The sequence below is a fragment of the Canis lupus genome, chromosome 17, assembly GCF_011100685.1.
Source record: "Canis lupus familiaris isolate Mischka breed German Shepherd chromosome 17, alternate assembly UU_Cfam_GSD_1.0, whole genome shotgun sequence".
NCBI lineage: Eukaryota > Metazoa > Chordata > Mammalia > Carnivora > Canidae > Canis > Canis lupus.
In genome coordinates, this window is record NC_049238.1 from 53,386,282 (window position 1) to 53,458,370 (window position 72,089).

Here is a 72,089-nt window from a genome sequence, read left to right on the forward strand (position 1 = left end):
CATTCCTCAGGTATTATGGTTTTGAATATTTTTGCCGGCCTAACTGCCCTTCCTAATCCTGTCCAACTGATCTCTATTTCTCTTTCTTTGAGATACCCAGAGCTGCATGCTGCCCTTTTGATAGGCTCTGAGCAGCCCAGGAAGCTGAAATTCTCTGCTTCTCAAAGTGAGTTTCACTCATCCCAGCTCCTGTGACATGATTAGGGGGTCAGGGCTGAGTGGTCAGTTAGTTTCAGTCAAATATGTTCAGGAAATCCTGTGGACTACCATAATCTCCCAGGAATTTAGAATGTACTCAGAACACTGAAGGATCTGAGCAGACCTGTTGATCTTTCTAACCTAGCGTTTCCCAAACTTATTTGACCACAGAGCTATTTGTTAAAATTTCACATGTTAACCTCCCTAGTGGCCCAAAGCCTTGGAAAGCACTGCTTGATTTCTACCTATGCCACCTGAAATTACTTACTTTTTCTCTCTTTCATTCTTTTCCCCTCTTTCTTCTCTTCTCCTCTCCTTCCTTTCTTCTTTCTTTCATTCTGACATATTGAGTTTTATATCAGTCAAAACTCTTAGATATTTTTCAAATCCATTGTTGATAAATCATGACCAACTCCTCCCATACTCTTTCCTGTGTCAGGACAATTGGTATTAAGCATAACTTGTATACCTTAATTTAAGTCATTAATAAAAATACGGAACAATAAATATTTGTGGCATAATTGAAGTATAAGGCTGAGGGCTGTATCCATCTAATACATAATTCAATTAGTTATTAATTGCCCTAGTTATATTATCCAGGTAGTATATCCTAATATCTAGCTCTGTTTCCATGCTTGGAGGCTATCTTGAAATGCTTTTCAAACACTTGATTGTAATCATATTCACTACCAAGTCAGATTCCCTAACCTACCCATATTCTAGATTATCCAGTCTAGAATCATCTTGTCCTAGAAGGAGATGAAATTGAGGTGGCAGGTCTTTGCCCTTTGGGATTCTATGCACAAGTTTAGAAACAGGTGAGCCATGAATGATGGGTAGGGTTTAAGTAAACAGAGGAGATCAGAAAGGGGGTGGTGAGAGGGTTGGGATTAATATGATTAATGGACTATAGGTTTGTGTAGACAGGCTTGCAACAGTGAGAATAAATTCAGCACATGTTTATCTAGAGTTTTCTGTTGTGAGGTTTTATGCAGGGAACTGGCAGGAAGGGAATTTAAATGAAATGAATAAGTAGCTAATGATTTAATTTTGTAATTATCACTTAAAGGATAAAATGTGTTGAGTGTTATGTAAAAGAAATGAGCAAAGTAACACGGAACTTTTGTCCTTGGGGGAGTCAGGGAAAGTTTCACAGTAGAAGTATCTCCCAAGGTAGACATGAAGACTGAGCAGCCTCTCCCATGTAGGGATAGAGGGCTTCAGAACTCAAACAGATCCCACTGCTGATGAGTTGAGTATGATTAAAGGGAGACAAAATTTGGTGGGGATGGGGGTTACTGACAAAACATGGATCATGGCATGAGATAAGAGCCCTTTGCAGACATTATAGAGGGGAAGACAGGGGTAGCAAGAAGGACTTAAAACAGGTGTGAAGGATGGGCTAGGGTTGTAGCCTTATGGGTGGAAAAACAAGAGCAAATGTGAATGCTTTTCAGAAGAAGAATTAGCAGGACATATTGATGTTGGAATAAGGAAAAACAAAAAGAAAGAGTCAAGAATGCTTGCCTAGCTGTCAATCTGTGAGGCTGGAGGGAGGATCTTGGAGGAAATGAAGATAAGAAAGGATGATGAATTCAAGCATGGGGAGTGAACTTTTGCTGGTAAATGCCCTTGTTACTCGAGTGGGTTAAAATCCTGGGATTAAACATTTTGAGTGTTCAGAGATGGTCTAGGGCCAATATGGGTTTTATTTTGTTTTAAACATTTCTGAATGTGGTGAGATTAGCTCGCGTCATTGATACCAGCCATTCTCACAGAACAAACACATTTCTGTGTTTGTTGGACACGGGGCAGTGCAGGAAGTAATTCTGGTGTATGTTGCCCTGGAGCCAAATGGCTCCACAGGGTCTTTTCCTTGGGGGTTTTCCACTGTGGGATTTTTCAAATGTTCAAACACTATGGCTCCCATTCTGGGATTGATGTTCATCTAAGACAAATCCATATAGATTCCTAGAAACTCCAAACTGGTTAACTGCTTCTTTTCCTCATTGATGTCTCTACCAGCTAGAATAATCCTAAACCATTCATTGAATGCCTCTTTCTTTCAAAGATGTTGTACCTGCTACTTTCTTATTGGCCCTTTTGGGAAGGAATAAACTTTTACTTCCTCCAGATCATTCCTTGTTCCTGTCTTCCCCAGAGTCTCACACCACATTTTTGAGCCTGTTTTCCCACCAGTTTATATTTTCTGGATGAGGCTGGGACCATATAAGAGGAAATCTGCATGGTGAGCTGTAGGACTGTGATGTCCATCCACTGTCACTCATCTTTCCACACTGCCATTGCTCCTCACCTCTCCATGGCTAAATATGCTTCAAAGTCTTAGAGGACCACAAAGGTGGGCTAGGGAAGCTCAGGGATGATTAGGAGCTTGTGCAGACCCCTCTGTTCCTCATCTCTCATGACAAGTGACTGGCTGGCTCTGTTCAGGCCAGTGCTCTTCCATACTGAATAGAGGAGCACCATGGGACCAGGGGACCAAGGGACACTGTATGTGAGAATGGTAGACAGTGGTCACAGTGATTGTTTTTTAGCCAGAAAGGTGCCCTAGAGAAGATTCTTTCTGTTTAGGAGCACTGAGCTCTATATGCTCACTCCTAACTTCATTCCTTCATTCTCTGCCCCCAGGTCCTGCTCCCCAGACAGCATGTTTGAACTCTTTGGGGGAATCTGTGGGACTCTCTGTTACTCATTTTTTTTATATAGCAATACAATTCCTCTCTAATATGTCTCTAAAGAAAGCAAGTTTTCTTCTGGTGGGAGACATGAGGCCTCAAGATTTATTTAAGAAAGCTTTATATAAAATAAGCTGAATTTGTCAAACAAAAGAGTGCAGACTTTGAAGCAGGCCTCACCACAAGTTCTCCAACTGATAATATTTATAATCTAATAGTACTCACTAAAAGATCTTTGCACTGTTGCACATACAAAGACCTTATGTGCTAAGTGATTAGCCCCATTTTACACATCAGTAAAGATCAAAGAGATAGGGAGGGACTGAATCCCTTTCCTGAGGTCTCACAGCTGGCAAGTGATGGAGCCAAGATGCAAATAGAAACCATGCCCCTTCAGGACTATGCCATTAACCTCCACACTACGGCTGGCATCCTGTACCCTTAAACATTTACATGTATCCTTCTAGGAATATGTTCTTAAGGTGAATCCCTTCATTTTTCTCCCCCTTTTCCCTAGGGTTTCTCTTAGCTTTGGAATAGCTAATACCTCCTAGGACAACCAGGCCTGGGACGATGATGGAAAGTTTTCAGATGATAAACTGTTGACAGCTATCTTGAGTCTCCCCAGACTTCTGACCCTTTGATCCTCCTAGTAAAGCTGGGACCCCAAGGTTCAAATTAGTTCAGAGCTTTGCAGATTAAAATGAGAGGCTGTAGTTGCCCATCTATGAGGTCATTGGAGTGAGTGCAGTTTTGAAGTACTTGATCTCTAGTAAGTAGCCTAGAGTTCCTTAGTTCCTTATGTGGCTGAGCAGATGGGGTTGTTGGGCATGGTGAAGGGGCAAGGGAAAGGGCCACAGTTCTAGGCCAAATGCCAGATTAGGCCTTTCTTAGCCCCAGAACATTTAAGGATTTGAGGCTTCCTCATGAATTCAGGACATGAATTGTTAATAACTGAATCTCAAAGGAAATAAATAAGAATTAACTTGATTTAATGTTATCTGGGGACATTATTCAATTCAGCATTGTCTATTTGAATATTGTTGAAGGTGTGGCTTAGAGCAGAGGGACCCATGGACATTTGTCCCAGCTTGGGGGACTGTATATGTAGGGATGGGAGAGGAAGGGGAAGATGAAGCGTAGGGTCTGGGAAACAGGATGTGCAGATGGAGCTGGGAAGTGCTGATGGGCTGGAGCCAGCAGTACCTTGTGGATTCCATTGCTGCCAACTCATGCTCCATGGGCAAGGACACTTCTTTTCCAAGTGTACTAGGTCTTGAATGACCACCTGGCTCACACTCCTATAATGTAGACATGCATGTTAAGTCTTTATGAATCATCGAGCCCACTGACTCTTTTTACACATGAAAAATCCCTGGCCCCCGAAGCAAGATGTCTTCCCCAAGGTCATCTGGGTAGTTTGTGGCAGAACAGCAGCTAGAATCCAACTCTCTAGATTTCCAGATTCATGAGATTTTTCTTGGATTTGATGAGGCCCTATGGAATCAGACAGAGCTGGATTTTAGAGTCATGCACACCAGTGATCGATCAGTCAATTACTGGCACAGATCTTTGTCTGAACCACAGTATTATCACTTATAAAATGAAGATAATAGTCCTATAATGGTGGTGAGGGTTGCATAGGCAGGGTAAGCAAATCTGTCTTACAGAAATGCAAAGTTACAAAATGGATGAAGTTTGTTTTTGGTGTCCTCTCATGCACATGTACAGCTGTCCAAAGCTGCCTTCCCTGAAATATCCCCGCCATCCCCTCCGGGTCTTATTCTCTTGTTCCCAGATTATCTCTTTTTCATTTGCCCTACCACTTAAAAAAAAAATCACCTACCAGAGGTATTTAATGAACTGTCTTCCTCCTCACACAGGTTGGCCTCCCTGTCCCATGTGGGCTCAGTGTGGCAGAGCTGGCTGCTGAAGGATGGTTTCCTTTGGCACTTACCCAGGGCTGAGCAATCCAGGCTCATAACTCCTTGTCTAGCTTCATTCACCCTGATGAGGCTGTGGCACTTATGTGGATCTGCCTAGGGCCCAGGCACATGGGGCACCTCCTCCCCATGGTCAATACCATTGCCTTCTACTGTGACACCTTCTCCAAGGTGGCTATCTCTGGTTTGACTCCCTTCAAGTCCATTGGACATTGAGTGCTGGAAGGAAAGAGACTTTTCCTTTCTTTGTTTAAAATGCATATATGGGCAGCCTGGGTGGCTCAGCAGTTTAGGGCCACCTTCAGCCCAGGGAGTGATCCTGGAGACCCAGGATCAAGTCCCACGTCGGGTTCCCTGCATGGAGCCTGCTTCTCCCTCTGCCTGTGTCTCTGCCTCTCTCTCTCTCTTTCATGAATAAATAAATAAAATCTTTTAAAAAAATAAAATGCATATACAAGAAAGTAAACTCACTTTACCTTCACCAGTTCCCTCAACTCACCTTTCCCAATCATTCCAAAGAAGGAAGGACAACCGGTGCTCTGATCTGTTGACTCAAAGATCCTAAACCCAAACTCTTAGTCTTTCACTCCATGCAACTCTGACTAGTTGGTTGGCATATTAAGCCCTTAATAACAATTGGTAATAGTTATTACAACAGTAATTGCAATAGTTAGGAATTACTGTTTTATGGGAGACTCTATGCCAAATACCCACTTTATCCTCATGTTACAGAAGAAGAAACTGAGGCTTAGAAAAATTATATAGTTTTCTCACAATTGCACAGCTAGCCAGTGGCAGAGCATGGGTTTGAATTTATTTGAACTTAGATTTGGCTGATCCCGAAGTTCTCTCAGCCACCGTGGTTTACATGACATATTTCATGCGGAAACATTTTCTGTGGAAACTCGACTGTGAGCCTGCCACCCTAGATTGGGTCCACCCTGCCCCGGAGTCACATCCTCAACCTCAGATATGGAGCAGGTTGGCAGTCTCAGCAGGGTTCGCTGCCAGGAAGAACTTGTCTTCATCACTTCCACAGAGACAGCAACAGAAGCAAATAAAATATGAGGAGAAGGCTTCCCAAAGCGCCTAGCCTCCCTGGTGGGGGCTGGCTGTTTTAAATCCTTCAGCACAGCAAGAAGGTCATAAAATGGGAGGCTGCAATTTCCTTTCTTCTGCACTGGCTCTGGCAGTATAGGGAATTGATGGAGGAAGGGGACACTCCAGTAGGGTCGCCACTCCTTGTTCAGCAGGGCCTGGGATGTTTCATTGGCTGTGCTATAGTTAGGACTGAAATGGCATTTCCATCTTTGGGTTCAGGAACTTGGGAAGTGATGCCTAACAGAAAATATCAACCACCACTAACACTTTCTTGAGGTCTATAATTTATAGGGCATTTGTGCTTTATACTTTGTACCTGTGTCTCCTGATTATTTTCCAAATTTCCTGAACGAAAGTTTGCGAGTCTTTTTGACCTTAAGGATTGAAGTTTCATAATGGCTGGAGAGTTAATCAAAACAGTTGTCAAATTATTTTGGCCCTTTAGCCCTTGAAAGAATGCTGCATGAGGAGTCAGAAGAAATAGATTCTGAGCCTTAGTTTTCTCATGTGTAAAAAAAGGAGGATAACACTGACCTTGCCTGCTGTACATTGATGTTGTGAATATCTAATGAAATGCAGGTTAAAAGGTGTTGGGAGCTCTAAAGTCCTAAAACCAGGTAAATTAGAGGGAATGTATTGTTACTCTTACAATGTATTATAATTTAAATGCATACATTAATGTATGTATATATGTATGTATAAAGCATACATAATGCATGTATGTATAAATGCATACATTTAGCTTCTTATTTATGCCCTGCATGTATTTCATTGTTAATCCCTAAAATTTATCTATCCTTTTTTAAAGAAAAACCCTGCAATCTATTAACTTTCATTAGTTTTTCAGTGCGCAAGCTTTTTTTTTAAAAAAAACTTTTTTTTAGGGCAGTTTCATGTTTACAACAAAATTGAAAGGAAGTTACAGAGATTTCCCACATGTTGTCCTCAGGCATAACCTCTCCTTTTAGTAACACCACCTCTCAGGATGTACCTTTGTTACCAAAGATGAACATATATTAACACATCATAATCATCCAAAGTCCACAGTTTACCTTAGGCTTCAGTATTGGTGTTCTATGTTTTATGGGTTTGGACAAATGTATGGTCACATATATCCATCATTATAATACCAGATAGAGTGTTTTTTCCTGGCCTAAACAACCTCTCTGCTTTGCCTATTCATCTCTCCCCCACCTCCTGCATCCCTGGCAACCACTGATCTTTTTAGTGTGTCCATAGTTTCACATTTTTCAGAATGTTATAGAGTTGGAATCATGCAATAGATTGGCTTCTTTCACTTAGTAATGTGCATTTAAGATTTCTCCATGTCTTTCCATGGCTTGATAGCTCATTCTTTTTAGTGCTGAATAACATTCCATTGTCTGAATGTGCCACAAGTTATTTATCCATTCACCTACTAAAAGACATCTTGGTTGTTTCCAAGTTCTGACAACTATGAATAAAGCTGCTATAAACATCCATGTGCACATTTTTGTGTGGACACAAGTTTTCAATTCCTTTGGGTAGATACCAAGGAGTACAACTACTGAATTGTATGGTAAGAGTATGTTTACTTTTGTAAGAAACCACCCAAATATCTTCCAAAGTGGCTGTACCATTTTGCATTCTCACCAGCAATTTCTGGGGCTCTACATCTTCACCAGCTTTGATGTCATCAGTGTTCTGGATTTTGGCCCTTCTATTGGGCATGTAGTGGCATCTTGTTGTTTTAATTTGCATTTTCCTGTTGAGATATGATGTAGAGCAACTTTCATATGCTTATTTGCCACTTGTACATCTTCTTTAGTGATGTGTCAAAGTCGTTGACCTATTTTTTAATTGAGTCATTCATTTTTTACTGTTGAATTTTAAGAGTTCTTTGTATTTTTGGATAAGAATTCTTTATCAGATGTGTGTTTTACAAATATGTTCTCCCAGTCAGTGGCTTGTCTTCTCATTCTCATTATATTGTTTTTTGCAGAGCAGTTTTTAATTTTATGAAGTTTTGCTTATCGATTATTTATTTCATGGATTGTGTCTTTGATATTGTATTTAAAAAGTCATCACGAAAAATAAAAAGATAAAAATAAAAAGTCATCAACATACTCAAGTCATCTAGGTTTTTTCCTATGTTATCTTCTAAAAGTTTTAGTTTTACATTATACACATAGGTCTCTGATCCACTTTGAATTAATTTTTGTGAAGGGTAAAAAGTCCGTGTTTAGATTAATCTTTTTGGGGATACCTGGGTGGTTCAGTGATTGAGAGTTTTCCTTTGGCTCAGGGTGTGATCCCAGTCCAGGGATCAAGTCCCACTCAGGTTCCCTGTGAGGGCCCTGCTTCTTCCTCTGCCTGTGTCTCTGCCTCTCTCTCTATGTCTCTATGTCTTTAAAAATAAAATTTTTAAAAAATCATCTTTTTGCATGTTGATGTCCAGTTTATCCAGTACCATTTGTTGAAGAGACTGTCTTTGTTCCATTTTATTGTCTTTGCTCCTTTGTCAAACATCTCTTGACTGTATTTATGGGAGTTTATTTCTGGGCTCTCTGTTTAGTTCCATTGATCTATTTATTTATTCTTTTGTCAATGCCACACCGTCTTGATTAGTGTAGCTTTATCATAAGTCCTGAAATTGGGTAGTATTAGTCCTCAATTTTGTTTTTCTCTTTCAATATTGTGTTGGCTATTCTGGGTCTTTTGCCTCTCATATAAACTTAAGAATAAATTTGTTGATATCCATAAAATAACTTGTTGAGATTTTAACTAAGATTGCATTGAATCTGTAGATCAAGTTGGGAAGAACTGACAACTTGACAATACTGTCTTTTATTTACAAACATGGTTTATCTCTCCATTTATTTAATTCTTCTTTGATTTCTTTAGCCCTTTTCTGATATCGTATAGCAACTATGATCAGAATATTCATTTAGCAATAAATCATGAATTGTTTCATAATAACCTAACTATTGTTTTGAGCTCTTATTATCATTTAGCATTTTATGTAATAATAATTCCATGTTTTCTAATTATATCTTAAATGCTGTCCTCAGGGGAAACGAACTTTGGAAAGTTTTAGTATTCTGTCCAGCGTCGCATGTGGCTCACTGAGGTTAGAATTCCCTAAAAGTGGCAGCTTTCCTTTCATGACACTATAGTTTTCACTGCAAATGTCAGTGGAGTCCATCTCAAATAGTTCTTAACACCCCACCCCCGCAATTCTTTTATGTTGACTTTCAAGAAGAGTAACAGGAGGATGATTGATAGAAGCTGAACCTATGCGATAGAATGAACCATGTAGAATTTGTTAAACAGTTAATTTAAGAGCATGGTGAGTGTACATGTGAATACCCCCAAATACATACATGCTAAATAAACTAAAACAAAACAAAACAAAACAAAACAAAAAACATAAAACAGAGTAGTGGGATGCCTGGATAGTTCAGTGGTTGAGTGTCTGCCTTTGGCTCAGGGCATGATCCTAGAATCCTGAGATCGAGTCCCACCTGGGGCTCCCTGCAGGGAGCCTGTTTCTCCCTCTGCCTGTGCCTCTGCCTCTCTCTCTCTTTGTGTCTCTCATGGATAAATAAATAAAATCTAAAACAAAACAAAACTACAAGAACAACAAAACAGAATATACAGTTTTGGTTCTGGTGCTTACTACAAAAAAAACTTGTTCTGTGGAGCACTAGTGAAATACTGAGCCCGGAATGATTAAGGAGCATGGATTCTGGTTTTGGACCTCTATTTTTATTGTTCTTTTCTGAGTGTCAAATTGATTCAGGACAGCACATATACATCAGTCACTTCCTTTGACTACTGCGGGAGGTTTATACTTACTATGGGAAATGGGCTCCTATGATTCTCTGCCTGTGATTAGGTTAAGGTACAGAATTACCATCCCCTTTATTACTGCAGTCTTCACTCTGCTCCTGCTGTTTATCGTATGTATTTGTGTAATGCTGAACCTAAAGAAAGAGGGACTTTGCTTCACTGTCTTTTCTGTTGCTTTGATGATGTTATACAATACCTGCTCTTTATGGCCCTGTGGGAGTTAAGGAATTTATAAGGTTCCATAAGACAGAACAACTCAGGACTGAATGATGCCACCTTTGTCTTCCCCCATCACTTATGGTTACTTTCTGCCTACTATGAAACCCTCCCTCTTCAGTTGCTGAAGTAGGCTGAGTGTTTGTTGTTCAATGACATCATATTTGCTGTACATCTTGCACTTAAAACTTCCTTTATAAATTTTGTTAATGTAGTTGTGGTTTATGTATACAATGGAATATTACTCAGCTATTAGAAATGACAAATACCCACCATTTGCTTCAACGTGGATGGAACTGGAGGGTATTATGCTGAGTGAAGTAAGTCAGTCGGAGAAGGACAAACATTATATGTTCTCATTCATTTGGGGAATATAAATAATAGTGAAAGGGAAAATAAGGGAAGGGAGAAGAAATGTGTGGGAAATATCAGAAAGGGAGACAGAACGTAAAGACTGCTAACTCTGGGAAACGAACTAGGGGTGGTAGAAGGGGAGGAGGGTGGGGGGTGGGAGTGAATGGGTGACGGGCACTGGGTGTTATTCTGTATGATAGTAAATTGAACACCAATAAAAAAATAAATTAAAAAAAAAAAATAAATAAATTTTGTTAATGTAGTTCTTATCTTGATTTTTAATGACTTCTATTTTATTTTGTGCCCTACACAGTATTGACATTGGGAAAACTCTAAGGGTGGTTGGATTGGTCTTTGTGTCTTTTCCTTGGAGTTGGGGAGGGCATTTCTGGGTGTCCAGGGATCCCATGTCACCTTTTCCAGACAGCAGTCTGTGGTTTAGGACAGATTTTCTTATAAATCTGTTCTCAGCTCACCGAGAGAAGGTGGTCACCACTGATGTGGGCTTTAAGTACAATGCATCTTTTAGGAGGAAAAGGCAAAGAATCAAAGTCATGCATCATGATGCTCCAACATATTAGCAAGAATAAATGACTTCTGGACTCCTAGGCAAGGTACAAGGAATAAACATAGAGGTCAGAAAGGAATGTACTCTGAGAAGACAAAGATGAAAATGAGTGCCAAGGACAGCATGAATGAGGGAGAGATCCTCAGCAGGGAGAGAAAGAGCAGAGATAGAAGCAGTGCCTTTGGAGCTATCTGTATAGACAGCAGGTGTGAAAGCCTGCGCCAAAAGGTGAAGCTGAAATGTCAGCAGAAGGAGCAGAACATCTTATAAATTCTGGTAGTACTTCATACCTTTCTCTCTTAGAAAGTGGAAGAAGCAGTGAAGGGACTTGTCATTCTGCACTTCATTTTTTTAAACAGTCTATTTTATTTTGAAGAAAAATATGGAAAAGTACTCAACACAATCTAATAGAAGTGAATGTACTAACTAACCTCTAGAATTAACAAATATTACAGCTTCGAGATATGTGCTTAGTTTTCTTGGAGAAGGTAAACCATTTTAAAAGAGTTTCCCCTTCAGGACGGCGGCACGGCCGGCCACAGTCCTGAGGGTAGTGGCGGCGGGTCGTTCTTTCTGTATGGTCGGTCGGGCTGCTTCTTAGTTAGGTTTTTTTCTTCGCTGTTATCGTCTTTTTTTCTTTCTTCTTTCTTTCTTTCTCTCTTTCTCTCTTTCTTTCTTCTTTCTTTCTTTCTTTCTTTCATTCTTTCTTTCTTCTTTCTTCTTTCTTCTTCTTTTTCTTCTTCTTTCTTTCTTTCAGATTTTATTTACTTATCCGTGAGAGACACACAGAGAGAGGCAGAGACACAAGCAGAGGGAGAAGCAGGTTTCATGCAAGGAGCCCGATGCAGGACTGGATCCCAGGACCCCAGGATCATGACCTAAGCTGAGGGCAGATGCTCAATCACTGAGCCATCCAGGCGCCCCAGAAGTAAACCATTTTTGGATGGAGTGAGGCTCCTTTGTCCCCCAACCTCAGTTCTCTGGCCCTCTCTCTCTCTGGAGACTGCAACTGTTTTGAATTTGGGAGTTTTCACAGTCTTTGGACTGAAAGGTGAGCAATATGAAACAGCTGATTTTGAAGATAAGGAGATGACAAAAAAATTGGGGGGAAAAGTCCTAGACAGCAGTAGCCAAGGATGGCAGCCCTGGTAACTTCCCTAGATTTAGGGAAACTAATGCCATACAAAATCAGATGTAAATTCTGGCCTCTGAAAGGTGGAAGCAGAGGTAAAAGTTGGAGAAAGTCTCAGAAAATACATTTGGGACTATTCAATTGCAAAGGAATCTGCTGAGGAAGAAAAATGGAAACAACTTTTAAAATAATGTAGTTGCCTTCGGAGCTCTCCTTGAGTTCAGCTTTCCAAGAGCACATCCCAGAGACACGAGAGGAAGTGACTAAACCAAGGTTAGCAGTCAGGAAATAAATAAAAGAAACCTCGGTTCAGATGGAGTCGGGAAGCCCTTGAAGGGGGAGCTGTCATGCAAGTCCCACTTATGGCAGCATGTGGAACCACAGAAAGGAGGAAGATCAGGATTATCTTGACAAGGATGGACATTTTTCACGTCAGAGTTTCACCTCCCGCCTTTAAGAGATCCCTTCCTGCCCAGCAACAAAATAGTAACCACTGCTTGCACCCCAACCTTGAACTTGTTCTTTCCCAATGAACTTTTGTTTAAAACAACCCTCCTTAAGTTCCTCCTAAGACCTTAGAGGTGACTTTCTCTTTGTGTCTTCAGACTTGCAAAGATTCACCATAGTTTGCTTGTCCCAAATTGCAAATTCTTTGCTTTTCCTGAATAAACTCAATTTGCTGATAACATAACTGGCTTCTTTATTTTTAAGGTTGACTGCAGAGAATTGTGAGAAGCGTGTCAGAGTTCTGGAATTGCTAAAGGACATGAAGCTCTCAAGCAGTGCTGAGAACATGAACAAAAAATCTGCTTTTAAGACTATAATCAGAACAAAAGAAAGATCAAAGGGGTTGCAGGCTCACTTCTCCGGACAGTTGGTGAAATGTTAATGGATGGTAGAAAAAACCCAGAACAACTCATTTTCCATTTTTGATCATTTGTTCATTTCCTCCTTTTTTTTTCTGTAAGAACAATCAGTCACAGCAGAGCCTGAGGTCTCAGACAAGTGAAGAGCTGGTAAGAGAACATTCAACATGGCCCAATCAGCCATAATCCCAGAGGCAAATGAGTGATGCCCCAGGGGATGAGTACAATTGCAGATGTGATTATAGAATCTTAAGTACTTCCAAACTTGGGATGGGCAGATGTCTTAATTTTCAAAATGGTGGAAAAATTTACTTGAGATTAGAGACCAGAAAACATGCTTTCTTTCTTAAGCAAGACATTGGAGGTGTGGTATGGAGTTCTCTCCATACCTCTCTCAAGCCCATAGGGGCAGATCTTTGCCAAGAGATTTCCTCCACCTGAGGCCCTTTAGTTCCTGGTGGCAAAGGAACCAGGAGACATAATCCTGAGGGGATACCCTACCTCCAAAGGGAATAGTTCAGAGTGGAACTACCAGAAGGCAGTATGTTCACCTTTGTGACCTGTAGGAATCTCTTGTATCTCTGGATCTCTTTTTGGGAGAGTATCCAAAAATCCTTTACTGGCCTTAATCTGGCAGACATGGAAGCTTAGGTGCCTGGATTGGCAAGGTCCAGAGAGAGGAAGCAACCTGTCCAAGTTTACACAGCTGTTAATGGCTTAGCTGAGATCAGAGCCAAGTGGGCTGAGTCACCACCTGGGGTTCTCCCCCTGTATGCCACACTTGCATTGCCTCACATGCACTTTTCATTGTTGCCTATATAGCTTTTATCTCCCCAATAAGACTGAATTCATTTCACATTTTATTGAGTATTTATTAAATGGCAGGCTCTATGCTAGCTGCTTTGTGGATATGAAGATGATAAAAACCCGGTTCTTGGTTTTGGTGAGCTTCTACTGTAGCAAGGGACATGAGCAGTGACCTACTCACAGCATGAGACTCAATGAGAAGAGGGACAGGCAGAGTGCTATGGGGTCACAGTGGAAGGGGCCACTGTGATCTAGAGGAGTCAAGGAGGCTCTACCAGGAGTCATGAGCCTTCTATGGGCAGGGACAATACTTTACACACCTTTATATTCTTCTCAGATCATTGCACAGTGTGGTGGAAGCTGAGAAAATTGCATTACCACTGTTTTCCAAGACCTCACAGAGCTTCTTGTTTTAGAATTCAGAGAAATATTTTTTATATTCCCCAAATGAATGAGACCATATAATGTTTGTCCTTCTCCTATTTATGGTCTCATTCATTTGGGGAATATAAAAAATAGTGAAAGGGAATAAAGGGGAAAGGAGAAAAAATGAGTGGGAAATATCAGAAAGAGAGACAGAACATGAGAGACTCCTAACTCTGGGAAACGAACAAGGGGTGGTGGAAAGGGAGGTGGGCAGGGGGTGGGGGTGACTGAGTGATGGGAACTGAGGGAGGCACTTGATGGGATGAGCACTGGGTGTTATGCTATATGTTGGCAAATTGAACTCCAATAAAAAAAATAAAGAAAGAATTCAGAGAACTAGCTCAATCTGCTCCTTAAAAAAAAAAAAAAAAAGATTTATTTATTTATTTTAGAGTGAGAGAATGGGAGAAGGACATAGAGAGGAGAGAGAGAATCTCAAGTAAACTCCTTGCTGAGTGTGGAGCCCCAGGTGGGGCTGGATCTCATGACCCTGAGATCATGATCTGAACTGAAACCAAGAGTTGGCTCAACCAACCGAGCCACCCAGGCACCCCTAACCCAACTTGCTCTTGATCTCTGCTCTGAAGGATACCTGAGACCGAGATATATCTCTTTCTCCTTCCCCTCTCTCTCTTTTTTTCTTTCTCATGCCATTCAGATCTCCTGGGCTCCTCTTCAAAGATTTAATGAAGATTAAAATTCATTTTTGAGCCAAGATATGTCACTGGCTGGGAAATGAGAGGCCAGTGAATCATACCAGGAGGCTGACAATTTATGGTGCTTGTACTGGCTCTGAGGCTGGACTGTACCCAGGCCTGCCTGCGGGAATAAGAGGGAGTTATGGGGCAGGGAAAATTTGCATTGTGGGGCTTCCCCTCTGAGGCAGCGTAGAAGCATCCATAGTCTAATGAGGAAATTCAGAGAAAGACATGGAATCAAGGACATGGATGTTAGGAATACATTCTTTCCCATTGAGCCTTGCTCCCTGGGGTGCAGGCCTGTGGGGTGATTTGGAACAGAGACAGCTCCCTGGGTGCCTGGATACACTGGCAAGGACTAGATTTGCCGAGACTATCTTCAGACTAGAGGCCAATGGTGAGAACAAGGATACTGTGGGGGCAGGCTGCTGGGGTCCCTGCCCCCAGCCCTGGGTACCTATTAACCTGCACTGGGTGTCTGCAGCAGGAGTCTGGTGTAAACTAGGCAGAGGGGGTTGGAGAAGAGAGATGTTGGAGCCAATAGGTCTTAATAGTCAGTTTCCTTCTCTTAAGTTGACCTTCAGTTCAAATGCACATATGTAATTCTCCAAGGCTAAGGAGGGCCTCATATAGCTGAGTTTGGTGTTTGGAACAGAGAACCTCTAAAGCTCTTTCCATCTCAGGGATCTGGAATTCCACAAGGAAGAATTTAAGAAAGCCCATTTGTCCTCTTTTCTATCTCTCTGTCACTATGTTGCCATCTTCACTTATCTGTTGTGTGACTGTGGGCTCTCATCTTCCTTCCCTAAGTGTCAGTCTCCTCATTTGTAAAATGGGCATAAAGCTCCCTACTGCCCTGGGTCATCTCAAAGACTAAATAAAATAATATATGTGAATGTGTGTGATTAAGCTTCATAGAATACAGTTTCCTCCCTTCCTCCCTTTCTTCACTTCTTCTCACCAATATCTTAACAAAGATGCTGAATACAGTCAAGCGTGAAAACTTAAGCAGGTCTTTTACAAACTGAAGTTGCCCAAGTGAAATCACATTAAGAAGACCCTCCTTGTCCTACCCTAGACCAAAATTTTATCTTCCAAATCCTATGATAATTGGTATGATAATGCCTGGTGAGGTGGCATTAGTCAAAATCAAATGATTTTGTACTATATGGATTAGTCATTGAAATCTTAGTGGGAAATAATTTTAAAAACATAGCTTCTCAAGGTTGGAGGTCACTTTGTCCAACTTCTATATCCATCCCATCCCCCAAAATTGTTTTGATAACTTCTTGATAGATGGTTATCCAGACTCTTTTGATTCCAATGGCAAAGTGCTCAGTACTTTATGAGGTAGCCCATTCCACTGTGGCGGAGTGGAGTTGACAAGACATTCTTTTATAAGTTGAAATAAGTCTACCTCCCCAGATCTTTGTTTCATTGGCCTGAGTTCCGTGAAATAGAGCTAACAATCTGCTCTCTCCTTCATTTGATAGAACTTTAAATATTTGAAGACAACAATTTTCTGTTTTTCCAGCCTCTAGAACTTGATTTATCTGATCATTTCCCCTGTGACAGTTTCTAGATCCTTTGCAATACAGGCTGCTCTTCTCTAGGGCCCACATTTTCCAATGTTCTCTGAATGTCTCACCTGAGTACTACCCCAGGAGGGTTCTAACACTATGGAGGATAGGAGGTTAAAATCTCCCTTGGTCTGAATTTGGGCTGATAGCATTACAGTTTTGTTTCTAAAAATCAGATTGTATGGTTATTTAATATTTGATGTCTAATAGATTAAAGCCTCAAGACTTGTCCATAGAAATTGCTATCAAGTTAGGTCTTACTTGGACTATACTTAGACTTACCTATACTTACCTATACTTGGACTAGTATATTAAGCAATTAATATCTTAACCTAAATGCAGATAACTTTACAATTAGGTAAAAATTTCTCCTTCTCCCCTTTCTGTTTGTTCCAGGCCATTGTTCTTGTCTGTGCCTTGAATCTTACTTAATTTGTCACCCTACCTGTTAGTGGCTCCTCCTGGCTTTGTATCATCTGTGAGTCTGAATAAGCAGGTCCAGTGGCAGAGCCCTTTTGCCCAACACTGAAGTCTTTCCGAAAACTGGCACATATCCACCATCTCTAAATAAGATTGCTGAATGGCAAAATTATTTAATAGTGCTGCATTGAGTACAATCTTGAGAACTCCCAAGCCCAGATGCTTCCATAGTCATTCAGTTAGCGAGTGAAAGTTCACTCATTAATAATCTGAGTAGGGTTCTTAACATGCATATGCTTGGCAGACAGTATTAATCAGTATGAGGTTTCTGGATGCCTGCAATGCCACCTACAAGGTGGAGTGGCTCTGGCCCAGAGGCAATATACTCATTCTCTGAATAACAGGAATATTGAGAAATGCACATGAGAAATCCTTAATTTGCCTGATGTCTCAGAAGGTTGAGGAAGAGCTGGCTGTATTTAATTTTGACAGCAAAAGGAACCTTGATCCACCCAGAGGCCAGGATGCCCAATCTTCAGGTGTTTCTCTGTTCTCACCTCGCCCCATAAACCAGCAATTGTATGAGAGACCTCTGCAATTGTGAAAACTGCTAAGATATTCAAGGACAGACAATAGAGGAAGGCGGAAGGACTGTCATTGGGAGGAAACCTAAGCCTTAGACAAAGGAAGCTTTGAACACTGGGCTCCATGTAGGGCTGGGGACTGAGGTCAGTGGGAGGAAGAGATTGTGCTATATAATTATTTTCCTGAGACCACAGACTTAGCTTGAACAGTTGAATTGATTTTTCCCTCCCATCAATTGGTATGCATTGTTGTAAGAAACCAGCATGAAACCATCACCACTCTTAAGTCTGGTTCCAAATATGCAGAATCCCTCAGCACACTGGGAAAGCCAGCTGTCAGGGTGCTAGTCTCCTCTGGAAACATCTACCAACTTATCAGGGATGTGGACAAACAAGAACTTTGGGTAAAAGTATCATATTTTCATGTAACTGGTCAAGGCCGAGGGAGGCCTTGTTGAAAATGGCAGATGGCCTGAGGTTCCCAATACAGCTTCTCAAAATATCCCAAAGACATAAATACTCCTGAAGGACCAGCAAAAAAACAAAAACCAATGAAACTAAACTAAACTAAAAATGACGGACAACCTGATGCTAGAATCTAAGAAGAATCTCTTAGGTATAAGAGAGAAAGAATTAACTTGGGGGAATAAATCCTGTGCAGGTTTCTCTTCATGACATATTCAAGCTTTGCTTAACTTCATGAGACAGAACAACTGGTGGAAAGAAAAGTCACTTCACAATCCTTGATATCTGCTTCAGTGATTAGAGGTTAAGGATTTTCACAAACCAAAAAAAGTAGGGAAATATTCTTTTAGGGCCCAGGGTAGAGCACTCAAGGGTTTCCTGAAAACTCTTCTCCTACTACTTAGCCATCTTTCATAGAAAGACAGATATAGTCTCATCAGTTATGAAAATATATCAGTGAATGTACTGGGAAAAGCTACTGAACATCTGGAAAACAATTGCAGGGGCAAAAATGGACATGCAGGAAGTCGGTAAGAGAATGGAAGGCTATTGGAGAAACGGTGGGGGGGGGGGGGGGCACTGCATTTAAATAGGTATTCTCCTGAGTAATATAGGTGAGAAAAACAGTGAAATGACAATGTCAGAGAGAAAAACAATATCGATAACAACACGTGCTGGAAACTATAGATTTTCTTTAGCCACATTTGTTTAAAGTATTAGAGCCTGGAACAGTAAGTATAGGAGAAAATACCACAGAAACTGAAATAACTGAAGTATATATTGTAGCAACTTGAGCCATGAATATCAACCTGCCCTTTATCTGTAGAACTGAGAAGAGCCATCTTTTAGCCTGGGAGTGCAGCCAAGAACAGTTCATACACCCTGTTGTTCACAGGGATTCAGACTATATAGGTCCTGCCTTATCTGAGGATGAATGAAGAAGAACCCTGTTCATGGAGACAATCTAAAAAAAAAAAAAAAAAACCCACTGTAGAACAAAGAAAATTTAACAAGAGTGTGAATACTCAGAGGAAGAGGGCTTCAGTTTTTCATGACATGGAAGACATTTTCATTTAGACAAAGAAATAGTTAATTAGACTGGAGAAACTCTCCAAGTGAAGAACACCTAAAGATGCTGGATAATTTATTTAAATGCTTTGCTGAGTTGATGGAAAAATAAAAGAAATATTTAAAGTCTGGAAATGACAAGAAGGTTCTGGCCAAAATTTGCCCCAGGGTTTATGCGGATCCTTAGAGCTTAGTATTTAACTGGGCAGAAAACAGAGCCTATGTTGGGTGGAAGGTTAGACAGATTTGAGACTCCTGCTGAAAGCTGGCATCACTGAAAAACAGCATCTTCAGTGGTAAACTAGGGAAAAAGTGCCACACTAGAGAAAGAAATAGTAGGAATCCTTGCACATCATGCCTTTGAATTGGGTGGAGGAAAATAAGATAAAAGTCTTCTACAAGAATTCCTAACCCCAAGCTTACCTTGGGTTACCTGGGACCAAAATTTACAACCACTTGAAGATTTAAAAACCAACCTCCAATGTAAATCCTTATTTTAAAGAGATCTCAGGATTTGTTGTTCCCCAGGTATCTGGAAGAATTAAATGAAAACCTGTCTGTGAGAATATTTTTAAGTTTCAGGATCCCAAAATTCCTATAGATAAATTTCCAAGGACTATGCACTCACTCTCACACACACACACACACACACACACACACAGAAAGACACACACACACACACAGAGCACTAAGTGCTAGAATCAGAAGACACAATAAATTGCAGAACAGAAACAGAAAGTCAAAACTTGAAGATATTGAAATTGTCAAAAATAGGATGTAAACTATGTCAATAAACTTAAAAAAGATGGCATTTAAAATGTTACAAAAGGGAAGGGGATTATAAAGACTGACTGAAAAGAACTGAAAAAGAACCAAATGGAACTTCAAATTGAAATTAGAATTTCAATGTGTGGAGTATTGTGTGCCTACTTGGTTAGGCAGGGAGGGAAGTGATACAATAGACCAGATATTTGTCCATATGAATCAATAAGGGAGGTGAAATGACATAATCACACAAATACATGTAATTATAAAATATGGTAGGTGCTATGAAAGCAAAGCAAAGAAGGCAGTGAGAGAATGTAATGGGAGTCCTTCCCTGAGGAAGTGTCATTCAAGCCCCTTCTGTGGAATGCCTGCCAAATGGAAGGCACCCAGTATATATAGTTTTTAAATGATTGCTACTTTTACCTTCTCTATTCATTCAACAATATGTATTAGGAACTTCCTCCATGATATGTATTAGTATAGGTGCTAGAGATACAACAGTATCTCGTTATAAAGACAGCCAATGAACAAAGCAAGTAAATAGCTGTATTTGAAGGCATCGAGATCTAGTGAGAAACATAATGAAGGAAAGCAAGGCAGAGAGTATTGGGAGGATGTTGGAATTTAAAATAAGGTGGTCAAAAAACTGTATGTCCTTGAGAATATGAAATTTGAGCAAGGCTTGAAAGTGGTATAAAAGCAAGAAAAATTATCAGTCTACAAAGGGGAGCATAGAGATGGTTAAGGGGAAATTAAGGCCCAATTTAGGTAAGAACTAGTTGCTTTCAGTTCCAATTTCCAAGCCCAGAGACCATTCATCCTAGGGAATTTAAGCAAAGGCATATAGAATCTCTTCACTCAAATGGAGACACATAAATATTGTTTTTAAAAAAAATTCAGAAAAGGTAGATTCTGGCCTTGACCAACTGGTTAGATTTCTATGCATCCTTGAGAGAATTCTAGAATGCATAATAAACACATGATTTTGACAATTTACTTTATTATTTTAAGTAATCTCTGCACCCAACGTGGGGCTTGACCTCAGGATTGAGTCAGTCAGGTGCCCTGATTTGTGAACATTTAGACAAAGAAATAGTTCATTGGTGCCCAAATATACCCTATTACACAATATACCTCAATATACTTACACATATGTGTGTGTGTGTGCGTGTGTGTGTGTGTGTTTATGCATGCCCAGCACAGACTCCCTGGTCAACGAATGTGAAATTCTACATAGAATACTACTCTAACTAAAGCTTCACAATGCACATTAGCATATTAAGAGCTCCACAGTAAATGAACTAATTTAGTTTTTAAGCCCAAGAATCACTCCTTAAAAAAGAAAAAAAAAAAAAACCATTACTGGCAGAAGGCGTGTTCCATGAAACACACTTATAGATACATCGTGTGAAAAGAAAGGATCAGAGATGGGGCTAGAATGTCAAGGAATTAGACTAGGTAGGGGAGGTTTTGGGAATAAGACTGGGCTGGACTGAACTAGAAGAAGCAAGAATAGCCCCGTGTGATGACCGCGAGCAGCTGGGTAAGTGGTGTAGGGGAGCCAGGCTCACTTAGAGGGCCAGAAGGAGGGCAGACAAGCATTAGAGCCAGCATAGATCCTTTAAGAGCAATCATTCCAAAGTAAATCATTTTCTTTGATGGGTTTATTGACCTTGAAGATCAAGGGAATGCTATAAACAGTATATTTTGACTCAAGGAAAGCATTTGACAGAGTTATTTCTAATATTCTTAGGGAAAGGATGGATGAAAATAGGTCAAATGATGTTTAGTTTGACTTCTAGCTGGTTGACTCAATTGTTCCTAAAGAGAATTGATTGTTGGTTTAATGATGTCAAAGTGGAGGGAAGCCTCTTGATATCCTCTAGCAGGGATGGTGCAGAGCAGCACATTTAATCCTCTCATCAATCCTCATATATAGGTGCGATCAGTATCCCCACTTCACTGATGAGGAAGCTGAGGTACAGAGAGTTTAAGTACCTTGCAAAGGTCCCTCAGCTAAGATTTGAGGCCAGGCAGTCTGGCTGTAGAGCTTGTTGAAACAACTGTTTCAACATATTTGACTGTCTGCCATGAGAAAGAGGGATTTGATGTATCCTTTGAGGCTTCACAGGGTAGAACAGGTCTGATGGTTTGAGTTACAAGAAGCAATTGAGAGTGGAATATGGAGATGAGCTAATAAATAAGAGGTCTGGACTGCCCCTTGAGGTAGCAAACACCTGTCAGAGGGAAGACGACCCCCTAAGCGCCTTGTACCACAGGGAAATTCTTGCATGGGGAGGAGTGTCCCATTGGATGATGACTGCATTTCTTGCCTACTCTGAGAATTGCCATTCTGGGAGCAGGGTCTGGTAGGTTTGGGAGAAATTTCTTTGAAGAAAAAAATATTCACGAGTCTCTGTCTGCAGAGAATAGCAAGAGGACATTTGGGACTTGGTCTATTATTTCTGGGAAGATGGCAGTGAAGGGGCCACTGCCCACCACTAGTCTCAGCCTATTGGCCTGTAACCTCTTTCACATCATGGACAATGCCTTAGAGACAGAGCCAATTTTGGAAAAGATAAAAGAGAAATGAAGCAAGTGTATGCACTGTAGAAGGCAGTTCTTGTTTGGAGAGTTTGTTTTATTCTTCTCCTTTGGTTATTTTCTAAACAGCTTGGCAGCAGAACCCACTGGAGATGGTGTCTATGCTCCCGAGTGTGAGTTTCCAAGCATTATAGGCACAGATGTTTTTGAAATCTAAACAGGCTGTCTGAAGCTGCTTTTTAAAATGAAGGACTGTTTTCAAGTACTGTGGCAGTCCATTTGGACTGAATATTTAAAAATATTCTGTATTTGGATAAAGGCCAGTTTTAACTCCATGGCCTGACCATAACTTTTTCATGAAGATGATTGGAAGAACTTTCATGTGATTGAAATCTGGGGCCACAGAGAACGGATTCTACAGCAAAGGAGGAAGGCCCTCTAAAACCCTTCATTTCCATTCCTGGAGGACCTTTCTCCAGCCTTCTTTCATTTCAGGGTAGATTTAAATGGACTTGATAAGGCTTCTGTGTCTGAGTGATAATAGAGTTAAACAGAAAAGTAGGATCCGGGTCTTCAGGAAGCTTTGAATCAAATCAGGAAATAGTTTTACCTGCACAAAGTGACTTGAGGTTCATTGTAAGGCAATTCACAGATAAACGGGTCTGGCCACGGCCAGGGTGGAGACAAGCCATGTTCACCCCCTCACGCGCCAATGTCTCACACGCCAATGCAACTTTTTTTTCTTTTGTAGAGCGACTCATATGATGGCAGCTTCTTAGGAAACACGATTACAGACAGAGGTAGTTCCCGAGTCTGTTACATAAATCTCCAAGTGGCATGGTTAATGCAACTGCTCTACTTGGCCTCTGATCCTCAGGAGGCAAATTAGAGAGTATCAAGGAGGAGCTTGGTATGAACTTGCTGGCAGAAGGACATGTGTATCTCTCACTTGGCTTTGAGCAAGAATAGAAAGTAGTAAGAGTTCAGACAACTTCATTGAGTAACTGTGGTTAATTCATGCTCATCAGATGAGTTGAGATAGAGTCTCATTCGGCATTCGTGTTTTGAGCTCTTTTATGCTACGTGTGCAGTACCTAACTACAAGGGACAGCTTATGCTTGTGGAGGAGGCAGATTTGTGAACACAAATCCCAATACGCTAGACGTAAAGAATTAACCAGGGTACCCTGTTTTCCAGCATGGAACAAAAGGAATTCTGCAAGGACTACTTTGCTTGTCAAGTCTTCCAAATGGAGCCCTAACAGAGTCTTATTTTTTTAAACCTCTAGTACATGGTTATTAAAAAGAAAGCATTGATAGAAAGGGGTAAAGTGTCTTTCATTTGGGGTTGTGAGAAGGAAGAATGTGCACCTTCTTTTTCTTGTAATAACTACTCATCTGAAGAAATTATAGCATTATTTATCTGATCCTCATGAACCTCATTAATGGCGATGTTGTCTATGCAGTGAAAATTATGTAAAGGGAAGGAAATTGAACGTAAGACTCACCGTCTTAACCCTCAAGGCTTCCTGCTGTATCCCTTGCTTGAAGGACAGGAGTTATAGAAGAAAGATTGGGTTTGGTTAACCAGCCATATATACCCATTTCTTTACATGTCTTTAAAAATTGCAACATGATGCAACCGTTCTTCCTTCTCTGTCACTCTGTCAGGATTCTTCCCTCATGAGTTTCATTTCTTCAGAATGTTGGGATAACAGTCCTTGGTTTTAGGCTGGACATGCATCCTTCTCTTAGAGCCTGCAAGTCTGTCTTTATTCTAGAGGAGATCATCCACCTGAATACTGAGTATGCACTAGCATCTCATAAGGGTCTTCAACACAGACCTCAAATTATCTGGTTCCTTCTCTCAGAAAATTTTTCCTTTAAGTTAAAGAACGGTGTCTGTTACTTCAGTTTCTTTGCTCCCAGCTCTCTGTCTGCACAACAAGAATTGATTATCAAAGTGAATAGAGAGCTTGCAGGGGACAATCCTTATCTGAGACTCTATGAGTCTTAGTGGTCAAATGTACCCCTAGAATATTGCAACAGCAAGAAGTTTCTTATCAAATTCCCATTACCTGGAAAACTTGGAGTCATCTTCAGCCTTCCTTCTTCATCACCCATATCCAACTTCCTAGCAAACCCTCCTGATTTCACCTCTGTGACACCTGGTATTTTCAACTCATTGTCACCACCACAATCCAGGCTGTCATCCCACCACTGCATCTCCATCCACATTCCTCTTTCTGCTGGTCAGAGGGCTACTGCGCTGCTCACTACTGATCTCAGCAATCCCATCTCCTTTTTCTGGCCTTTGATGCCTACCATCAATCCTAGATCCCCTTCTTGCCACCTTATTTCTCCTGAATCATTAACATGCATTCCTCACTCTTAAAAAGAAAGCAAATTTGCCACCACAGAAAGGTGACTTCAGCTGTCTGATTTTTAAATTCTTTCAATCATTTCAATAAGTAATTTTTTTTTTCTGTTCCAGGCCTCATGTTCTGTGCTAAAGAGTCAAAGTTCTGTAAGACATGGTCCTTGGTCTCCAGGTAGTACTGTGGAGTATGAAAGCTCTGGGTTGAATCTAAGCTCTGACGTTTGCCAGTTGTGTAATCTTGGGTGAGATGCATAATCTCTGAACTTCAGGTTTCTCATCATAAATGAAATAATATGCCTGATTGACCCATATTTTGGTCTTCCATAAATGTTGGGTTATTTTTGTTGTTGTTATTATTATTATTATTATTATTATTATTAATGAGTCAAGTCATCCAACTCCTAGAATTCATTCACTGTAAAGAGCTAATGCAGGAAAGAAGGAACAGGTGGGCCCTACCTGTGGTACACAAGAGAACTGTGTTTGAGTGAACAAGTGAGCTACTCCTCGGTGATGTCACGAAGAGTTTGGTGGGATATTCCAGTTTGTTCTCATATTGGGTCCTATTGCAGCTCGGGGAGGCAGTTACATTCAAGGGGTCATTCTCCTAATCACCTGCCTGAGAACATCGGGAACACCCACATTTACAGGGTGCTTCCCATCTTTATACTTTGTGCTCTGTTTCTGCTCAGAAACAGCAGATTCTGCCTGTATTACAGAGTAACTCTTATTTTCTAAGGTTTTGTAAGCTCCTGGAAGGCAGGGAATCTTTTACAATATTTACACCTCCCATAATGTTATAGGAGTAGGTGCTTCAAAGGTGTGTTAAATATACTTAGCCTGAACTTCAGTGATTCCCCATTGGTTATCTGAGTTCCAAACTCGGCCCACCACCAAAATGTTTCATCAACTTTATCTTCTGCTATTTTCCAGGGCTGTTTTAGACAACCCTGTCTCCTTGAGGTCCTGGAAAAACATAGTGTTTATTGCTTTCTTGGCATGGAATAAAAAATTTCACAGGTTTTGGGACCGAGGACACTTGCATCGGAGGGCCAGTTCTGTAACTATTGGAGGTATGTTTTTGGGAGAACAAGCCTCAAGATCGGTCTGAGACCCAGTCTTCTCTATAAAATGGGGAGCATAAAATGTAAACCTTCCTACAAAGTACTTGGGACGTAATAGGTGATATATAAATTTTAGTTCTCTTCCCATGTTTCTCTGTTGTTTTCCCCCTCTTTTTTTTTTTTTAAGATTCTATTTATTTATTCATGAGAGACACACAGAGAGAGGCAGAGCCACAGGCAGAGGGAGAAGCAGGCTCCCTGCAGGGAGCCCGATGGGGACTCCGTCCCAGGACCCCAGAATCACGACCTGAGCCAAAGGCAGATGCTCAAGCACTGAGCCATGCAGGTGCCTCTGTTTTCTCCCTCTTGAGGAGATGTTATGTTCCTCTCTGCACCCCATACCTACTCACCTCCCCACTTTTAATGGTGTGTTCATGTTCTACCTCTGTTGCAAAATCTTCCCTTATTATTCAACTCACATGGATTTCTCATTCACTCATTAATTCGTCAAACATTCATTTAGCACTTTCTTCATTTAGGCCTTGATTAATATTGTCTTAGATTGTTGTCCAGTTTTTGCATGTATTTGCGATATATTTCTATTCATATTTAGTACATTTGTGACAGACATTAGTCCTGCTCTTCAGTATTTCTGGTTCTCTTGTGGGCACAGTAGGATCATACTTCCCACCTCTTGAAGTCAGTCATGCCATGTAACTTGTTTTAGCCAATCAGGTCAAGAAAATTTGACACCAGCGACACATTCAGGCAGAAGGTGAGGAAGGGTAAGTACAGGATTCTCCCTTCTTCCTGCTATTGCTGTGACCTGTGACACTCCACAAAGTTGAATCTCTGTTAATCTGGATTAACCTGCCCCCTCCATGACTTATGAAAGACATGTAGCATATATGAGCATTTAAGCGCTGATTATTTTAAGTTTTGGAAATTAGCCTAATGAGGTGTTTTATTTCCTGACTAAGGCTAAGCACCAGGATTGAGACTTTATTTGTTTCTGCATGTCTCATGGTACTATAAGCAGTATGGTGCACATACCAGGCTCTTAGCATTGGTTAAAGGAACATGTTTTAATTCAGTCATCATACCGTAGGATTGAAGGTAACTAAGATCATCTAGTAGCAACATTTATTTGCTTGTTTGAATCTCTTCCATAACTTTTTTGCCTGGTAATCAGTCTATTTAAATAATTCCAGTGATATGGGGCACCTGGGGGGCGCAGTGGTTGAGCGTCTGCCTTTGGCTCAGGTCCGTGATCCCAGGGTCCTAGGATTGAGTCCTGCATCAGGCTCCCCATAGGGAGTCTGCTTCTCCCTCTGCCTGTGTCTCTGTCTTTCTCTCTGTGTCTCTCATGAATAAATAAAATATTTTTAAAAATTAAAAAATTCTAGTGACAGGAGACTCTGTTTATTAAAAACAAATTATGCTAGGAAGTTCAGGCTCGTGTTGATCCAAAACTGATTTCAGTATAGCATCCTTCATCTGAGCTACCTCACAAGCTGTAAGGAAAAGCTGTAAGTTGGCCCAGCAACTTACTGTGTTGGTGCAGAGGGGAGGAGTGGCTCCCTCTTACCTGAGAGAATGCACATCAGTGAATTCCATGACTTGGGTTGAATATTCCTCCCTGTTCAAGAAAAACTTCAGAAAGCCCCAGGTCACTTGTGGAATAGCTTTTAAATGTATTGCTGTGGCATGCCATCATGCAAAGGAAGATCTATCCTTTTGCCACTCCCAAACTGTGCAACACACTGGTGGGGGTTTGAGGAAAAGTGGGAGCAATCTGTGACTATGAATTATGAGGACAAACAGTCACTATGTGGAACTCTACTCATTTATCCCATAGATATGATACAACACCCTGACTGATGGCTACAAAACCATGCAGAGATGCTCACCTCATCAGTCCTGGCCTCAGCTGTGCTGTCTGGCCACAGACCCTATACTTTCTCCAGGGAAAGTTCCATGATTAAATAGACATGGGAGGGTCCACCTGCAAGGATGCTGCTGACATGGACCTGAATAGAAGCCCAGAGGATAGTGATTTATTTCTCTGAGCTGCATCTCCAGGCTCTGCAGCTAGTGGCAGACTCTGCAGAGGGGCCATGTGTTCTACCCTTAACAGCACCCACAGCCTCGGAGCTATTCCAGCCTCAGAGGAGTTTAGAAAGTTGAAAGCTCAGCAGAGGAAATAATATCACAAATTAAATCGTTTTGAACCATAACAAAATGAGTTTTCCTTGGAAACTGTTTTGTTTCTTTAAATCAAAAACAAAACCTCTCAGACTGTGGAAAAACACGACCCAGAGACTTAGGCAATGTTGCAAGCCTGGGTACTTCTTTCTGCCCTTCCTTTCACTTGTTCAGTCCAGGAGACATGAGGCAGGGTCACACTCAAAGCTGGTGACATGAAACTTCTTTGACAGTTGGACAGTCCCTAGCATGTGACTTTCTAAAGTCCAGAGATGGAGTTTTCTTTAGGAGACTAGAAAGAAGAGAATAGAATAGAAAAAGGTGAGGAATTATTCAGTTCCTCCCTCAAACAATTACCTAACCTGTCTACTTCCCAGGCATTGCAGATGTGAGGAGGAAAAAGACTCATTTCCTATCTTCAAGGTGGACGGTATACTCATTCAATAAATAATTATGTTTTGATATATAGATATTCTTCATTATATATTAATATGTTGTATATTTGTCATTAAATATTAAATATATTTGTTATAGATTTATAACTGTAAAGCAGCTTTCTTAAGAATAATTCACATTGATTGAGTTCCGCTATGTGTCAAGAGTTCAATATTTCTCAATAAATCTAATGAAGGTAGAGGTACCACTACTATTCTCTCTATAGATGGAGAAACTGAGGCATAAAGTGTCTAAGTAATATGCTCAAGATCATGCAACAGGTAGGAAGTGACACCATGACTAGTACCAGATCTGTTTCTACAACCAATGGTTTTAACTGTGGAGTTATATATACACACTTTATTTAACCCTCCAAACAGACCTAGGACATGGGAAATTATATTGTAGTTTTACTAAATAAGGAAATGGAGACAGAGAATAAATAATAACCTGCTCATCCTCTCACATCTAGTGAGTGGCAGAGCCAGGGGTTGGCCCCAGCTTTGTGTGCAGCAGTAAGCTCTGGAGACAGTCCTAGGCAGCTGGTTAGGACAAACCCAGACTATTAGATATAGAAGGGGCTTTTCATATCAGTGAGCTCTGAGCATGGTGCCTGGCACCTACCACAATTTCTGTAGATATTTGTTGAAAAATTTAATTTGTACTTTAACTTCCTTATAAATGAAGAAACTGAGAGAATCAAAGAGGTAAGTGACTTGAGTTTGCATAGCTAGTCAATGTAATGAACTAAAGCTTCTTGCAAGAAGACAAGAACCTGGTCATTGTAATGGGGTGAGGCAGTATATCACCCATTGTAATGGGTGAGGCAGTATATTCATCAAGATAGGCTCTGTGTGTGTGTGTGTGTGTGTGTGTGCATATGTGTGTAGGCATATGTGTGTGTGTGCATGCACGTTTGTTTGTATAGCATCTTCAAATCCCAGTGGTTGAAAAGTCCAGAAAACAAAGGTTTCTTTCTTCCTTTCTTCCTTTTGCCTTTCTTCTTTCCTTCCTTCCTTTATTTCCTTTTTTTTTTTTTTTTTTGAGAAAACCAGAGATTGAGTGCAAGGTGGCAGGGAGGGACCCAGGGAAAGAGAAAATCTTAAGCAGGCTACACATCCAGCTTGGAGCCCGATGTGAGGCTCCATCTCATGACCCTGAGATCATGACCTGAGCCAAAATCAAGAGTCAGATGCATAACCAAGTGAGCCACCCAGGTTCCCACCAAAGGTCTATTTCTTACTTATGCTTAGACTCTGTAGGTTGATGAGAGACTCAGCTCACCTTGGTCTCTTAGGAACCAGGCTGACAAGAGCCCTACCCTCTTATGATTCCATCATGTCCACACAGAGCTCTGGAGTTCACTGCAGCAGGGAAGAAGAGTATGGAGAGCTGCACACTAGTGTTTGGATTCTTCTGCCAGAATATGACTCACATCGCTTCCACTCATTTCTCATTGACCAAAGCAAGTAAAGTGGCCACTCTTAACCTTATAGGGGGTTGGAAGTATAATCTTCCCTTGCACCTGGAGGGAGTTCGAACTGGAAATACTGGTGAACACTAACCATGTCTTCTTCAGTGGCAAGTTCTTACGTGTGTAGTCTCTGGACTTGGACAGTCACATCTATGAATTCCATCTGAGACATACTTGCCATTTTTATCTTGATTGAGTTAATCTCTCTCAATTGTGGCTTCCTCTTCCTTAAAATGGCAACAGTAGAAGTAACCTGTGAATCTCTTAATCCATGTGTCTGCAGCTACCTGCCTTATGTCTTCTTTGATGCTTCCTGAAGAAGCATAGGGACAGTTGCTTTGCTTTATCTCCTTTGGGTTACCTATCAGGCCACTCTACTCCCTCTGGGTGGTAAGCTAAAGTATCGTGTCCTAAAATATAATTGACAAATATTACCCCCGCCCCCACTATATAATACCTAGTAACACCTCAATAGAGCTAGTGTTCTGTAGAACACACTCTAGGAAGAATTGAGCCAACTCTGTCTTTTCAGGGATTCTGTGATTGTCATTAATGTTAAGATTTTCTGTCAAATAAATCAAAATAATACCACATGTGAACCACCACATGTATATGGGCCAACCAGTCACTGGTGTCAGACGAGTTAAAATTCTCCATGACTTTTCATGATTACAAATTATGTCTTTACATGGCTGCCTTGGCAATCTTTTAAAGTACAAATTGGGGCTTCATAGGCTTGCCATTGCTTATGGGATAAAATCTAGATTCTAGAAAGCAGTGTTCAAGGCTCATCATGAATGACTCCTAACTGTTTTCCCAGCATCATCTCTCTCCTGACTCCTAAGGACATCTTGGACTCTGTCCAAGCACCTTCCTCCAGTTACCCAGAATCCCATGCTTTGCTTTGCCTCCCTCCCTTTGTAAATGCTGTTTTCTCTGCCTGGGACTTCCTTTTGTCCTTGTAGGGTGCTCCTCCTCATCCTCTGAGCATAAGCTCAAATTCCCCCTTTTGTCAAAGGCATTGCTGACATCCTTAAGCAGAATTAAAAAGCTTTCTCTCACCTCATGTTACCTTTTACCACATTCTTATCTATTCCATTACTCACTAATTGGATTGGGTCTGGTTTTCCCACTAGACTGTGAGCTCTCTGAAGGCAAATACTTTGTCTTACTCATATCCTCCCCACCCAGTGTCTAGCACATAGTAGAAACTTAATATGTGCTTGTTGAAAGAATAGACGATTAAATGAAAGAACAATAAAAGTAGAGGATGTTACTGCCTGGTTACAGATTTGTAACTGGTGTTCAATAATCCAGGAATGAAGGAAAATGAGCTTCAAATTGCTTGGTCACCAGCTGTTATTTCTTACCAACAAGGAAAAACATTGAATAAATGGAAAGCAATGCTGAATGATGTGATCCTTAAGGAGTAGTGAAACCCTTCAGAGAAAGCTGTCAGGCAGGTACCTAGTGTTTTCTCAGAAAGGACTTTGTTTTTCATCCATATCAAAGCTTCTCTAGCATCCATATCTTCTCCCTCTTTGATTCCTTCCCTATGCTTTTAAGTATGTTCATACATTCCATGTTAAACAAGAAAAGCAAACAAGTAATCTCTAATCACGCCTAAAGTTCTACCTCTGAGTTCCACGATGGAATCTCAGGGTCATGATACACACAAAGTAGTTTGACTTCCTCAAGGCATTTGACAACATAGCTCATGAAATCCTTGCAGACAGGATGGAAAAAGCAGATTAAAGGTTTATGACAACTGAGTTTAAGAAGCACTGGTTGTAGATCAAAACTAATCTGGAGGCAGGTCTTGGTGACCAGCCAAGTGGCTCTCTCCCATGGCCTCATCTTCCTTTAGGCTCCTTGTTCTGCATTCCATTCCAGCCATGCTGGCCTCTTTTCAGCTTCCAGTACTTCTGGGCTCTCTTCACCACCAGACCTTTTACAAAGGCCTTTGCATCTGTCTGGAAACTTCTTTACTTTCATCCTCATCTGGTTGGTCCCACGCATCCCTCACCTCACACATGATCCTTCTCTCCAACTAGGTCAAACCCCTTTATTATGATGCTCAGGGGTCCCTCATATTTCCATTTGTAGCACTCCTCATGGCTGCAAAGTTATTTATTTTGGGGTTATCTTTCTTCTTCACTAGACTCTAAGGAGATGTTTCTTTTCCCATGTCCGATTTTTCTTACTGATGCAGTCTCAGTTCCTGTACAGCTCTTGGCTTGGATGAACAAATGAATGAATAGAAAAGCTGCAGTCCAAGTTAAGCAAATTCAAGACCTGAAAGTATGTGAGAGTGTGCTGCCTGGGGTCCAAAGTTGACAGGAACAAGCAAACAAATAAGGAGAGTGTTCAGACAAAGTGAGTTTGCAGTGAATTTCTTGGACCAAGGTCACATATGTTGGTATTTCTTTTAAAAGCTCCAGGTTGGCCCGAGTCACAGGCCTCAAGTCACAATCCTCTGGAGGTTGAGCGAATCGATCAGGATGTTGGATCACCAGATCAGGATTTAGAAAAAACGCAAGATCAAGGATCCTTCAAATTATTGGGCCTCTTTTATCAGTCTTACACTTTAACCTCTAGGGGGAGCTCTAGGCTTCTTCTCCTCTTACCAGGTGACCAAAGTAGAGGGGTGGGGCTCCTAATAGGAGGAATAATGCAATGATTAAGTGGAGATGGACTGAGCAGATGCTTTTATTCATCCCTTGTTTCATGGTTTTCTTTTGTTCTTAGTTTCTTTTCTTTTTCTTCCCTGCTGTTTGTCATCAGATGGGCTTGTTTGGATGAGATCACACAAGTTCTACAGCAGTCAGAGGTGCTCCAGGCCAGGTTGCCAGGGTGGGAGACATTATGGGGATATGAGGGGGTAGGAGGGGCAATGCTATAATTAGGAGTAAAGACCAAGATTTTGCCTGATGTATTATTGGTGCTTTTATGCCTTAAGCTGTCATCATGTTGGAAGGAAGCTGTTACAAAACATAGTTAACATGTCAGTGAGCCAGGCACTGTGCTAGGTTCTGCAACACCATAATGGGCTAGACATAGTTCCTGCCCACAGAGGCTTTCGATCTCACTGTTTAGTCAGCCACACTCCTATGTTTAACCTAAATAATAAGTGGCAGAGATGAAAGATGGAGGAGTACTGGTTTAATAATAGTATGAAAACAAAACACAACAAAAACCCAAGGAATTATAATTTACCATAAACTCAAAGTGAAAAAAATCTAGAGTGATGTGGCAGCTGAAAAAGTTTTTGTAATTTTAGGCTCCATTAATAGAAATATACTGTGTGGATCAAAGGAGTTAATAGTCCCATTGTAATTAGTGCTGGTCAGTCCACATCTGGAGTATTGTGTTTCCTTCTGGACACCACATCTGAAGAGAAACATGGACAAATTAGAGTGTCTCTAGTGAGGGCTGCCCGGGATGGTAAGGGGGCTGGAAACCCTATCATACACAGATAATTGAAGGACCTGGGAATGTTTAGGCTGGGAAATAAAAGACTTAGGTGGGGGATATAATAGCTATTTTCAAAGATTTGTCATATGGCAAAGGGCATGGGCCAACTTCATGTGTTGCTACAGAGAACACTTCTCAGGGATAGCTCTTGGGGGTACTGGTGGAAATGTTGGGGAAAGATTTTTAGTTTGACATGAGGAGAAATTTTCTAGTATCCAGGCTGTCCAATGGTGGACTGGGTGTTCTCTTTTCTTACCACTTCACTTTCTTGTCTCCTTTCCTGCCTCTCTTTCCAAGAACTGGTTTGCAGGTTCTTTTTTCCTCCCCAATGATCTCAAATTCCTGATTCTTCTTGGTCATGATGGAATGAAGTCTTAGAATTTACTTCTGTGTGAGTGGAAGGTAATATTGACAACTGACATCAAGCTGCTATGCTAAGCAGCTTATTGTGGTGATACTGATTTTTATTTAAAGCAAAGAATGGAATAAATATAGTCATCATTCCATTTTAGAGAGGAAGAAACAAAGCTTAGATGGCTTGCTTGAAGTCACATACCTAGTATTGTGGACTGAGTAATACACCCCTAAAATTCATATGTTGAAGCCCTAGCCCTCAATATAACTGCGTTTGGAAATGGGGCCTCCAGGGAAAAAAGTTAAAGTTAAACAAAGTCTTAAGGGTAGGGCTCTGATCCAATAGGGTTAGTGTCCATATAAGCCCTCTTCCTTTTCCTCCCGATTATGCCCCCTCCTCTCTCTCTCTTTCCCTTCCCTCCATGGGATGACATGGTGACAAGACACCATCTATAAGCCAGGAAGAGAGCCCGTACCAAAACTCAAATCAGCCAGCACACTGATTTTGGACTGCTCAGCCTCCAAAACTGAAAAAAATTATTTTCTGTTGTTTAAGCCACCAATGATATTTTATTAAGGTGACCCAACCTAACTAAAGCAGTCAGTAAATGAAGATTTGAACCCAGAAATTCTACTTTCATAGCCTATTCTAGCCACCCTGTTATACTTGCCTTTTCTCCACCAAAATATAAATTCATGAAAAAAAAAAGAAAAAAAAACCAGAAAAACAAACCAGGTAGATTCAGAGTTTGGACCTAAGTGGACTAATGGAGTAGGATTTTTTTTCCCAGTGAATGGGGGCAGGCGTACATGGCAGAAATAAGTAGGTAGCTTGTGTGAGTGTATTGAGGGCAGCATTGCTCAGTGTGTTCTTCTGGACTTGTCACTTCTTGCTACCTGAACTGTGCACAGTCTCTTTGTTAAAGGGAAATAGTACTCAGATCCACCCTGTAGTCCAGATGGTCTGCATGTGTCATCAGGCTGGACCTACTTTATTTAGTGGCACAGCCAGGATTCTGATTCAAATATTGCCTTCCTTCTCTGACACTCTCCCTTGGTGCCACAGGGATCTGGATATTCTATTTTAATTGTGTCTTTATTGCTTGACGTGGGACAAAGTCTTTTATAATGAATAAGACAATTGAAAAGCTCTTTCCTCTTAAGAGGCTCTATGACTCACTAAATGCACTCAAACCACAACTCAATAAAGCCATGATTAAAGTCTATGTCGAATAAATCTCTCAATGAGCAGAGTTTTGCGTGCTGTTACCACAAGTCATCCAAACCCTTTGATGTATGTTGGGCCCTCTTGCTCATAGACCCCTGTCCTATCATCACTTTCCCCAGCCATGAATCTTATGCCTGTGTGATTTCTCAGTGGAGAAGAAGTCTTGTCTAATGGGAGGTACAGAGGGAAGGCTTCCTGGAACATGTGGAGAAAAACCAGGAAAGTGACCCAAATGAAAGGTAAGACTAGAAGAAGAAAATCAGCAGCAAATGGATAGCTTTCCCAGCTGGACTCCTTGCCTGCACTGAATCCAGGGGCTGCTGGAATGAGTGAACAAGATTGATTTAAAGGAAGTTTTGCCCACATTTTCATCTTCTGGTTCTTGTTCTGTGTAGAATTATGTTGTGGAAAAAAAAAAAAAAACCACACAACAAAAAAACCACCCTTCAAACTGTGTCTGAAACAAAATTCTTTCCAGAGATAAATTTATATTTATCACCTGAGGCTGTAAGTACCAATACCAAGAGGTAACTGAATTATCTGAATATATGATTTCTGGTATACATGTACAACATTTTCTTTGATTTTATTGCTTCCGGCAACTATGAATTCAGAGAGAACTAACTGGCCATCTGTTCTGATAAACTTGAGGTGGCTTGAATTTTTTGCAATTTTTTTCGAGCAAAGTTTCTCTTAGGGCAATTGAAAGCCTCATTTCTTTGTGCATTCATGATGCTTTACTCAAAATAGTGATTTTTTTTTAACTTAACGGGTAAAAGGGAGATTGTAATTACAGCAGCAACTGTATAGATCCAGAAAGGAGCCACATAAAGAGAAAAGAATAGAAATGGATGTCCTTTTAATTTTTTAAAAGATTTTATTTATTCATGAGAGACACAGAGAGAGGCAGACACATAGGCAGAGGGAGAAGCAGGCTCCCTGAGGGGATCTCGATGCGGGACTTGATCCAAGGACCCTGGGATCATGCCCTGAGCTGAAGGCAGATGCTCAACCACTGAGCCATGCAGGTGCCCCTGGTTGCCCTTTTTAAATGATAATCTTCATATATGACTGACTGTAAAGAAACTGTATATTGCCCTTGAAGGGTGAAAGCCAGAGGTGGAAACTCCACATATGGCCATCAAGAGATCTGGTTTGGGGTTTTCAAGTGCTTCGAGTGCCTCCTGATGTGGTTGGGCTATGGAATTAATCTATTTAAAGCTGAAGGGAGACAAATTCTGAGACCAATTGGAGCTACTTGTTTTACACACTTAACTGTGACTTTTTTCATTTTTACAACCATTGCCGATAGCTATATCAAGTGTTATGTAAACTGTTCTGGGTGCAGTAAAAACAGCCCCTGGGGGAAATTTTAGGACAGATCGGAATGTCTCACAGTGTTGAGGATGACTTTTCATCCCTCTGTTATCAAGATGGAGAAACTGGGGATCAGAGAAGAAAGGGAACTTGCTCAGATTTATTTTGTGAGGGAGAGGCTCTGTATCAGGCTTCTGTGGTGGTGCTTTGCTTGTCACTGACTCTTTTTCTGCAACTAGGATCGAGCCTGGTGCTGAGTGGCAGATGCCCCCTTTTCTTCTTCTTCTTTTTTTTAAGATTTTATTTATTTACTCATGAGAGACACACAGAGAGAGGCAGAGACACAGGCAGAGGGAAAATCAGGCTCCCTGTGGGGAACCTGATGCAGGACTTGATCCCAGGACCCCAGGATCATGACCTGAGCTGAAGGCAGACACTCACCACTGAGCCACCCAGGTGCCCCATTTTGGTATTTTCTTTAGCAAAACCCACCCAGCTGGATCAGAGAAGATCCAGCATCATAGCTCTTGAAAGCCGAGGGAGTGCCCAGAAGACCCAGATTCCCACCCGGGTGTTGACCCATCCAAGTGCCACCTCTGCACCAAGGAAACGGACCTGCTGGTTCTTGCTTTTACTGACAAGAGAAAGAGCTGGTACCTAGGTGCCAAAGCCAGATCCCTGATGTGCACGGGTGTGGGTGGGGTGTGGGATGGTTAGTGCCAACCTCTGTAGAGCCTCAGGAATGAACTCCGCTTGCAACAGCCTTCTCCTGGCAAGAGTTAATGCTAAGGTGCAGCCGGAGGAATGCGAAGGCTGCAGAGCCAGCTCAGGGGATTGCTATTGCAATCAGGACGGCCCGAGTCAGAGCTCCAAAGTCCTTTGAAGGGATGCCAGCTCAGACACATGTTTCCAATTATCATATGCAATCTTGAGTCAGTGTGCAAGTTGCACTTTCATTATGTCAAAGTGAAAGGAATGGTGAGGGCAAGTTAAAGGGGAGAGAGGCCGCCAAGCCCAAGAGGGCACAGAGCTGTGGCACCCAACATCAGCCTAGGCGGCTGGCAGGCCTCCGACCCAAATCCATCCCTGAGGCTAGAGGCTTGTGGTGCCCACTCTGAGGGCCAATCTTTTTCCTACTCATTTTGGGGATTAAGTAAACCCGGCTGATAAGGCTGGAGGAAGCTTCATCTTCAAGAAACTCTTTGACTCTTTTTGCATTTGGGCTGAGTATGAAGATTTTGTGGATAGCATGCAAGGACCTTGTGTTCATCCACAGGATTTCACACCGTTCTTCCTTGGGTTTTCCCAAGGTCTGTCTGTGCAGGAGAAGTTAGTTCCCCTTTGCCAGTTTATAGCTCAGAATGAGGCAGCTCTCCTCTCTCCCTCATCCAGGGTTGGGCAATCTCTTGGGTGGGTTTTACATGGTGTGTAAATCTAGATAAAGTCCTAATGCAAATGATAATTTCATTTGATTTTTTTTTTCCAAACAGGTCTTAGAAGTTGTTTCCTTCAGGAAGTCTTCCCTGATTTACTCTTTCTACCTGATTGCTTCTTAGCACTGTGGCTGTCGTTTTGAATGTTTATCTGCACCGGTTTATATGTTCCTCTGTGTTTTTAAGTCAGTATGAGTGTAGGTTGCGCCGGCTGCTTCTTAGCTCTGGAGGGCTCTCTTTGTATGTGTCTTTGTGTGTTGTGTCTATATGTGGGCATACATGTATATATATAGCCATGTGCCTATTTATATGTTTTATATACAATGATTTACAAAGTGCCAAGCACTGGACTAAGTGCCTTACAATTCAACAAAGTTGGCTCTATTATTATCATCCACATTTTCCATATAAGAAGACTGAAGTGCAGAGAAATAAGGTGATTTGTCTGATATCACTCAGCCAAGCTTGTGGTGGGACCAGGATTCCATTGCGGCAGTCTGATTATGCTCATCGCCCTGACACCAACCTCTGAAACCTTCTCTGATGACTCTCGTGCAGTGACCTCAGGAAGGTCTTTAACCCCTTAACTCATTTATTGCTGACACAGGGGAGGCACAGACAGGGTGTATGTTTGGGGGCAGGGTGCTGGACAGGGGGTGGAGAAAAAGATAGGAATTCAATCTGTCTTAACCTGCCCTAAGGCACTGATCAAGTGCCTGTCACATGCAAGATCGGGCCAGGTGCCAAGGGGACACAGATGAAACGCATCCTTGATTTTAAGGAGCAGCCCTGGGTTGGAGGGCTTCTCTCCAGGCTTCTGCTGCAGGAAGGCCTGCCCAATTTAAGCTTGGCCCTGGACCTCCCGAGCTGTCTCCACCAAACCCAGGTGAATTTTGAGAAGGTCGCGGCTTTTTTGTTGCACACCCAAGTGAACTGGACCAAAACAGATCCCACGTGCTTGACACGTGGAAATCCTCAGAGCCAGTGGTTTATAAACTTGCCAAAGGCCAGAGGAATAAACACATCCCAGAGAACCGTGGAGTAGTCCTCTGGCAGTGAGGCATGCAAACAGAAAGCACAGATTTCTGGCACGCGCCTTAAGGTGGTCCTGGGTTTGGAACCCAGAGGCTTGCTCAGAGCTGAGCCGCATGAAGTGCTTAGTACTGTGCTGGCACGTAGCAAACTCTTAGGGAATGGCAACAATCACCACTAAGATTGCTTGTCACAGAAGGACCTGTGATGCATATATGAAACTGTTCATGAACCTCCTGGCCCTGTTGAAAGCTGCTCCGCCCTGTTCGAACATCCTTTCAGGGTTTTGCAGCCAACTCAACTTTTCAAAACTAAAACTTATGACATCCTTCTGAAGTGCTAGGTGCTTATGGATCTTTATATATTATCTCCTATAATCATCTCTAGGCCCTCTGAGAAAAGTGCAATTATTATTCCCATTTCTCAGATGAATAAATTGAAATTCAGAGAAGTGAAACAACTTGCCTAAGGTCACAAAGCCTAAGTAGAAGTACCTGGCTTGTCCGCCTCTGAAGCCCACACCCTTCACCATGACTCTAGAACCTTTAGAATGTGTGTGGCCTTCCTGAGCCCGGGTTCAAACAGAATCTGAAGCTGAAGAACTGCTGGCTCTTGCTCTTGACCTTCTGGGCCTGGCCATGCTGTACCCATACACATAGTCCATGACATCCGCTGACCAGACGGTTTCCTTTACCCAATTTATACCTCTGCCAATAAACTGGGGTCCTGTGAGTACCAGCATAGCTGTTACTTGCCTACAATCATTACAGGAATCGTTCCGTTTAGGATATGTTACTTTTTCCTTATACATGCATAGGATGTGGCTGTTTACTTTCAAATATGTGGTTTTGCTTCCTGGTCATAACTCTGGGAGATAGGAATGGTTATTTTCATTTCCCAGCTTCAGTATCTGAGGCCAAAAAGGAGCCGTGGCTGGCCAAGGCTCACAAACAGGAATGGGGGAGTGGGGCCTAGAACCTAGCTCTGCTGACACCAAGCTCCTTGTTTGTGGCATCACACCCGGGCTGCTGCCTCAGTACCTGGGGCCTGGGGGGCTCCCCCTGTTCCATTCAGGCCCTTGGAAGAAAGCCTGAGGTCCCTGCCGATTGGGGCCCTGGGATCCTCACAGCCCACACGTGCACTCAGCTCTGCACCCCCCGATTCCTAACTACTCCATTCTCTAAGGAGCAGAGACACATGGCCCAGGAGGGGCAGATCCTGCCCCTGTGTCCCCTGTCCTCCATCCAGTTCTGCCTCGGACACTTCTCCCATAATACAGATTATACAGAGGAATAAGTGGTGAGACTTTGGAGAAGAACATTCCTGTGTCTCATGGGGATGAACATGGCCATTTGCTGGCTGCTGAAAATCTGGATCTCTGGGGTAGGTGTTTTGCTGGTGGTGGAAGCTGATCTAGGGGAGGCTAGCGCTCCAGCTGGAGGAGGAGAGGTCAGAGGGACGGACTTGGAGTATAAACTAGAGCCAGGCACCATATTGCTCTCGTCCCCCAAAACCAGGAATTTTACTTTTGCTAGGAGGGCTGGGCCATGTCAGGCTGAGGATGAGCCAGGGTCTGCTCTAGTTTTCTTTGGCATGCTAGAAGGAGGCCTTCCGGGGAGGGTGTCTGCTCTGACTCTCCAGGCTTTGGAGAACTGGGTGGGAAATCTCAGCGAGGTGAGCACAGGAAGGGCTGGGGAGATTCTCAGTAGGACATAATGGGTGGTTTTGAGCTATTGTTCCAATGTGTTCAAGTGTCTGGCACCCTGGTGACCTGGGCCAGTCTCTCAGAGGCAGGCCGGTGGATCTGGAAGCCAGAACTCCCCTCTGGGGGGGGGAGGGGCGGTTTGTGGGCAGAGTCCAAGCTGCACAACCACTAGGCTCCGGGTTGTTTTTGGACTGTTCCTGGTGTGAAAACACTGCCTCCCACACAGCGACTCGGGAATTGGGCCTCGAGCTCTGTTGCCTTTGGGGAAGGCCTTGGCGTTAGTGGGGTGAGGGAGACCTCCTCTTACCTGACCCTCGACCCCCGTCCTTCCTCAGAGCCTTGGAGGCTGCCTTCCCTCCAGGCAGGCCGGGAGAGTCCAGAATATATATTCTAGATGTCCCAGTGGCCTACAGCGCAGGGAGTAGCTGCTCACAGATGAAGCTTTGGGACTGGGAGCTTCCTAAGTGTCTCCCTCACTGGCTGCCCTTGTCATATCCAGGGCCCCCCAGGCCTGCCAGCCCTTCCTTGGGGGAGGCCCCCCAAGAACTGTCTGCAGGCGGAGCCAAGAGGCTGAGGCCACTGGCGCTAGAGCCCAGAAAAAAGCCACAGACACAGGCCAGCAGGAAGGCTCCCTCTCCCCAGCCTTTATCTGACCAAGTATCTCGGCACACAATGTTCTGGTTGGTGTTTCTTGAACATAAATCTTTATTCCAATTGCAGTAGCTTTGATAGGAAAAACAGGGCACATTTCATCATATTCTTACCCTAATCAAATGTCTCTCTTCCCAAAGCTCTCCACGTTTCTAATCTGCCCTATTTGGATTGGGTTGGGGGGTGGGTGGGACAGACAGTTACAAAGGAATGAATAGGACCCTTTGCTTTTTTTTTTTTTTTTTTTTTTTAAATCAGAGGGACCATTTAGATCTAAAATCTAGAGCAGGGCTTTCACCCTGGGCAGGAAACGATGGCAAGGAAAGCAAAAATTCTATTTCAATGTAAATGAGATTTACATTGAGGGGAGAAATTGTGCCTTCAGGGGAAAAAATTAAAAAGTTACTGGGGAAGGTGGCAGCTTGAGGATGGGTGGAGCCCTGCTCTCTGTCACTCACATGTCTGGCCAAGACCTCTTGAAGTAGTCAGTGTTGAGGAGTACAACCCCTCAAAACATGACTACTCAGGGTGTTGGAGTTTGGGGAGGCCTGGGATCCTGAGGCTGGTTAAGTACCACACATCTTCCTCCTCTTCCTTCTCCGTGGCCCCCTCCTCCCCTGCCTCTCCTCTCCACTCTCCTGTTCCCAGTCCCCTATCGGGGAGGCGCAGGAGGGCAATGTTCCCTTCTGGCCTGGCCCACTTTTCCTCTGTACCTCCCTGGCTTTTGTGTCAGTTCTTACCCTGTTTACCTCTTTTCTCCACCCTCCATCTTCTCTGCAGGTCCCCTGACCCCATCCACCTTCGGCCACTTGTGGAAGTCACCCAATTAGAAATCAAATAGTTCTTTCTAGGTAGGTCTCTGGCCTCCCTGATTATAGGCCAACGTTGGGACCGCTGGACGTTGCTGTGGGCTGTCAGTGGGTGGCAAGAGGGCTAGAGGCCTTCATGTTTTCTCAGATAATGAAGACTTGGGCAGGAAGCCCCTGGGGGCTAGGTGGGGACCAGCCGTTAGTCCTAAGGCAATGTTACCATGAAATCAGATCTACCATGACAGAGATTATTTCATTACCGTTCTTCCAGACAGCATTTCAGGCAAAAGCACATCTCCCCCTAAAAACAAGCCAACCTCATAGGTCTTTGGTGCAAGTCTCCTCCTACTATACAGCGAGTCGCCCCCAGGACCCAGCCTGGGCATCGCTGAGGTGGGGACCTGCTTCTGCTGAGGCTCCATGGACTTCCCCCAAGTAAAGCAATCAAGGCCCACGCATTGGGGCGGTGGGACAGGTAATCCAAGGATTTAGGTAGCTTTGGCTCTGGAATGCAGAGCAGAGTGCAATCCAGCAGACTTCCCTTTCTAATTATGTCCGGCTTAGGCTAATATGTGAACCCAGTCAGATTTCCCTGAAGTTTGCAGAGCTGGCTGGGGTGGGGTGAGAGTTACAGCCAGGGGACGCTGTGGGTAGTCCACCCGCACAGCACAGCGGCCGGGGCTTGCACATGGTCACACTGGGAGAAAGAACTGGAGCGCCGGCACCCCGGATGCTTCCAAAAATTTAATAAATAATGATTTTTTAAAACTGTATAAACTATAAATTACCATGCAGTCCTTATAATTTAAAATAATTTACAGGTTGAGGTAGGGAGGGGCCCAGGAGGGTGTGGAGGGGGGCGCGGGGAGGGTGGGGGCCGGCCCGCAGGTCAGGCTCGTCTCCCGGCCTTCCTGCTGAGCACGCACACGCAGGCCGTGTCGATCCGGATGAACCGCCAGGCAGCCTGCTTGCCGTCCATGGTCAGCGCCTTGACGAAGGTGTGGGTGGTGGTGCAGTAGGAGTTCCAGTGCTTGGAGTCGATGCCCCTGCACCCGCTGTCCACGGGGGTGGGGTCCCGGCACTTGGTCTCAAAGAAGTACTGTTTGAACACACTGTTGTTAATGTTCACCTCTCCCAGCACCATCACCTCCTTGCCCTTGATGTCGGTGGCTGTGGTCTTGTCGCCCACCCACACGCTGACGCTGTCGCACACCGAGAACTCCCCCCGGTGGAAGACAGGGTGGGACGAAGACCGCTTGCTCCTGTGAGTCCTGTTGACGGAGGCGGTGCTGCCGGCCTCCAGGTCCAGGTCCTGAGCGTCCGCAGCCACAGGTGGGGGGTGCGTGCTGAACAGCACGCGGGGCGAACGCAGTCGCCGCTTTTTAAAGAGTTTGGGATCCACAGTGATGTTGCGGGTCTGCCCTGTCACCCTGGCAGCTATTGCCCCGGCCGGGGCGCTGCGGGCTCTGCGGAGGGCTGTGTCAAGGGAATGCTGAAGCTTAGTCCAGTGGGCGTGGGGGATGGCGTGTCCTGCTGGGACATGGCTCTCTGGATGCGGTTCTGCCCGGATGCCGATCAGAAGAGCTGTGATCAGAGTGTAGAACAACATGGACATTACGCTATGCACCTGCCAGGAAACAGAAACAAGGGTTAGTCCACCGGAGCCCAAGGGCAGGGTGACCTTGGAATTCACCGTCCAAACTGGGAGACTTTTGAGAGTGAAAGGGGCTGCTGGCCATAATTACCTGGGACAGTAGGCATCTATCTGCAGGGCTGGCTCAGATGACTGGAGATATGGTCACACCATGGATGGGTAGGCTTTTTCAAGAAGGGACAGAGCCAGGGCACTCCGGGGTGGCTCAGTGCTTGAGCTTTGGCTCCGGTTGTGATCCCGGGATCCTGGGATCAAGCCCCGCATCAGGCTCCCCTCAGGGAGTCCCTGCCTCTTTCTGTGTCTCTCATGAATAAATAAATTAAATCTTACAAAAAAAAAAAAAAGGAAGGGACAGAGCCCCTGAAATTCTGCCCTTTGGCTCCATGTGAACTTGCTAGCACTGTATGCAGAGTCCCTTGAGTGCTGTGCCTGCCCACCTGAGGCAGCTGAGGGCGGGCGGTGTGTGCCTGACACCTGTCCTTAGTGCTGTTTCCTGCCCAGTGGCTTGACTCCCCCGGGGAAGGCAGTGGGAAGGGTTGCTGGGGACTAGTCTGGACGCCTCAGCCCTGAATACACCCTCTTCAGACAGCAGCACTGGCTCAGCTCTGAGATCTGGTGACTCCGGACCCTCATTACAAGTCCATGAAGCATCATGTTTGGTCAAAAAGCATATAGCTCTGGACCATGATTGCCAGCCTATTCAGCCACCAGTCAGCACTCACAAATACCGATGCTGAGGATAGCTCCTTGTTGTGTGAAGTTTTAAAACTTCTCAAGCACATTCGTTTCTAATTTCTCATTAGTCTGTGTGTTGGGTTAGGATTTTTCATCTTTCTTTCATATACAAAGAAAGTAATCCACAGAAAATTAACCAACAGGTCTAAAGTCATCAGTGCCAACAGGACTCGAAATAGAACCCAAAGCTGACCCGTTACTCTGCCAGCCGACCCTTCCTCCCTCCTCTTCACTTGCTCTTTCATTCTTACAGGTACCTTTGCCTGTTATTATTTACTCTTATGTGAGTATAAACCAAATGGCAGAAATCCATCTGTCCCCAAGAGGCAGTGCAAGCCCCTCTGGAGCATGGTCCAGACAGGGCTCCGCACTGCACTAGAGTTGCCCACCAGTGATCACCCCCAGGGCAGCTAACTGTGAAGGCCCCAATCACTACCTGTAGATGGATATTAGGTGTCACCTCCTCTGCAAAGCTTCCCTAAATCTTGGTAGGGTTAAAGGCATCCCCTAGAGGGGGTGCTCAAACTTCCTACTCCATCTCTACCGCCTCCCCATTCCCACAGATCGTTCTGCATTGGATCTGGATCCAAACCTTATTTGGATTCCCAGCTCAGTTACTTGTTAGCAGAGGAAAGTCCCTTAATCTTTCTGAGCCTTCCTTTCCTCATTGATAAAAAGCAGGTGCTAAACACTATTTCATGGGTTGTTGTTAGGATTGAAAGGTGCCCACACACCTACTTAATTCTGAGTCATTCCAATGTCCTGTGGTCAAGGACTTCGTCTTCTTCAGTCACACTGCTGCCTGTTCTGTCTCTGAGCCGGTTCCATGCACACCTTTTCATAGCACGCTCATTACCTTGATTAAATTTCTTTTCAAGCTCAGTGATTTAAGCTTGTCTCCCCCACTGGCTGCAAGAGCACACAGCCATGTCTAATCCACCTGCCCTAATCACTCGATCCCTCGTTGTGCACCTCCCCTGTCTTCCATGGTGGCTGTGCATAGCCCTATCATCTTTCCTTAGTGCTGTGGTTAATCGAGTGCATGTCTGACTCTTCAGAGCACTTTACAAGCTGTACCATTTGTAGCTGTATATTTCTGGGGCCATGCGCAGTGCTGGCATACAGTAGGTCCTCAAAAAATATAAGAAGAATGAATAAAGCAATGAATGGGGATGGCTTGAGAAGCTCACTCTCTGCCTTCTTTTCACTGTGGTACATGCTTTCTTTTGGATTTTGTGGACATGGCTGATTGCTGCATTCCTAATCTGTTTCAAAGTGATACATTCTTCTCCTCAATACTATGCCTTTTTTTTTTTTTTCAGCTGGAACTAGGCAGCTCTTTGGTGAGACACTAAAAATAAAACCACCAAAATTCTTTTCTCTTGGGTTACTTTGAAAAACATTGGTGTTTGCCCCAATCCTCCAGCCGGCCATGCTGATGAGGTGGTGGCACATCTGGGCTTTGACCACTGCTGGGCCTGCTGGCTAATGGTCTGGAAGATAATTGTCCAGGCAATTGCCACAGAACGGATCATTCGGTTGGTTGGCAGCTGGGTCAAGCCTCTTAGTTTGCTCCTTTTCTTTCTTCCCAATACATGGTAGCTCTCATCAGATAGAAGAAGGGAGAAGAGATGAAACCGAAATTCATCCGTTTATATCCAAATTAGTAACAGACTTTGGATGGGGAAATGGATCTCTCATCAGATAGAAGAAGGGAGAAGAGATGAAACCGAAATTCATCCGTTTATATCCAAATTAGTAACACTTAAAATTTGGATGGGGAAATGGAAAAAAAAAATAACCCACTAAAATTTAGAGTTTTGATGGTAATGAGGGACATACTGCTCCCTATTTCCCATGACCAGAGGTTCCTACCTCCTCCTACAGTCTCCTCTTTGGTAAGGTCATCCTCTTCTAAGGAGTCAACTGAGACTTCTGTGGGATTGATGCCCATCCATACCGCACTTCCAGCCTGACTTCTCTTTTGAAAGCCTGTCCTGAACCTCCAGCAACTCTCCACAGATCCTGATGTTTTAAATGCAAGGTACCCCAAACAAAAATCTTTACATTCCTGCTCCTCATTAGGATAATCACTCCCTGCCCTCCCTGTACTCAACAGCAGCAGCCCCATTTTGGACCACTTGATGTTTTATGATGGAGTTCCACAGCTGCTATCTCCTGTGAACACCGCCCCTCCCCCCCAGATGTATTTCTCCAACCTTTTGCTTTATTCTGGTGCTGGAACCACCATCTATTTGTTCACCGGCTCCAAACCTCAGCTTGCCACTGGCCTCTGCTCCTTCCTCCCAGCCCTCCCCCAGAACTCTGCATTCTGCTCCGGTAGCATCTCTTGAAACTGTATTTTCTATTCTCACCTCTTATTCCTAGTTCAGGTCACAGAACAGTCTCCCAACTGATGTCCTGGAGGCTCCTCTCTCTTCTCCCAGTGCCAACTGCCCCTAGCTACCCCATTTAACTTCTTGAAGCACCGCTCTGATCACATCACCCTGCCCAGGAGATCCAGCGGTGAGTGGTAGTCTAGGGAGCCAGGAACCAGGCAGACACTGCCCTTCTTCTACTCCCCTTCCATGTTTTGCATTTCAGGCGAATGGCACTCCTGTGGCAGTGCAGGCTCTGTGCTTCCCCACATTGCCCCTGGTTCAGACTCTTTTATGCCTGGCATATTCCCCCTCGCCCTCCTTGTGCCTTTTCTGTTCCCCATCTCTGCTGGTTGAAGTCCTACCATGTCATCTTTTAGCACGCAACTTAAACACCACCTCCACTGGGGACCTTTTTCTATTTCTACAGAGACAAACTCTCTCCTTTCTCCACCTCTGTAAAGTATTTCCTTAATGCTGTCTTAGGGCAGTTGTGTTCTCTTATCTTCCCACCTACAGGCAAACCCCCTAGAGATGGCAAAGCATCCTATACATCTCCCTTGTGTCCAGGTGACCTAGTGTTCACAGGTGACTCCAGCTCTAAGAATCAGTGAGTATGTGGATGAGTCCCTTGCTTCTGTGCTCCTTCATTTCTTCATGTGACTGCGGATCCTTAAGAAATCTTCCAGCTTAGACATGCTTTGAGTTTAAGCATCCATACAGGTCACTGTGCTGCCTACCACTCTGCAGGTTCTACTGAACTGACTTCACAAAGTTCTTTAAGTCAAATGTGATTTCTCAGTTCGCTGTCAGAATAACACATGGTAGTGGAGGGTATTTAATCACAGCGGAGATCTACATCGGGGACAGGTTGTTTTATTAAGATTTGAAAATGTTCCAGATATATCTCTTATTTGGGCTTTAGATTAAATTTTTTTTAAATTGATTCACTCATAATAGCATGCCCCATAATCTTTTTAAAAAAATTTATTTATTAATAATAAAAGTATACTTCCTAGCTTTTTTGTCAAATGAGAATATTGCCATGTCTGACATTTTCCCATAATGTGGTGATGATATAAAATATCTTATTTTTATTTGTTTATTTTCATGAAGCTTTTTATTTTAGTTCCAGTTTAGCAAACCGTGTTGTATGAGTATCGGGTATATAATACAGTGATTTAACAATTCTGTGCATTACTCAGCACTCTTCATGATAAGTGTATTCTAATCCCCTTCACCTACTTCTTTTTAAATTAAATATGTCTTTCTTTTTCTTTTTTTAAAGATTTTATTTATTTATTTGAGAGAGACAGAGAGAGCATGAGCAGATCCCAATGCAGAGCTGGATCCTAGGACACTGAGATCATGACCTGAGCCAAAGGCAGGTGCCTACCTTACTGAGCCACCCAGGTGTCCCAAATAAGTCTTTCTTTTTAAAAATCATCAATGAAGCAACAAAGAAAAGAAAAAAAAAAGTATGATTTCTATTCTAGTGATATAATGAACAAAGCACAATTTACAAAAGAACATTCTCTCCTTGGTTGATGTGAACCAGGGAGTGAGTTTTATTTATCTATTTTTAAAAACAGCCTTTGAAGCCTTTCTCCTGAAGACATGACAGTCCTTGCCAGCGCTTCACTAAGCAGAGCCCTGTGAGCTGAATGATCAGCCGGGGATGATGCCATTAGGGGCTCACACGTGGGAACGTGTCTGTGTCACTGCTGAATGTTCTGTGTTTGTTCCACTTCCTAGTCTGAATGGAGAATCAATGATGAAGAGTGTGTGTGTGTGTGGGGGGGTGCCTTTTATCCAGGGCTTCTGTGAGTGCCCTGTTCTGGGCCAGTGGTACATTCTGTGGGTTTCCAGTGGTTCCTAGCCCCAATAATAACAGAAATTTCCTGAACGATCCCACATTCTTGTGGCGAGGAGGGCTGATGGCACCAGAAGATCGTACCTGGGGAGGTGCACTGTCCAGGGAGGGTGATAATTCCTGCCTCAGAGGGGTGGTGCCTAGAGCTGTTAGTGATTCTGGGGCCAAGGATTGGCTCAGTGAATTGGAGTCATTAGTGTTAGTGAGACGAGGTTCCCATGGCTGAGAAAATCCAGCCTCTTCCTCTTCCTCCTCCTGCTCCATCTCCTCCATGAGAGTGGGCCAAGGGTCATTTTCAATGTCCCCTTGGCCTTGCTTGAAATGTACACCTGCTGCTGTCTTCAGTTGTAAAGACTGGGACACCCCCAGTTGTCAGGGCCCTTGTGGAGTGTGAGAGGCATTTTGTGGCTCCTCAGCTCCCTCAGGCAGGTACCCCTGGGGCCGCAACAGAGAAAAACATTGCCAGGATAGAACCCAGTGAGCGTTTCTCCTGGCATCTCCTGGGGGAAGCTAGGAGTGGAAGGGACACCAGAGATTATCAAGTCCAGGGGTTCAGGGCATCAGAATCACCTGGAGGTTCTGCTAAACTGCAGATTGCTGGGCCCCACTCCCAGAATCTCTGACTCGGTAGATCTAGAGTGGGGCCTCTAAATCTACGTTTCTCACAAACTCCCCAGTAATACTGATGCTGCTGGGCCGGGGACTGCATTTTGAGAACCAGTGATCTGGTCCAATCCTTAAACTTGACAGAGGAGATACATGGATGTTGGGCTGTGAGTGACCTAAGGTTCTGCAGCTAGTGAGTGGCAGGCTCTGCACATGGGTGCTTGGCATTGCTCAGCCTTAGCACCTTCCAGAGGACAGCGCCCCGAGGCCGCACTTACTGGTTACCAATATCAAAATGAAAAGTCCACACAACAGATGATAAGTTTTACCTTCCTCAAGCCACACATCTTGACACTGGGGAACGCCTGGACATTTGATGATTTTCATAGTTGGTTTTTCAGGTTTCTGGGCATCAGGTAGATTTGGTCCAAAAACACTTAAAGTGCCCATGATTGAAATATGCAGCCAGAAAGCATGAGTGCGTACAGCACCCGTGGCTTTACTGGGAACAGAAGCTACTGGTCTGTATTCTTAGACATATGTCTTAAAATGAATGAGGTGAGATCGTAATTATCATCATCCTTTATCGGGCATAAGTATCTCATTAATCATCACAGCAAACTTGGGAGGAGGCCTTATTACTCCCATTGCACAGAGGAGGAAACAGAAAGGCAGTAAGAGTGAGGAATCCGACGTGGGCACACACCTGGTGGAAGTGGCACTCAAAGCTGGCCTCCATCCCCTGATCTGGAGTTCTCCCTGCCTTCTACTCCACAGCCAAGAGCGTGAGAGTGATCAGGGACGTTTTATCTCACAAGGTTGCCTGCTCAGAGAGACCAGGAGCTGTGTGGAGGGTCTGACTGATGCTCTGTCTATTCAAGGGAAACGTTATCCTGTGTTCTGTTACTTCAGAGGTGGGCAGCTCAGACTCTTAACATGTCCCTGGAAGCTGTGGGGCAAGCAGAGAACATGGGGGACTTTCTCTTCCAGTTGGACGAGGGAGAGCCACCTGTGCCGTATCACTTGGACCCACCCCAGGTCTCTGATGATTAGCAGTTAGATGGGACGCCCCTTCTTCAGCCCTGGGGCTCATTTCCAGCTCTCCTGGGATGCTCCAGAGCCAAGAGCCTTGGCGAGGCCAAAACCCCTCACGTGCTTACCTTGATGTGGCCAGGACAGAAAGCTGCTCCCTTGGAAAAGCCGTTATTGGGCCCAGACGCTGAGCTGACCTTGGGTCCAGCATGCCATCCAGCCCCCTAGACTGCACGACCATGGGCCAGGACTCTGGAAGGAGAGAGCTGGCATTAGATGGGCACTTCACCATATTCTCTAGCGGATGGATAATTGTACCCTAGGCAGGAGGGGAGGGATGTGCCAATAGGACAAACCCTATTCTCTGAGTTCTGGGACTTTACCAGCATCAGAACCCAGGAAGGGCTTAGAGTCTAGCTTCTGAAATTGCCAGGTGACCTTACACAGACCTATGGTGGCACCTGTCTCCCATTCTTGTGCCAAAGCCCTCGGTTTCTGCCCGGATGCAGTCCACGGGTCCCAGTGAGGAGCTCCCAATCCCACCCCAGAGTCCTGCTCCAGCAGACCCCTAACTCAGCACCAAAATGGAAATTATTCTGTACATTGCACATACAGAGATGTAGTAGATCCAACTTTGGCCCAGCCTAACTGAACATAAATTATACAGAAGAAAACATCCTGACAATTGAGAACAAGCTGGTACTTTGATAAAAATCCAGATGAGTTATGGTGGTAAATATGACAACCTGACTACATGATAGATAACAGAAACCTCTGATAGAATTGAGTTAGAATTGTGACTCTCAGGGAATCACAGCCAAAAGTCAACTTTTATCAATCAGAAGATATCTAGATGATATAAAGAGGAAAAAATACTATTCAAAGTTTAGGTTGTAGTTCCTAGAAGCAATGGAAGGTTTCTATTCTTTTCTCACTTCTATAAACCTCATATATGTATGTGCTTCCTTCATTCATTCAACAAATATATCCTGAGCACCTGCTATGTGTTAAGTACCTGATCTAGGTAGGTGCTGGGGACCCAGTAGTGAATAAGGCAGACAACGTCTTTCCTCTTGTGGAGCTTATAGTCTTATGTAAATAAACAACATATCTTCTGATTCTTTACATGTCATGGAGGAAAAAACAAAGTATGCTGATAGAGGGTGACTGCAGAGTGTAGTAAAGGGATCCTATAGACAGGCTGCCAAGTGAAGAGTTCTTGGAGGAAGTGGTCTTCGGGTTGAGATCTGAAGGATGAAAAGGAATGAGGGAGAGAATTCTAGGCAAAAGGAATAGCAAGTGCAAAGGCCCTGAGATAGAAATAAGTTAAAGTTGCTGAACATGTAGGGAAGTAAAATGGGAGGTAGAAGAAACCAGGTCTGCAAAGACCTAGCTAGAGCTATGGTTTTATTATAAGGGTAATGGGAAGGGAGTGGAAGACTTTAAGCAGGAGAATAACATGACATTTTTAATGAATGAATGAACCATTACATCTATTGTAGAAATTGTTATAGGATTGAGTCCTCCACAACCCCCAAAACTTCTAGAATGATATCTGTATCCTTCCTGTTTATATTCTCTTTCCAATTACAAAAACCCCTTTCCCTGTCGTGGTTTTTTTTTTTTTTTTATCATGTTTTTTTCCACTGTGGACCCCCAGCGCTTACCTTCCTTCAACCCTCTCTCATCTTATACAATGAAGATCTTCATCTTTTCCAATGAAGCCACCAAGTCTCTAATCACTTAGAGGAGGTAGAGAACAGGGAAGTATAAAGAGCATCTGGAGTGTTTTTCCTGCTGCTAGAAATCATAAAATTAAGGACTAGGATGTTTCCCTTCCTTTTCCTTACCCACTCTGCTCAAAAATATCCTTTCTGTACCAGAAAGACCTTCTAGAAGTACCAGAGAAACCTTCCAAAAATCAGTTGGAGTTCAAGTCTAGAGATGGAAATTTACCTAAACACCCTTTAAAAATGTTAGATTCTGTGGCAGAGTACGCTGTCATGCTTTCTCAGGGTTGGGTTTAGCAATGGAGAGGGAAGATGGCATGTCCCCAGAGTAATAGGTGGACATTGTGGGGCCTGATTCCATTGCTTCCGGGAAAGAAGGTCTGGATCCAGTCCACAAATTCTTCATCTGGGTATTTGGCCAAGACTGATTGATGATTAGACTGGAACTCACAGAGCTGGGTCCTGGTCCAATTCACTCTGTTTCTTAGGTAAATCACTTAGTATCTTTAAGCATCTCTGAGCTTCCTCCTCCACAGGATAAGGAACTACTATGATGATATAGCTAAGGTCTCCAGCTCTGATCATCTGTTATTTTACAAGGTCAATTCATATTTTTCAGTCTGTATCCCTACTGGATTCTTTTTAAAAAAAAGATTTTATTTATTTATTCATGATAGACAGAGAGAGAGAGAGAGAGAGAGAGAGAGAGAGAGAGAGAGGCAGAGACACAGGCAGAGGGAGAAGCAGGCTCCATGCAGGGAGCCCAATGTGGGACTTGATCCCAGGTCTCCAGGATCACACACTGGACTGAAGGCAGCACTAAACCACTGAGCCACCGGGGCTGCCCTCCCTACTGGATTCTTAAGTAATGCTTTCTCTCATCCAAACACTAGAACTATTTTTTTTCATTAATTAAAGAGTAAAACTTGCAGACCTTGTGCCAGCCACTACGTGAGGACACGAGGAAGAATATAACATAATATTTCACTTCCAAGAGCAAATAATCTAGAGGTAAGGAAAGGCAAACATATGAACACACATTTAAAGCACAGCATGATAAGTATGATGTATATTTGACTTGATATGGAAACCTAGTGGAAGGAGGAACCAGTTTTATCTGGCCAGATTAACCAGAGATATAGGTTCATGGAGGAAGTAACATCTGAGCAGAGTTCTTAAGGATGAATAGAAGTTCACCAGTGAAGAAGGGAAGGCATTGCAGTGCCCCAGAGTTCAAGAATTGGCTAGAGGTTCAACACAGCTAAGAAGGGGACTTGTGGGGAAGGGTGAAAGGAACAGTGATGAGTCTTATACAGCAGTAGGTGCTCATGAGTTTGCAGAGCTCACTGCAGTGGCCTGCCCACTGACTGTTATTTCCTGTGCGACATAAAAGTTCTTGGGCCATCTATGGAACAATCAGTGAATTTCTCTAGAAATATTCTGGATATTCCATTACAAGTCAGGATGGCTTCCTGTTTAAGATGATAAGAGAGAGAAGGTCTACCTCAAAAAAGAAAAATCCCATAACTTCTAAGCAGAACTGCCTTCTTGAAGATTTGCTCTAGACCTATCACAAATAGCTCCCTAGTCCTATAGATGCAATCTGGGTCAAGCCAACTTGGTATACCAGGGTCACCTGCCAATCTAGATGCATGAGTGCTATATTTTAGATCCTGTCTAGCATCTCCTATGACTTTGACCTTCTCTTGTTCAGTATAGGTATAGATTGCTGCTGGAGAAAACAGTTCCCTGTCCAGAATATTGAAACACTAAATGATTTTCATAGATGCTGCTGTCATTGTGTTTAGTCTTATGCTAGTGAAGGTTGAGGCTCTAAAATTAAATCTGATTTAATTATTACCAATTTCTAATGCAAAGATATGAGGGACAAGCAACCCAAATGCCTATCTGTTTAAAAACCCTGTCTGTCCTCAAGAGGTAATCACTTAGTCAGATGGCTCTCACTCTTTTACAAGTGCATGAAAACAAGGCCAAGCTCATTGCAGACCCATGTTCTATTCCTTCTTTCAGGGCATGATGGAATACTCTTGAAGTCTGGTGTACCTTTTCTAGACCAGGACAAGCCTAGTCTGCCCAAGGTCTCATGTTTAAGGTAGTGATTCTCAAAGTGTGGTAGTAGTAGCAGCAGCAATATCTCAGAACTTACTAGAAATGCAAATACTTAGATTCCACCATAGACCTAGCAATGCTGAGTGAGACCCCATCAACTGTGCTTTAACAATCCCTTGGGTGATTCTGTGCACACTTATGCTTGAGAATTACTGTTTTAGAGGATCCACTCTGGCTCCCCTTCACCTGCGATCTCTCCATGGAATGAGGGATCGAGGGCCAAGTGATAGGATCAACCCAGAGTCAGTCTACTCCTCTAGACTGCCTGCTTGATTGGAACTTTCAATATTATAGTCCATCTTATGTCTAGACGATGACTCCAGAACCCCAGACCAACAGCCTCAAGTCAAGGACTCCTTGAGCTTAAGCCTCTTTGAATATCTCTCTGTTGCCTGCCTCAGTGTCCCCTTTGCTTTCTTAAGGTCTCAATGATATTTTGGTCAATTTCAATCAAGAAGCTTAGATGAATAGCAAATTGTTGAAAATCCAATTAATATACAGTTTGAGGAAACTAAGCCTCTGCTAGAGAGTTATTAGGAAGTGACGGGCATCAGCTGTACAAATGCAACCTGCTAACTATCAATCAGCATCCTGCAAAGTCCTTCATGCTTGAACTTTGTGGAAGATTTCATCTACCTCCTAGTTTCCCCTTTCCGCTGCATCCTCCCTCTGAATCCTCTACAGCAATGGCTCTCCACCCTGGCTGATCACTGGAATCACCTGCGGAGCTTTGCAAACTCCTGTCCCACCTCCAAAGATTCCAGCTTAACTGTTCTGGAGTGCTGCCTGGGAATCAGCATTTTGTAAAGCTCCTGAGGTAATCCCAAGGAAAAATCCAGGGCTGAGAACAACTGCTGTACAGGGTGAACAGGAAGCTTGACATTGGCTTTGATGAGCTAGCAATTAAGAGAAATTATTAAGAAATTAATATACCTCAGAAAATGTAAAGTGCAGATGTGGTCACATTTAGGCAAACAAGAATACAGCTTCTAGGTGCTTCACTCTGCCAACTCTCTCTATATAATTGATGTTCATGAATTGGAAGGTTTTCTTTTTACTCCTTGCATGCCACTTAAAATGTTTGGTGGTTGGAGCTATGGTTAGCTTATTATTAAGCCCGAGGATTATTTGCTGGCAACTTTAATACCAAAGATTTGGGGATGTTTGACCAAAAAGACCTTTTGGACCATTCCTCGCATGTGCTCGGAAGCAATGGCTAGTCCCCAAGAGCAGCTTAAGCCACTTCAAAGATGCCAGAGCAGCTGGCATGAACTGTGGCTTCCTTTCTCCTAGCTTCTATCTGTCAGAGTTCTGTGCTGGGAAAATTCACTGGGGATGTTGGGCATTAAGAACGTGTAGTTGAGGGTATAATAATAATTATTGGTACTCTTGTTGTGATTTTCATTGCTGTGACCATTCTCCCTTGATTCCCTCCTTTCTCTGGTAGTTCTTACTCTGAGCCTGAATGCAAAAAAAGGGAATTTGAAGTCTTTTGTGTCATAAGTCTATTTTCCTAATATTTAGCTTAATCAGAAATTTTGTAGTATGGAATACAACCATGAGGTTTGCTGACTAGGAGCTCTTTAGCGGCGGGGGCGGGGGGTGGTGCGGAATTCAATTTTGGCCATTTAGACATGATTTGATGTGTTTTAACTATTTGGTGGTTTTGGCAAGTCCAATAGGAAAATAGTGCATCTGGCACCAAGGACTTAGGCAGACATAAAGGTTCAGCGAAACCACTATTCTTTTTGAATGAGCGTTTCAGTGCTCACAATTCTACAGCACCCTGCCACATTTCCCTGGACGATAAATGGTCCTCTGGCTCTTTGGAAGATTCTGAGGTAAATTACAAAACCCTAGCATTTCTCCAGAGAGTCCGGCCGCTTCAGGAAGAAACCACCAAGGTTGGCTGACCTTGAGCCTCTGAATCAAGGAGCATTTGCTATGAATGTGCACGGCCCTCTTGGTGTGTGTGGCTGGCCGCAATCTTCATGGTATTTACCTGACTGGATTCACGAGCTGTGCAATGCCAGCACTGCAGAGAGGTTTTCATAGCGTGGGTAATCATGACACCAACGTGGTGGTGGGAGATAAGACATCTAGGCATACGGCAGCCTGCCATTACAGAGCTGAAGGCAGTGGACTTCTGCTAAATCACAGTCCTCGCACCGTAGCCCATCGGCCTAGTAATACTAATGACATATCTATAATCTACACATTGGTGCCAAAACCAATCCAATCGTTTTACAAACTTCTCTGTAACCCTAAGAAAACATCTCCTTGGTTCCAACTGGCTGATCCTTAAACCACAAGGAAAAGATCCATTTCATTCCTGTTTTTGGCCTTTTCCCGCCTGCTGTTCCCATGCTTGGGACTAAAAGCAGACAGAGTACTGGGGAGAAAGGACTCTCAGGTTGGTTGGAGTCAAAGGTTGCTTTCAATAATACCAGCCCCTAGTGAGGTCTCTAACCTGCTGCAGACCTCGGGTGACCACCTGGGAAGGAATGCATGAATGAAAACAAAACGCTGCCGATGAATGCTAACTCGGATCCAAGGCCTTCCTTCTACTTGCTTTATAGGATTAAATGTCCTCAGCTCCTCTTGAGCTAGCCTTTTCCTCTCAGTGTGTGGTATGTTTTCCAAGCAATAGGTCAAGCAACGTTACAGCACATAAGTCTATAATGCAATTCAGATGTAACTTCAGAAATAAAGACAAGCTAAGGATCTATAGTCCCGAGACAGACCAAGAAAAATCCTGGCCCAACAGACACATAGTGTTCTAGGGCTTTGAAAAAGACAGGCAGGCCATCTTGCAGCTGGTGAGGGATACAGAACAAGCTGTGGGACTTGAATGTAAGGATCCCTGTGAGGCACACTCACTTATCCGTCAGTCGCACTCACTTGTCCATGAGATAAACTCACTCATCCCTGAGGCACACTCACTTGTTTGTGAGACACCCACACTTATCTGTGAGACATACACACTTGTCCATGAGACACTCACACTTGTCCGTGAGACACTCACACTTATTTATGAGACACACTCACTTGTGAAACACATTCTCTTATCCCTGAGACACACCCACTTGTCTGTGAGACACACTTATCTGTGACACACTCACTTGTCCGTGAGACACGCACACTTGTTTGTGAGACACTCACTTGTCTGAGACATAGTCACTTGTCCCTGAGACACCTACATGTCCCTGAGATATCCACACTTGTACCTGAGACACCCACACTTGTCTGTAAGACACATTCCCTCATCCCTGAGGCACACTCACTTGTCTGTGAGACACCCACACTTGTCTGTGAGACATTCATACTTGTCCATGGGACACATTCACTTGTCCATGAGACACATCTGTCCATAAGTCAGGGCCATTTCTGTTTGAGCAGCTGGACTTCAGTCTCTGCAAAAACTGCTGCACCTCAACCACCCCGAATCCATGGAAACTGGATCACAGCAGCCAGCACCAAACACATCACAAGGGGAAACTGAGCCTCAAAGATGAGTCAGACATATTCTCACACCACACCATCACCACTCTGGAGTGACAGCTGCCACCGTGTCTCCAGCTCCCTCACTCTTTTACACTGACATTTCCTGGCTTGTCTGCTGACTTCACACCCAGAAAATCTGACTCAAGGCAAGAAAGAGATAACTCAGCCCAGCTTTGCCCAGGCATGCAGCACATGCAGATCCTCGGGAGCCCGAGGCTAAGATAAGAGCTGGAAATGAAGAATTTATTTCCATGTGTGTGTTTGTCAGGGGGCTTTGAGCTGTTTTAGCTACTTCCTGTGTATGGCTTTAACTATCCCAGTCCCAAATGGGCTCTTCCCGCACAGTAACATATATCCCTGATGGTGGATGTTGTAACATCCCTGGGGTGGTTAACTATAATGAGGGGCTATTTGATGGGCATTTTTCAGTTTATTTGAAGGAGTTTCATCTAGCTCTTTCATTATCTTAGGAAAAAGGTCAGGGGAGATGAAAACCTGCTGTCCCTTCTAAAGTCATTTGATTCTCATATAATTATATTTCAGAACATTCCCCATCTTCTAGTGTTTCTTCTTTTAGGTTTTATTTGACCATGACATCATGAACAAAAGAAAAACTCTGCACTGGTGAAATTCAGTCCAGAGCTAACAAGAGACCCACAGCACGCATCTGTCTTCGGGGACCCAGAACACTCTGGGTAATCAGAAGTTCCAAAAATGAGGGCAAACAGCTTCACCCACTTGATCACCACACAAGTGCACACATGCACGATCGTGCACACGCACACATACACACAGACACTATACCTCCTGCTGTTTCTAAAGAGGGAAGTTTGGATGTTTAAGATCTGAAGAACAATAAACTAATTTACTTCAGAATCTCAGTTGTTATTTTACATGAGGATAGAATATGAGAGCTGTAAAGAAAAGGCCGCCAGCATTCTGCAGTCCAGGTACTTCCCCTGACAAACTGGCCAACTGATGTCCACAGGCCTGGAGCTGGTTGCATTTGAGCCCTGCCACTTACCAGCCGTGGGATCTTTAGCAAGTGTCTTACCCTCCGTGTACCTCAGTGCCTCCTCTTAGAAATCACAATAATTCTATTCTCCCCAGTGGCTTATTGAGAGGATTAAATAGAAGAAGCATTTAGCTCGGTGTCTAGTACCTAGTTGGTGTTACATACATATCAGCTATCCTAATGAGCATCATCAAAGACATCCAGCTAGAATCAGGCAGTGAGTTACCAACAGGCTGGGTACAGAACTGAAAGCGATGTCTCATACCCGTCTTGTGCCCCACTTGGGCTGTCTCTCTGGCAGGAAGGATCCTGCTGTTTGTCCCAGTCTGGGTTGGGATGGCTGGCCATGCACATGCTCAGTGGTACCATCTGAGCAAGTGTAGAATGCTCCATCTGCAGCTGCAAGATGATTATCTGCAATCATTTCCCAACAAAAAAGCTGAGTAATGAACTGAAACATTTGTTTTTGGAATGATCCATTTTCTTTAGCCACAGGGCAGTCAGAGGGAGGAAGCTGCTCCAGTTGACTACAGTTTGGGGATCATGGTGCTCTTTGGCCATGATGAAGACATGCCAGGCCCTGTAGAATTGGTAGCATCTTTGCTTAGGGTAATCACTGCCTTACAAGGAAAGTGAGTCACAAGGGGAATACAACACAGAGGCATCTACCTGGTCAAATTCATGTTCAGGGATCCAGGAGATTTGGGACAAATTCAGGCATCCGCGTGACTGCTGACTTCTTGGGGTCTTGGTGTTTTTCTAACTATGGGCTGTCCCAGAGTGGGCACTTAACGAACGTTTATTGAACGGAATTGAAAATAATTCTTCCCCTAGCCACGCCAGTGTATTCAAAGTAAATCATTTTTTTTTCCTATTACATCAGGAAATAACAAGTGGTCCCAATTTATATTGCTGGAAAACTGGGTAAGCCCCCTTTCATTTTGGTGAAGTTTCATCACAGAAGGACAATGCCCCATTGGTGGGCTGACAGTTGAACTGCTGAGGAAGTGTCTTCGTTCTCCATGGACCCTCATCGCACCTCCACTACCAGCACTAAAAAGCATACACAGGTGTTGTGCGGACAACACTCCTTATTTCCAGCCCGTTCACTTGTCTTGTCCAGAATTTATTTGGAGAAAGCTATGCTCCAACCCAGCCACTGGTTCTATTGCGCAATCCAGTGGGATGGCAGTCACCTCATTATTTAGTTACAACTGGAGAAAAAATGAAAAAAAGAAAAAGAAGAAAAAAACCAGAGCACACACATACAGGCGAGGGTGGAGGCTGTGTGACGATAATGAAAACCATTTGTTGGTCCTTCGCTCCTTTCTCTGTGATTCCGCCAGGTTCCTGGCATGAGGCCTCTGTGCAGGGAGCTGTACCTCTCAGGCCTTCGGGGACTCATCTGCCATGTCCAGTTTAGGGTGTCGCCCTTTGTCCTCTGAGAGGGGGGCAAAAGACTGGTTGTCCCAGCTCTTTCTGGGTGCCAGCCACCAGGCCTGGCTCCAGCACTCACCTCCGTCCCTGGGAGCCTCCCCAGCTTGTGGAATCATGCATTGATCCCAGTTGTTTTTAAACTCTGCTTGAGCCAGACTGGTCTGCTCTGGGCGAGAAGGCTCTCCTCTCTGCCTGCATGGTGTCCACCTGCAGTCCCAGCTTTCTATTTAACTGCTTCAGCGTTTCCTTCTCTCCACAGAACTCATCTCCATATTCCCAAAATACAGACTCAAACTAGGTTTTAAGGTAAAAATTTAAAAATTTCTAACAAAAAAAGCCCCCCCAAATTCACAACCAGTAGAACAGTGTGTATCTATCTGCCTAAGCACTTCTGTTTTGCTTACGTCGTCCCTGAGAGAGGAATCATCTTGAAAGGCACCTTGAAAGGTGGCAGTTACAGGCAGGAAACCCTTGCCCTTGTGCCCATTAAGTCCTACTGCCTAATTGCCCACCTCTCTGCCCATTTCTCAAACCCATTACAATGTTCCAGTCGTATTTTTTATTTTTAAATATTTTACTTATTTATTCGTGAGAGACACACACACACACACACACACACACACAGAGGCAGAGACACAGGCAGAGGGAGAAGCAGGCTCCATGCAGGGAACCTGATGTGGGACTCGATCCCAGGACCCCGAGATCATGCTCTGAGCCAAAGGTAGACACTCAACCACTGAGCCACTCAGGCGTACCTGTTCCAGTCATATCTTTTAGTCAGATCCATGGAGCACAGCAGAGTTCTGTCCAACCCACTCTACCACTGTCTCCACCTCTACCACCACCACCACCACCACCACCACCACCATGACCACTGCCTCCCCCATCACCATGATCACCATCTCCTCCACCATTGCTGCCTCCATCGACGTTGCCACCACTTCCTCACCACCACCACCACCACCATCATCAAAGGCTTAAAGAATTTTCTGGAGCCAGGGAAGTCTGGCCAGTGTTCCCCAAAAGCTCCCTTTATGTTGTCAATAGAATCAGCAGAACCAGAAGAGAGCCACGCCTGGGGGTCATTTATTCTCTCCAGAGTAGCTAACTGAATTGTTTAGGTCTATATAACTTCCAGTGGAGTGGTGAATAGAGCTGGGTCTAGAAATCATATTTCTGCTTTCCTGTCTATTCCATTATACATTTCCCAGCACCTATTTGGGAAGCTGCTTTTCCCCCGCTTCTTTCTCCTGAGATTTTGTTTGTCTTGTCTTTGCTGTTATCTTTGTATTTCCAATAATGTAGACAACAATATTATTCAGTTTAGACCTTGATGAAATCATCTCAAAAGAGAAATATCTATGATTGCCCCAAGGACATTATATACAGACACACACAAATTCACAAAGGTAAATAAGGAATTAGGTATCTTGGTTCTCCAAAATGAGGCAGGTTCTTCCATTTGCCTTATGCAAGGTATTAAGGATAACTGTACAATTATTTGCCAGGTAAGGCTTTCTATTTCTTCACATCTGAAGACAATTAGACTTCATGTTTAGGCCCCTGTTGGGAGAGAAAGCTCTCCCAGACCTGTCCCATCAATCTCCAGAAGGAGGTACTCCTCTGACTAATCTGATTCCATAGCAGTGATTGACTCCCACTTGTAAGAAGGGAATTCTCTGAGTATGGCTCTCTCCCTGCCTTCCATGCCAGCAGGAGAAGGGGCCTGCTAGCTGTTAGCTGCTTGGCTAACCCCCTGGCATGCTTCTTTCTCAGCCACAAGGATGAGTACACCAACAGCGGAGATTGGAGTTTGGGCTTGGTGGGAGAAAAGGTAGGGGTGGTATAGAAATATCTCAAAGATTCCCCTTAGGTCTCTCCCTTAGGCTGTCTGAGAGATGTTAATAAAGATAGAATTACCTATATGTTCAGTGTAAAATTACATGTAATGTAATATGATGTATTAAACTGTGGGTTAGAAGTGAATACACCTATTACCACTAATAATACAGAACATTTATTGTGTATTATGTGCCAGACACTCTACTAAGGAATTTCCATATATTATCTTTTAAATATTTATCAAAGATCTCTGAGATCAGTATTATCCCCATTTTACAGATAACTTCAACTCAGCATGAGGTGGAGAAGTGCAAGGTGACACTGCTTAGTGAATGGTGTGATGGATAAGAGCCCAAGCCTCTTGCTCTGTGGTACCCTCCTCCATACCTACTCTGGGAGATTGCTCACACATCTGACCATTCAAAGGAGCAAGAGCTTCATCCTCTGGGTTTTGAATTGAGGGTCGGTTTCTGCTTCTGTGACATGTGTGATAGATAGGTGGAATGTAGCTATTCCATTACTTCTCACGCTTTTTTTTTTCCATTCTCGAATTTACCTAACTGCTTTTAAAAATCTAGTGCTGATATCTATACTTTTCTAATTATAAAATATCTTGACTTCTCCACTTGTCTGTCAGGAGGCTCTCCTTGTTTACAACCTCGAGGGAACCCATAGAGCATACTTCCTCCACACTGAAATACTCTAATCACCAAGAAATTGACTCTGGGAAAACCCACTATTCTGACAGCAGTGTAGGCACAGGGCATCTGAGTGGCACATTTGGTTAAGCATCCGACTCTTGGTTTCAGATCAGGTCATGATCTTAGGGTCGTGACATCACATCCTCCAGTGAGCCCTGCGCTGAGTGCAGAGTCTTCTTCAGATTCTCTTTCCCTCCTCCTCTGCCCTTACTCCTGCACTCTCTCTCAAAAGTAGGCACAGAAGCTACATGCTTAGGATGTGTAGTTGTTTCTTCCTAATTTATAGGCATTGGAATGTAGCTATTCCACTTACTTTCATACATTTTCTGGGTATGATTTACTCTTAATTATGAGACCATGAACGAAACCCACAGGCAGGACAGGAACTACTCACTCCAGGCTGGGATGTGATTCCCTGCTGGTTGGCTTTTTGGGTGTGAAGACCAAGCCAGAGGATGATGGAGCCAAGTGGAGTCTGTTAATATTTCCATTCATGGACATGCAATAGAAAACCATCTCATACATTTACAGGAAAACATCGAATATAATATCGTTGTTGAGCTTAATCAGAACCAGAGTAAAATTCCAGTCACCCAAAATAGAAACTTACCCTAATGATTTCATTTTTTAGTCCAAAATATACAATGTTTTCTCTGCCTGCTCTGTTTGTCACTTTCTAAAACAAGAAATTACCAAGCTATGACTTTGGTTTGAGGGATGGATGGAAAGTAATAAACACTGCACAGAAATGCAAAGAGATCGAATATCAAGGGCCCTTGGTGGATGAACATTCAGAAGTGGATCAGTTGTGAATTGTTGACTTTGTTTCTCGGAACTGTGTGAATTACTCAATCAGGGTTCAATTGTCCAAACTTCATGCTCTCAGCAGTGAGTATTTCATACAACAGAAGTCAATCAAAAGGCAAAGAAGAGGAGTTGAGTTACCACCAGTATTTTTTTATTTTTTTGTGGTTTTTTTTTTTTTTTTTTTGGCAGACATGGTTGTTTTCATTGTTAACAGGTGAAATGTTTTTTTCCTAGGCGAGTGAGCAACTCCCACTATGAAAAACAGACTACCTGTGAGGAATCATGCTGCTATGTGTGCACCAGATCGGAGGTTTCCATCTGAAGCTCTGGGGTGATTGACAGTCTCTTTAGCCCACCAGCCCACTGTCTCCAGAAACCTTCTTTCAAGGACACAGGGTCTCTGTCTTCTTTTAGCTTCTCAAGAATAGCATGAGCAGGAAAGTGGAAATCACGGGAAGGGTCTTCACCAGTGAGCAATGGCTGTCACCTACAGGCTGACAGTGACATTTTGGCAGACTCTTCAGAAGGGCACACACTGGCCATGAATTAAGTGGCTTGGCCCAATCCCCACAGGGCACGGTGGGGGATCTGAATAATGCTGGCACCAGGATGGCCCTGGCTCTGGTGCTGGACCTGCTGTTTCCAATTAGGGGCCAGCCTGGGTCTGGGCCCAGGTCAGGGACAGAGGGAGAAAAGGCCTTTCTTATTTCCCATCAGCTAGGAGCCTGAGGGGTATTGGTGGCATGAATAGATGAGTCCTGAACAGATGGCATCAGACCAGCCAAACACCTGCAGGCACTGGGACAAACTAAGTGAGCTGAGATTCGCCCTACCCTTAGGAAATCTGATGTCATTATCGAGGGGAACTGAAGAAGCTGAGTGAGAAAGACGGAACCACAGCTCACCTTTGAACAACATGGGGGTTGCGGGCACCGACCCCCGTGCAGTTGAAGATCTAAACTTTTGAATCTCCCCAGAACTTAACTACTAATCGCTTTTTGTTGACCAGATTCCTTACCAATAACGTACACAGTGGGTTAACACATATTTTGCATGTTGCATGTATCACATACTGTATTCTTGCAATAAAGTAAGCTAGAGGAAAGAGAATGTAGTTAAGAAAATCATAGGGAAGACAAAATACATTTATAGGGCTGTACCATGTTTATCGGAAAAAGTTGACATATAAGTGGACTGGTACAGTTCAAAGGTCAGCGGCATAGTAAGAAGCAATGGAGAGAGGCAGGGAGTGGGCAAAGCAGAAGGAGGGTGAAGAGGGAGACCCACAGGCCAAAGGAGCAAGAGCAATGAGAGGGAGAGTAGCCTGGAGAGGAGCCAGAGAAAGTAAGCAGTGGAAGAGAGACAGTGATGAATAGAATACTCTGAAGATGGTCTCAGCCTCAGCTGTCTTGAGGTGGAGGAAATCCCTGCCTGAATCACAAACAGACTCACACTCTTCAGCCTAGAGAAAAAGCCTAAACAACAGGTAATCAGAGCCATTTATAATTAGCTAGTCCCCCCCAAAGAACCCAGATTTTCACTGAACTGGCTTCTGATAACCTTACAAGATGATCCTGATGATGTTTCAATTAACAGCCCATTAGAATATGATTTTTGCTGGAAAAGCTCCAAGTTCAAGTCCAAGCCCAATGATAACATTGTGTTGGCCGGATGACACAGTGATTTCATTCCATAGGTTAGGATAGGGCCACATCCCAGGGTACACAACATTTTCAACACAAAATCCTTCATCACAGAGCCGCCGTGCTGGGAGTGCCAGACTGGCCCTTAAAATAAATGAGATCGAATGACCTCACCATTATCAGATTCAGAGAAAATGACTTGGAAGAGAAATTGTGAGGGAAAAGGACAAGAGGACAATATCAGGGGAATCGGGGCTTCCCATTGATGCTTAGATCCAGCTGGAGTTGGTTAGAGTGTAAACTTTGTTTAATCAAATCCTCTGTCATTAATAAAACCCCAAACCAAATCCAAACACAGATAAATGATGATGTACTTGGATTTCACATTGGTTTGCATCATTGCTTCTTCCCCAGGTGCCATCCGTAAGTCTGGAATGCGGGCTGCTGGAGCTCGGGCTGCAGAGACACTGGCCTGGGGGTGTGCCTCCCTCGTTGTGCTCGCACCCTGCTACTCCCCTGTTACTGGACTCAGGCGGTCCGAGAACAGAGGGGACCCACAGCCCTCCTCTCTTCCCCATGGCAAGAATTAAAAGCCAAACCAGGAAGGCGAGGCATCTGGAAACCACTCCAGAACAAAAATGACTGGATGGATTAGAGACGGTACAGATTCAGGAAGGCTCTCGCAGGGGAGGGGGGAAGAGCTGGTCTCCATGGCTCCAGGAGACACAGCTGGGATGGACGGACAGACTGGGGGAGTAGCAGGTTCTGCCTACCTCCACATGCAGTTGCTCCTGATATCCAGAGAAAGGACTGGGCGGCCCACTGAGATAGAATCCCCTGCCATGAGCCAGCCATGTTCAAATCAGGCTGAGTAACTGGAATGGCCTCTCCTTTCAAAAGCATTGAACCCGTGTGGATTCCGTTAAAAGCAATTCGAATGAATACAAGGACCTCCCTTGTATTCCTTGGAGGAAGTAGGAAGGAAAGAAGGGAGAATGGGTAACAATTTCCTAGTGAGGGTGTTTCCTCACATCGCTCCACCCATTGAGCATAGGAGATGGAGACCATTCTTCCAGCAATATTAGCTCCCCCTGACGTGGCATTCTCAGCCTGTGTGTGGATTTGCCATCAGGGATTTTTATATGTTTTAAACGGGACGGCCCCTCTGCAAGCCAACTACTTCACCTGGTGCTCAACCAAAGGAAGAGCGATCTGTTCTCACACTGGAGGAAAGCACACTGGTTGGACTTCTTGGCGGCATTATATTATTCTCCAACGTGGAACCTTCCTTAGGGGTTTTTAAAGATCCATCTGGCGATGCTTCACAGATCTCTTGCACACTGACTTGCACACACACAGCCCCGGCACGAGAGCAGCCAGGCTCAGTCTGATAAGAATGCCCAATGCTAGAGCGGGTCCTGTTGGCCGGAAGGGCAGATAGATAGCCTTTAACAGAAGGTGGATGATGGGGTGTGCCGAAGCAATTAGGGTAGCCCCTGAGCCTCCTTCACACTCAGACCCCTTCGATATATACTTGACTTACTTGTCTTAATTGAGGCTGGTAGCATATGTAACTTCTCCTTTAGAAAGTCTATAATAAAACTAATTTTAAATAGATGCACATATTAAAGAAGACACAGGGAAAACCACTAAAAGGAAATCCAGTACAAGTAAGTTATCAGTGGTTGAGCTGAAGGATGGTGTGTGATTTTTGCTTTATTTTTTATACTTTCCTGTATTTTCTAAATATTTTGCAGTGAGCCACTGAATGCTTTTACAATCAGAATGGTGTAAAGTTTTGCCAATATGATATTGAAAACTGTAGAAAAGTTCATAGATTTTTACCTATGAGTCCCACTTTTGAGACTTGATCTTCAGAAAGTGATCCTAAAAGGGAAAAAGCTATATTTTCGTGCCTTTTTTCTTTTTTTCTAAATGGTTTATTTAGATTGCAAAGTCAGAAGCCAAATGTTCTTCAGTAATGGGGTAGTTCATTAGTTACATCGTGGAAAATCTTTTTCAAGAATTTCTCTGTAGTCATTAAACAAGAAAACTGTGAAGACAATAAGAACAAAGGGGGACACTTGGGTATCTTGTGTGAAATTGGGGGAAAACAGGTTAGAGAAGACGATGCATGAAATCACTGCAGCCAAGGGAAATCATATGTGCACAGACCAGACCTGGGTGTCAATACATAAAATGAAAACAGTTGTATTCAGTGTTAGAACTTTGGGTGATCGCCTTCTCTTCTCCCCCATATTGCAAATGGTTTGTAATGTTGTTATAATGCCTTTATAATGAACATAAAGTCCATAAACCTTTCCATATGTTCTTTCTGTAAACCCCTCAGGTGTTGGGTGATACCAAACATGCTCCCCCATGTCTGTGTTTCCCTTGTGGTGCCTAGTCCAGGCTGCTTCATTCTTGCAGTGGCTGACTAAGGTACCGGGCTTATTCTATGGCTTTGGGGAGGTATGTAGAGGGGACATGCTCAACCTGTGAGCAGCCTCTTTCTTTATTCAAGTTATAGTTTTATGATGTTGAACAGAGAATAAGAAATGTGTGAATGGTTCCGATGTCGGTGGACACACTCCCTATATTTGGCAGTTCTTGGGCATGAATGCAAAGGGTTCATTTGCATTCATGGTTCCATTATCTATTGTTGATTTAGGTGGTTCTATCTTCTGAAATTCCCATAAGGTTTGGATAAAGTGTCAGCTCCTGATTATCTATTCTATGTAAGGAAAAAGTTGGCAACAAACCACGAAGCTATTTGTAGTGCACATCATTTGGTTGTGTTCTCTCTCAGCTTTAGAGAAAGAGGAAAAGGAGGAGGAGGAGGGGGAGTGGCCAGAGGAGGAAGGGAGCTACTAACATTTAATACACGCCTGCCTGCCACTTGCTAGGTATTACACCAGAGGCTTTTTGGTGTGCTGCTCAGTTACACTCATCAGACAGACCAGGAACCTGAGACTCCGAGAAGTTAGACTTGTCCTAAGGCACACAGGCTAGAAAAAGGAATTACCTAGTTCCAAAACACAGTGAGCATTAGCTTCCATTCTCTGGGCACATACTAACAGATAATCCACAGAATGAAAAAAAATCTAGAACTCACTCAACCCACTGGGGGGTTCTTTTATCATCAGTGATTCTCAAACAGGGATGGTTTTGACCCCACCTCATACCAGGGGGCACTTGGCAAGGCATGGAGATATTTTTGGTGTCCTAACAGGGGCGGAGGGGGGGTTGCTATCAGCATCTCATAGGTGGCCTGTGAATGCTGCTACACAACCTATAGTGCAAAAGACCACCTGCCACAACAAAGAATCATCTGTGCCAAAATGTGCTGAGACTGAGAGGCTGTGCCATATCATAATAGAAGCCAATGGAACTTATCCCCACTAAATTCACTTCCTTCTTCACTTATGAAATTAAGTGTCTGTGGTTCTGAAGAATTCTGAAATACTTAAAGCATCTGAGGTGCAGTCTGTTGACTGATCATACAATTAGGAACCACTCAGCATATGTAAATCAAATAAATGTGCATAAAATCTAGATGACAATGCCAAGTTTAAATCTAAAATTTATGAAGAGAGTTTACAGTGAAATTGCCAGCAAGAAATTAACAACTCCCCAAGTGTTACCAATTGTGGCTAACCCTAATCTGTATTAAATTCTACGATGAATAGCTAAACATTCACTTGAGTCTTGGGATTCCCATATGTAAAATCAGAAACTTGGCTGTTTTCCGATTACAAAGCCAAATCATTAAATTTTAACACTTAGGATATGTCTATAAGTAGAGGGTAAATTGCTTTAGTTTGCTGTGGCTTGCCTATTTGGAGGAGTAGCACACGTTAATTTTGTTACTTGTATGGCATTAAGACAGTTCCTGGAAAACTAGAGCCATGAATTATTTAATATTTTTATGGTTCACTGTAATTTTGTAGGCAAAAAGTTGTACCAATATTTGACAAAGACTGAGAAACTGCAAAACTAAAAAGGACTAAGGGATCATCTAGTTTAGTCTTTTTTTTTTTTAAGATTTTATTTATTTATTCTTGAGAGACAGAGAGAGGCAGAGACACAGGCAGAGGGAGAAGCAGGCTCCATGCAGGAGTCTGCCGTGGGACTCGATCCTGGGACTCCAGGATCACGCTGTGGGCCAAAGGCAGGCATTAAACCACTGAGCCATCCAGGCTGCCCTAATTTAGTCGTTTTTGTTTGTTTTCATTTGCTTTAGTCTTTAATCATCCAACTAGTATTTACTGAATAGTAGGTCTACTGTGTCCAATTCCGTGCTCAGTACCAGAAATACTAGACAAGTATCAAGTATGAACTTTGCTTCAAATAATAAACAATATAGGGGAGGAGATAAGACCAGTGCACAGGAAATGTTTAGCGAGTAACTTGGGTTCTCAATTGTGTTTACAGACTGTCAGCAGCAATGGGTTTCAGAGAAGGCTATCGCAAGAAATTGTTGATATTTGTTCACATTTATCTTTCCCATTACATTGACAGCTACCAGAGTGCAGGGACCTACACACTTTCTTCTTTGTATGTGCCTTGGTGTCCAGACAGAGCTTGTCTTGTAGAATCCACTAAATTAACAACCACTTAAGAAGTGAATGAATGATCTCAATAAGCAGTGGACCTTGATCTTGGCATTGAAGTCACAGAAATGTCTAAACCAGTGTTTCCCACCCCTGAGGATGTCAAAAGACATTTGGTCAAACAAGGGTTCCATGGTCAAATGCATTTCAGAATTGTTTGGTTGGAAACAATTTTCTTTATCGAAGTGTTCCATATGTTGGTATACACTGAGAATCTCTGGAAGGATTCTCTTATGTGAAGTCAAACTTAATCATGGGATCCCTGGGTGGCACAGCGGTTTGGCGCCTGCCTTTGGCCCAGGGCGCGATCCTGGAGACCCGGGATCGAATCCACATCAGGCTCCCGGTGCATGGAGCCTGCTTCTCCCTCTGCCTGTGTCTCTGCCTCTCTCTCTCTCTCTCTCTGTGTGACTATCATAAATAAATAAAAATTTAAAAAAATAAAAAACAAACTTAATCATGGGAATATTTTTTTTTTCTGAAGATTTGGTAATAGAAATTTGGATCAATATACCAAAATAAATAAATAAATAAATCACTTTGCGAATAATTAGTCTAACCAAAGAAAATGGCTTCTTGAACTGAGCAGTGCTTTGATAACCAGTACAATGGAACCTCAAAAATTAGGATTTGGAGATTTTTCCAGAGAGAGGAAAACGGAAGCCCTGTCCCTGCAAGCCAGGCCTAGAAGGGAAGGGAGGACCAGGGATATTTTTTACACCGTCCATAAGCAGCTTTCGCAAGTGGCCTCTTTGCAGCCATGGTTTACACGGTCCTGCTTTGGCTTGTTTTAATGGCTTGAGCCCTGGATGCACATTTTTCAAAAATTTGGATGGATCTATTCTTAATATTCCCAGTGGGCTTGTACTTTTATTTTTCAAATGTCTTTTGCCCTGAACTGCTCAATTGGGCTTGATAAATTCTCAGCAGATTGCTGGCCCTGGAGCCCTAGATGATCTGGAGCAGCTGCTGCTTGTTTTTCTGTAAATCTGCACTTGCTTTGATTTTGGTGGGTTTCTTCACACAGTTTCCAATTATAAGGATCACTTATGAGCACCAATCCACTGAAAAGGTAAAAGCAAAAATACTAGCATATTAAGTTTCTTTACCTTATTAAAAGCTTTCCCTTTTTCCCCCTTTCATATACCTTGCAAATGTATAGTTGTTTCTCCTTTTCTCATCAACTTTCAAAACAAGCCTTCCAGATCCCAAAGGAGTTTTACTAAAAGACAAAGTTGTTGGGGAAAAAAAAAAAAACTGATGGTGAACCAGAGGACTGAGTAACATTCTGCCCCCACCAGGAGACACAGGCAGATAGTGACACATTTTGTGAATTATTTCTATTTACACATTTGAGCCCGAGGATACAGTTGAGGCAGAGCTAAATCCGTTTTTGCAAGTAGCTTTGATTTTAAGATAAATTTGTAAAATGATTCCTCGTATACTGTGTCATGTTCTATCCCAACTTATAATCCTGCCTTTTGTTTCTGGACGCCTTCCAAAGGCGCTGGTTATTGGGAAGGGGCCTCAGCCCAAAACAGCCTCCCCGACACCAGGGCCTCCGGCTATGGGTCCTGAGGGTGGCATTGCAGAAAGGCCCTGTCCCTCACCGCAAACGAACGGGCGCGACTTCAAAGCTGCTGAACAAAGTTGCCAGTTTCTGCGGGAGGGCAGCAGAGTAAGACAGGAGCACCAATCCTGGTGGGTCTGACTCACTGAGGTTTGTCTGCATGGTGCTGTGGTGGCCGGCTGGCTTACCCTTCCCTTCCAACACAGACCCTGTGACCCTCGTGGCTCAGGTTCATCAGCCCCTTTGGTCATACTTACTTCTGCTGCTTTCCCCAGAGATCTGCTCTAAATGCTTGGGCCTGGACAAAGCTCGCTGTAAAGAGCTGTGCTGGTCTGCACCTCCCTGTTTTCCCCATCACACAAAGCTGCATTTGTGCTGTGCCTTCCCCCCCAGAGTTGCTGCCCAAGTTCTAATGAAATGCTGGGACCATCTCTCGGGAAAATTAATGAAGCCTTTCGGCAAAATGCCTCTTGTAGAGGATACGAACTGGACTGAAGTCACATATAATTTGTGGCTCGTGGTTGGCAATTGTTCAATTTAATTCAACAAACATGTAAGGAGCACCTGTTCCAAGCAGGTGACCATGCTTGGAACTACAGGAATTACAGAGGGAAATAAGGCTGGTCTAGCCAGGGTAGGAAGACAAGTACACACACAACTAAACAGAAACACAGAATGAAAGCATACTGTTGATCAGTAATGCAGCAAATATATATTGAACACCTACCGTGTGGCAAGGCACCGCTTCAAATATGGGGATACAGTAGTGAACAGAGTGGAAAAGCTCTCTGCTCGTGGGGAGCTTAAATTCTAGTAAGGGTGGTGGGCAGAGCTAAGAAAAAAATAGCCAAGAAAATGTCAGTCGGTGGCAAGTGCTAGAAAAAATGAAGCATGGTAAGGCTTCGGAATTTTAAGTCGGGCAAGTGCTAGTTTAGTCGAGGGAAGGTCTTTCTGATGAGGTGATGTTTATAAAGAGACCTGCATGAAGTGTGGG

At 43.4% G+C, this 72,089-nt stretch overlaps 1 protein-coding gene across 1 annotated transcript; it reads right to left on the reverse strand.

Annotated features, from left to right (window-relative positions):
* Window positions 1-42,662: 42,662 nt before the first annotated feature.
* Window positions 42,663-43,440, reverse strand: NGF (nerve growth factor). The gene is given in 1 exon segment (NM_001194950.1): window positions 42,663-43,440. A coding segment is annotated over 1 exon segment (726 nt). The 3' UTR covers window positions 42,663-42,714.
* Window positions 43,441-72,089: the final 28,649 nt, after the last annotated feature.